We start from the raw sequence: 67,920 nt of genomic DNA on the forward strand, positions 1-67,920 counted from the left end.
ATTCCAAATGGCATCTTACCTTCTCGTAATGTTTCAAACACACACACACACACAAAAGAGAGAAGTGTGAGTAAACACTTCTTAAAAACATTCTCCCTACAGTTCAAAAGTTTATTACACTTTTGTGACCAATTTTCTGACATGAAGAGATCATTATAACCATTTTAAAGTGTTTCAGGAAGCAACACATGGTATGCATTCAGTGTATGCTCTGGCAATATTCAGGGTAGTAAGTGGTAAATTTGCAACCAACTGTGCAAAACAAAATTACTCAAAAAAAGCAAAGAAGCAAATACTGCAAATAACCCATGATGAGAAAAGTATCATAGAATCATAGAATGGTTTGGGTTGGAAGGGACCTTAAAGATCCTCTAGTTCTAACCCCCCTGTCATGGGCAGGGACACCTTCCACTAGACCAGGTTGACAATTCCAGGGATGAGGCATCCACAACCTCTCTGGACAACCTTTTCCAGTACCTCACCCCCCTCACAGTAAAGAATTTTTTCCTTACATCTAATCTAAATCTTCCCTCCTTCCGTCTAAAGCCATTACCCCTTGTCCTATCACTACATGCCCTTGCAGAAAGTTCCTCTCCAGCTTTCTTGTAGATGCTTCCAGCCCCTTTAGATGCTGGAAGGCTGCCATAAGGTCTCCGCGGAACCTTCTCTTCTCCAGGCTGAACAACCCCAACTCTCAGCCTGCCTTCATAGGCAAGGTGCTCCAGCCCTCTGATAATCTTCATAATTTGTGTTGAGACGACCATTCACTTTGGCTAGTTCTGAATTAAAAAAAATATATATACAAAAAGGCATTAGCATCATTGATCTGTACTGTAGAAACACATTTTCTTTGTTGCGAGCAAGGATTTTCATAGGCATGAAGTGAATAGAACTGAGAAAGTAAGTGATCAGATTGTCTCATGAAGTTTCAGCAGACATGTTTGGGAGGATTATCTTACTGAACATGTATTTTCTGGGCTGCTACACTCATGTAGCAATTCCACACACTTCCACATTTACTTTTGGTACTGTAATTTTTTTTGTGCAAAAATAACATGGAAAAAAAGCAGTCTTTCATCTATGACGGGCTTAATAGGTATTAAGCACTGTAGAGCTAACCGATTGTCACCATAGCTGTATCTTTCTCTACAGAGTAAAAGGATGAAGCAACATAATGGTATACTTGTACAGCAAATCTAATACTGGATGAACCACACAGTTGTGTTGACAATGCTGATTAAGTGCTCTACCTTGCATTTACAGTGATTAATTTCATACGAAAGCTTCCTAATAATAGATGTTCAGACTGTGCTCTGCTATTACACAACAGGACAGTAAATTGGCCAGTAGGAGATTTGGGTCTTGCTGAGAGATAACGACAAATACCTGTCAGTACAGCAGTCAGTCTATTTCTACTTCCAAACAACCTGAAAATGCATATTCTGGTTATGCTGTTCACATGGAGAAACGTGGAACATCTTCAGCATTTCCAAAGACTAACCAGGCAATCAGCAGTCTAGTCAAGTGCTGCTAAAATCTCCTTTAAATACTTCCGCCTGATGCACAGTAAACCAAATCAGCTAAAATGAAAGCCATGTCTATTACCTTCCCTGTAAGGGTCTCTCTGCAGGTCTGCCCCCTTTTTCAATGAAATAAAGTAGGCAATCATTCACACACCAAGTATGTATAAATAAACCTTACTAGTCAGTATTTATAACATATTTTCTGTTGTGGAATCTTAAATGTAACTAAAGTGGTATTGCAGTGCCTGTTAAGGCCTCTTCCAGCACTAATAACAACTATTAAAAGTCAGACCTTATTGTTTATGTGACATTTGTCCTTTATTCCACTGTTATCTGAATTATTTTCCCTTTAAGTCATTCTTTCTGGGGCTTTGATCCTTCCACCCCTATTCAGACACTAGGCAAGAAGAGCTTCTGAAGGGTATTACACGCCATTCAAAACACTGAGGGTTCAGCAGGGCAGGCCATGTATAATTTCGTTTAGTTCAAACACAACACAAAACTTCAGAAGCCTGTTCCAGTTATCAATTTTATTCGAAAGGTGTCTTCTATACATTTTTTATATATAGAAATAAATATGAAAGGCCTATACAAATATGAACACTTAGAGAGTACCAATACTGCCCTTCATTTTTTATACTCATCTTTCAATACTTAAAGGGACAAAACTGCATCAAACAGCCCACATATTTAGTAAAATAAATTTTACAAAATCTCAGTTCACAAATGTCTGTTCATGTCTAACAGAACCTTTTAGACTGAGTTTTCTTTTACATATACGCAACCTCAACACGAAATACGTGCAGCTGCCTTTCAGAATTTCACAATATAGACTGATTACATTTTCCTCAAGATGGACAGTAAAAACAAAGTCATACTTAAGTTATACTCCAATGTAGGAATTTGCATTATCACTTTTAATGACATACTGTGTTAACATAATATTTTTTAAAAAACATTCAGATAAATTAAAAAGAACACAATCTTGCCTTCAAATAAAACCCAAGTCATTTAAAAAAACTTCAGAATGGGCATTTGCTTTTACATAATGTGATTCTTTCCCAAACTTTAAAAAATTTAATTCAACACCACATAAAATGCTTTCGATGTAAAATAACATCATAAAATAAGTAAGCTTTTTGCAAACCATAGTTTATAGACTTTCCCATAAAGTCATATTTTTCTAACATAGGGCATCATCCACATGCATTTATGTAATCTCACTAATTTACACATTTATGAGAGTATAAAGCAAAGCATGTGCTTAAATGGTGGGGGGAATGGATACCAAATTGAATTCAATTGCTCTTTCAAAAGTTGGGGTTTGTTTTTTGGTTTTGTTGTTTGTTGGTTTGTTGTTGTTTTGGGGGTTTTTTTTAAGAAAAGGTCAAACCCCAACAATACTGAAAGGAAACCACATAATATAGCAAAACCCTCTTTTGTCTTTCCTTGAGGAATTTGTCCTCTATCCCAAAACTACGGAGTTCCCGGATGCTAATTTAAGAACTGTAGCTTAAACTTGCTGGGAATCAAAAGAAATATTTCAGATATTTCCTATTTGGACAATAAAAGCGTAGGCTTTAGTTCAGAAAAAAACTAATAACAGAATTTACTGTAAGTGCACAAAAGCCCAATCCTGCAACTCTTTCCTGTTCATTTAATTGTTTTCACTTAATGAAAGTGTATACAATTTCCCTCCCAACCCCGACTTAATAACTTACGTAAATAACTGTGAGGAATATGGATGTTAAACAGTTTACAAATACACTAGATTTAAAGGGTATTTGGGAATGTCCATCCTGTTTTTCAAAAGAACTACTACTTTTAAAAGAAGTGTTGTACTAATATTTTCTTTCCTTCAAAATAAAGCTTTATGAGCTCATGTTACTAAACAGTACTCTCATTTACACTTCTTAAAGTTCTTGGCTCATTCTTTCAAAGGAGAATTTGCAGGTTCATTGAGAAGTATACGCAACAACTCTCTACTCAAGGGCAGATATCCAATATGGCTCGGCTTGGAATAGCAGCTGTGCCGTAGGGTTCTCATTCACAGCATCAGAGTAGTTTCCGTAACAAACTTCCTTGGTTCACTGCAGTTCTCTAGTCAATTTTCACTCCTCCAAACTCTTTCTGAGCTCACCCAATAAAACTAACCACTTCCCACCATAGGTTTTGCAGGCACAGCTAGAGGTTCTGCAAGCCACAAAAGGTTGACTGTTTTCCAGCAACACAAGAGTAACGACCTAAAGAGAGTTTTCATAAATGCTGTACGGCATTAATCTGGCCTGCAAAACCTAGTTCAGTGATGATGATCAAGACAGTAAGGCCCTAACTCTACAGCAGGTCTAACATTCAGGTTAAAGAGCAACCATAGGCGGGGAGAAAAAAAACCCACAAAAGAAAAAAGACAAGTGACAATGTACATAAAGACTTCCAGTGTCATTTTTGAAAAAAAAAAAAAAAAAAAAAAAAAAAAAAAAAAAAACCACCAAAAACAAAAAAACGCCTTCAAGATAGGAATGCATTTATCAAAGACTAAGCTTTGCCCCGTTACGAATGATTTGAAGTTTGGGTTCCTGAGCTTGATACTGGACAGGGGGAAGGGCAAGGGAAAGTGTCTTATATCTTAAATTATACAGCAGTATCATAAGGACAGTATTTAAAACCTATTATTAGAAGAATGAATAAGTTACTATAACCAAATAGTAGTTTATTCAGAAGACCTTAATCTTCCTTCTTTTGTGTTTGAAATCGTTCCATTAAAGCCCTAAATATATTTCCTGGTATTTTCTGATGTTTTTCTATTAGAGCTTGGAGTGCTGCTTTTGTCTGTAAGGAAAGAGAAACAGTTTTGGTCAGATTAAGTCATCTTTATATTGTTCATACGTTAACACAATTTCTAGGCTCTCTTTATCCTTTCAGATGTCACAGAACTACTGCAAGTTCAAAATACTATTTTTCCATATTTAAGCCCACAGGCTGTGTTTGTGGGATCACTGCCAAGAAACAGATCAACAAACTAGTATATTTATCTCTGGTAGCTGTGTTCACAAGTTCTATTAGTGATACGCAATACTAAAATGATGATGGAGTAAATTAATGAAGAGACCTAGATCTATAAAGCATGTCAGTGCCTGTGTGCTGTACTGCAATTCAGAAACTTCTGCCTATGCCCTGGTTTGCATCAGTAACACTCTTCCAGTATGTGGGAACTTTGCTTCTACACATGCTCAGAAGCAGCACTGGAAACACAGCTGTGTCTCAGCACATTTGGCTTGTACAAAGGAATTATCCCTGTACCCAAGTCCCCTAAAGGAGCTGGTCCTCTAAAGCACACTTGGACCACACCTAAAATACTGCATAGGACAGCAGCATTCACTTTCACTCAAAAACATAGCAGGCCAAAAAGTTAATAGCAGCCATTCTTACCATATAAAAGCTCTATGAGGAACATTCAAAACCAGGGCAGTATGCAAAAGCTATGGTGAGGACATGCCGTAACCTTCCTATTCTGCCTAGTGAAGCACAGGCTACTGAACTCTTAAGGTCAGAGACAGAACAGAGAACTATTTGCCTTTGTTAACCAGTGGTCAGCAAGGGGAAAACTGATTCTTGGTACAAGCTCCCACTGTTTACATGAAGTATGTGATCAACTGTTAAGTCCTGGGAGAAGGTTCCTGCCCACATCTCTTTATAGAGATGGTCCTAAGTGTCTCTGCAAATCTAATATTTCTATTAGGCAAATAATTCGAGCTTAATTTTTTCTATATATAATGGGAAAATGCATACTATGCCACAGCCTTAAACATGAGATACAATTTTAAAATCATTGTAACTAGGATCCTAGGGGATTCACATTCTAGGGCCCTTATCTAGCAGAATTTGCACTTAATTCAGAAGCAAATGAGGGTTGGCACAAACATAAGATGCCAAAGCATGTTTGAAAGTCACTTAAACACACATTCTCTCCTGAAAGCCAACAATTCTAAAGTCCTGTCAGACTGAACCCCCAAAAGAAAGAATCAGTTTTCCATAACCAGGGCATAAGATAATGCAGATAAACATGATAAGATGTCATTTTGCAGAGATCTAATCAGAGGGTAAACAGGAGAGACAACTGAACTGACACCTGCATGGTCAAGAAGAAAATCTCTTTCTCTCAAGTGAAGAGAGTGCGAGATTCTCAGAATGCTAGAAGTGACCATCTGTGGAGCTTCCAAAAATGGCTATTTCAGCCCTCTCCGACTGCTGCATCACTTAGGTTTTACACTTCTGTAGTGTGAAGCCTATTAATAAAATGAATGAACATGAGAACCTGACAATCCTTTTTATAAACCACCTAAATCTGAACTAGGGGAATGTTCAAAAGTTAATTTGTTGGGCAAGAAGTTGGAGGAAATATAAATGGAAACACACTGTACAAAGCAGTGAAATTATTTACCTTAAATTTTTTTATTGTATGGAATTGAAACAGTTTGTGGCCACAAATTTGCTATATTTGAGAGGTTTCATTAGTACCTTTCTGAAAAGGCCAAAAACCAGAACACTTTCTCTGGGTGAAGTACTTATGACTTTCTCAACTCAGAGCAGTCTTATCTGACTGAACTTCAGTCCCTAAAGCAAGTTGTTTCTCGAAGCAAATACAAGGTACAGTATTGACTTCAAAAGGGCTAGAACATCTGCAAGGTATAGTAATAAAAAGATAGTGTTTAAGAAGGACACTCAGAGTTAAGGAAGTCCAAAGCTTACCATGATTCCAACAACTTCTATATCTAGCTCCAAGGCAGAAATCACTATCTTGACAAGAGTATTCCAGTGTTTTCTATCACAACAGTCAATATTTTAAATATATATATGCATATCTGTCTTACCTTTGCAGTTAGTTCCTCAGCAGTTATATTTGGTTCATATGGAATGGGTTCTCCGATAAATGTACGAAGCTTGACTGGAAATCCACCATACACAGGAACTAGTGGCAATCTAATACGTTCATACAGTGACCTAAATATTTCTAATGTGAAAAAATTTAGGGGTAAGGGAGAAAGCAGGAGAAGAAGAAGGGAGAGGGGTGGAGACGGGGAGGGGGACACAAACAGACAGACTGAGATTATTCTGTAGGTTTTTTTCCCAGTATGTCTTAAAACCGGCTTGTCAAGTAATCCAGCCCCTGACCCAGATTCTCAAACAATGTGTCATCTCAAGTGCTATTCTACCCTTGACTGTCATTTCCAAAAAGCTGCGTTAATGCTAATGTCAGACTTGTTTCCACCCTAACTTCGTGTGGTATCTCTCCTTCAAAGAGTAGCTGCAAAGAGAAGGAAGAAGAGGAGAAAAATCCAGTAACTGCCTCTCTGGAAAAGGAGGGAATGCTACACAATACAGGTTACAGTTCACCTAATTTTACAGGTTAGCATAAGAAACTAGTTTTGGAAGACTGTTCTGTTCAGTCCCACAGAAATAGTCTTATCTGTCTAAAGGCCAGTCATGCTAAAACGCTGAATTGCCCTTTCAGATTACACACTGGTTGCAGTAAAATAATATAAAAAGAGAGAAAACCCAGGTATTTCTATATCCGCTCTAAGGAGACACATCTTCTACCCCACATGCCACCTTCTAAGCATCTAGCCCAAATGCAACCAGAACAGCTTCCTTGCTGAATGGGTGCTAATACCCTCTCTCTCAATTTTAGACAAGAAATTCCTTTAACTGAGGTGTTGGCATAAGAAAATCCTTACTGACCAAGATGTGGAATTTTCTGTATGCAACCTATAAGAACAAAGAATATTCCAAAACTATTGAAACTGGAGTAATGCCTCCAGTGATCAACAGAATCCACTTCCTCTAGCACCCCTGCTGTAGAATATAAGTAGCATGAATGATGTTGGCTTAAATTTCTGCTTGTTTGGGAGGATTCTCCTGAACACAGTCAACAATTAATTGCTGTTTATTTTCGTACAACCTAACAAAAGTGTGAATTATTCTGCATGTCTACATCAGATGCCTTGGCTTTCTCCATGTAATATATAGCTTTTAATTAGAGGGGGAGAGAAACAGAATTGTTTTCCCCTGCAGTCCTCTGATGAAGATGATGATGCCATACTTGAAGCAGAATATGGCATGGAGGAGACTGTTCAGGCCCTTCCTGATAGATGGTAAATTGGAAAATACAAAAAAAGGGGTGTTAACACTAGCAGATCAGCAGAGATGTGGGCATCTAATCATCCCAGAGGTGGACCCTTCAGCCATATACCCATCTATTCATGTGCTGGCTCGAAGTCCCTATAGAGGTGAGGAAAGAGAGCAGGCAAATACAAAGTTTTGTGAGGAACCACAGGTTTAGTGCTGAACAGTAAACCAACTACAGATTAAATATATTTCAAACCATTTGAAGTTTAGGTACAGGTAGAGGTGTAAGCAGAGAGCTTTAAGAGAACATTTAAAGAAAGTACATGTCAGTTGCAAACCCCTGTTTGCTTTGCTTCTTAACAGACAGCAGAAAACCTAAAGCTGGCCTAGAAGATATAAGCAGAGTAAAAAAGTGCTCTAAATCTATTTGCCTTTTTCTGGCTCCTTTTTCCTTTCTTCTACTGCTTCTGTGAAGGCATACTGTTACGTGGAGAGTAACTTAGATGAGCCAATACCACATCTAGTCCTGATATTAAATCCTAATAACATCTCTGAACTCTACTGGAGAGCAAACCTCCAGAAACAAGGCTGTGTCAAATCTCATATTTATATGGGGATTATTTCTACAGAGATAGGCTAAACACATATGGAAAAATAAACTACAAAAAAATAGAAAATATCTTACTTATTCCTCCTAATGTCCTAACGCCTTCTCGAACATTTTGTGTAAACATAGGAATGATGGGCTAGGAGGGAAAAAAAATAATTAAGAATTTAATGAAGATAGCACTATCTAAAAACTTCTACCTCACTTAAATCCAACAAGCAAATTAATTTCAGAAGTGTTTCTCAGACAAGGACACAGAGAAAGCAAAACAAAGTTCTTCTGCGACCATCTGCCATGAGGTTTCAAGTTGGAGAATACCATGAGATTTCAGTAAGTGACTGTTTCAGCAAGTCCATTTTCTCAAAGCAGCCCAGAATTTCAGAACGTATGGAGCATTTAGGCATCTGCTCATCTAGCACTGTTTGCACAGTTGTGACTTAAGTGGTTAAACCTGTTGCTTAATTTGTAGTTGTGCTCAAAGGGAAGAATTCAGAGGATTGGGACCCCAAACTTGTCTGATTCATCTCTGCTGTGCTGATTGTATTGCTTCCCATATGACATGTCATATTCAATACATGTCCATGATTTACTTCTGCTGATGAATATTTGGAATGGTGTTGAATATTTCAAGTTTTTATTGCTGTTTTTGAACTTGAAAGCAGCTGTCAAGATTTACAAGAACCAGGAGGGGGTCCACTACTACATAAGGTTTTTTAATATCATTTTATAGTTTGTACTTCCTGTACATAGATAGCATCATCAGAAATACAGACTCTTTATGTGATTTTCAAACATTCAGATTCTTTCAAACTTTTTTAAACAAGCATGGAGATGAGCTAGTAAATGAAAGTTTTCAGACAGTTATCATGTTGGGGTTTTTTGGGGGGAGGGGGGAAGTCTGTAAATAATCCAATGCCAACTATAGAGAATAAAAAGAAATACAGTTGCCTAGGCTGAATGGTAACAAACTTCTTTATTCTAGAACCATCTTATTTGGAACATCTTACTTTTGACACAGAGGTAGTGATTTTTGTATGTACCAAGTTGGTTTATATGAAAAAAATTCTTGCAAACAAACTGCTGAAATGAAACAACTTCAAGAAGTTGAAGGTCCCAGTTTTAGACACATTTTTCTGATGTTTTAGACACATTTTTCTTTCCATGAGGAGTTATGCTCACAATTAAAGGTGACTTAAAGTTCATCTTTAATCTAAATAAAGACATTTTCCCCACTTTCAGCCTGCCTCTGAAACTGTTCGTATTCTACTGCATCTCTCAGGATTTTTTTTGGGGGGGGATGAAGGTGCAAGACCTTTATGAGGGCATAAAGGGAACTGAACACAAATTCAATAAAATAAATATAACTAATACAACCATAGCTGAATCCCAAGTACGGCCTTTCATATGCTATTACAACACATTAGTAAAATCTAAGTCTGTTGAAAATATCTTGTTTAAACAGTGTTATTTTCCTCCTGAGAAAAAGTTATGCACACTTAAAATTGGGTCTTAAAAGTATTCTATTTCTGTATAAAATCCAGAGATTTAACTAGTCTCTCTTTGACAGTACCTAAATATAAAACTCTTGGTGTAAGACTTACTTTCAAATTAGGCATATGCAGACCTATGGTCATATGCACAGATCTTTCAAGTACAAATATAGAACAAGAGGGACTCTGAAATTATTATTAAAATAGTTACAATTCAAATATATCATACACTTATGTGCATTTCACAGTTGGTCCCATATGAATAATTATCTGCCTGCTGATCAAGCACAATGCTATATGTTAGACCTGAAGAGACAGTTCACACTAGTGAGCAGCATCTCCTCCTGCCGCTGTATGCCCTAGACATCTCCTACTACCACAAAATGCCAATACAGTACGTAATGCCAGAGAGTCTATACTGTGTTGGGTCACAGTATACTTCAGTGGTAGGGAAAACAGAAATGTTGACGCATGGTTGCTTCCCAACCATTCTGGTCAGGGTTGAGCTATCACAATCCTGACCAGGTATGGTAAAACAGCACAAGCTTGTAATGTAGAAACTGTCCTGCATTTCATCTCTCACTCTTTTAAACTCTGGATTTCCTGACCACACTATTCCTAGTTGACTCCAAAGCCTTCTTATCAAAAGCAACAAAAAGAGTCTTGAAATGTAGTTATGAGAGCAAGTAGACCATATCCATGACACTCAGCAATATATCAACTATATGATAAATAAAACAGCTTTTCCTGGAAGAAAGTACTAATAAGTTAGCATTCTTTGCTTCTCTTTTGTGATCTGTCATACTTACCACTTTTGCATCAATGGCCACCTGAGCAAAGCCCTTCCGATTACCCCAGATAATAGTATACATTTCATCACTGAAGAGTGCTTCCCGAACTCCACCTGGGGCAATGGCTATCAGACAGCCCTTCTTCAGAGCACTGACACATTCTTCTTTTGGTCCATGCATAACTCCATGTACATCAAGCAATATTTTAAAACCTGTAGGGTAAGATAATATTAATTCAGAAAATGTTAATTCATGCTATCATTGAGTACAGATTCCCAGCACAGAACACAATGGCTAAAACTTACTTGTCTAATAACCTGTAACCCCAAATGAAAGATGTTTCTAGAGGGACTGAAGCATTAAGTCCTGCTTATAAATTTTGGTGTAAAAAGTTGAAGATTTAGGGGTTTCAGTGGCTTTTTGTCATAGTAAAGTCAGCTGCTACCTCACAATCAGGACTAAACTGGAAAAAACTGGCAAGCACTGTGTGACATCTTTCATGTGTTCTTCAAAGGAGTTGTCAAGCCAGCTCCAGGGCACTGGTTCCTTGCCCAAGCTCTACTTTTCAAACTTAGCACAGTCCTAATAAAATGCAACAAGAGAAAATACCAGCAAATTATTGTGGGTTTTTTGTTTTGTTAACTTTGGCAAACAAAGAGCAGTCTGTGCACAAGCAGGGGAATGACAAAGAAAATGCAGCATTCTCTGTGTTGCAGATCACTGCAGTAATTGACTCCCTGGTTCAGTCTGTGAGTACTCGGATGGCCTTTCACACAAAGAGGCATCTGGCAAGCCTGGGTTGGGTATATTCGTCTTAAGTTAAGATTTTTCATTTACTGAAGTGTTCAACTGTAAAGTTACATAAACGCCTCATATCATCTTGAATTTGAAATGTCATACTGACCCTACTCTTCAAGAAACAGCAGGACATCAAAAATTTGCTTACAAGCATCAAATGGGCACAGGCTTCACCAATTTAGACAGCTAGTCTAATGTGAAAGAACATAACTAGCATAAACCTCTGTTTGCAGGAAATCAATCATGTTCACTTGGTTCAATAAATTTTTAATTTATACAGTATTTATGAGTACTGCATACCAAAATAGGAACTTTAGATGACCGAGCGGTATGGGAAAGATTACTTCTCTTTCTTCAAGCTTCCCACTGAGGCAAACAACCTTATCAGCCATAGACAAGGACACAGAACCAACCTAGTAGAGTTTGCCCCTCAGTAACAGATTTTTTAACCTCAGGTTAACAAATGAATAGTTGTTACTGTGTACATACATTTATTATATACAGACTCTCTGAGGAAGAGTCCAAATATAGTTAAGAAGACAGAGCTGTCTTCTCTTACAGACCGCTTAAACTAAGGGCTGGGGAAGGAAAGCATGAGGCAGCATATCATTAGTTTATTCTTAACTAAATACTGATCTCTAACCAGTCTTTGTAGTTGGTGTGGGTATAATTACTGATTTATATCTATACACAACTGGGATCTGTCCGTAAACATGACAACAGAACACAAACTCTATTACAACTGTCTCATATTCTGCTGTGCCTGCCTCGCACACTGCTGATGACACTAGCAGTCTTCATCTAGGAGCATCTGCACAGAAGACATGTGAAATAGAATTTTCCTGAAGTAATTTAATTTCTCTCGGCTGCTTTGTTTGTGGAATCTTAAATAGCTGGTTTTTTACAATGTTTTACATTCCCAAACTAATTAAAGCTCTCCGGAATGTACCTGGTGCTAGAAAGCTGCCTGTGTCTAAGCCCTTTCTGTCAGTGCATTCAGGAGAGAGATGAAACAGAAATGAGAAGTGTTGAGCTGAGCATGAAAAGAGACTCCAAGGAAGCAGAAGCTGTGAAGAAAGTTTTCCCTTCTGCATTGGACATGCTGGGAAAGGGGCGGGGGGGCTGTGATAGAGCAAGACCATAAGTCTGTCTAGTTCATAGGTCAGAAAAAAACAAGAACAGAATATGGACAGAATACAGGCAAAAATTTGTAATACAGAATAGTGGTGGGGTGGGGTTTCAAGTCTTCATAAAATTTCTGAGCCGTATTTCCCCCCTTGACATTTAGTATAAACCTCATATTCTGAGCTGTACCTCATAGCCTAGCCAGCAGATCATACATTACTATCAGCATCTCTGCTCCAGTAGCAAAGAGGAAGAACCTGGCTCTGTTAGAGCAGCAGAGAGACAGGAACTAGTGCAGTGGCCCTGAAGGGTCACTCTGTGCCGAAGGTACAGGTCATCATGGAGTCAGAAGAAACACTGGCATAGTAACTGGCTGTTGCACGAAGGTGACCAAGAATCTCTTTTTCCACTTTAAACAACAAAACAACTCTCAAAATTATCTAAACACAGTTTTTCAGCCTTCCAGAGCATGAAGGGATGCTAATTTTTCCAGATACCAAGAAGTCCAAAATTAATTTTATTCTGCAGTTCAACCTAGACTCTGCCCTTTGCCCCAGCACACCCTTCTCCTGTTTTCCACAACACTGCATCTGGACCACTGTTTGAAAACCCTTTGGAGAGTACCCAGTAATGCATTTAACACTCATCCCAATAAGCACGCTATATAAATTTCTCTAACTTAGCCCCAGTGACTGTAACATAGGGACTGTCAGCTACCTGGTAGAAAAATGGCAAGGATGTCATCATTTTTCTATGGTTGACCCTTAGGACCACAGACAGAGAGGAATCATTTAGGCCACTGAATCCAACCATCCACAATTGTAGGTAACCACGCCTGTGTATCTGCAGAACATCTAGTCCACAAGACACTTTGCAACACCTTGTGTATGTAACAGACAAGAAGCCACAGCTCCTTTCCTCTGGGACATGACAGGAGAGGGACTGTCTTAGATTCCTAAAATAGCAGGCAACCTTTTAAAGAGGGCTCCCAGATGACTCTAGGAAGCAGAAATGGCCCATACTATAGGAGGGGTGATAGAGAAGAACACAAGTGACATCTCTGTCTTCACTGCACTCTTTGGAAAAAGATTTTCTCTTAACTCAACTTTAGAGAAATCAACGTATTCCTGAGCATTACACAGCTAAGAATCTAAGAGAACCAGAAACCATTGGAATGTTTTTTTTCCTGTGACTAACCTCCAGTATTTAAAAGGAAAAAAAGAAACCACAGGACCATTTTTCATATCCTTCTGCCCCAAAACGCAAGCAACAGAAGCATACAGAGTACTGATACAGCATAAATTGAGACAATTAATAGTTTCCTTTTTCATTAATGTGAAAGAAAGAAGCATTAGGCAATGTTCAATAGGAATCTCCAGGTATCTATAGGAAGCCTCCTATTAGGTTAGATTCCCTTCACAAGTTATCAAGCTGTATCCTTCAAGACTAAGCAGTAGGGAGAGGCATGTTTGACCCCTTGCAGGTTCATGCATCCCTTAGGAGGCAGAGCAACATTTTACAAACACACTCCAGTTAATTGCAGTTAATTCAGGACAGCAGTGCCCAATGCAGAGGATGCAATGAGACTGCAAACTGGCAATTGCATACTGGCATGGGCCCAAGATTCAGATTGATGGGACAAGCCATTCCTCACAGCTATTCATAGTAGATTCAATAATCATAAAAACAGAAGGATCATTAAACCAGCTAATCCAAGTGTGTCTAACAGCCTACAGACTCTCCAAATGCACCCCCTATCCCACGTCCCCCATTTCTCCTGCATTGAGCATAATAACTTTTGGTTAACTAAAACATCTTCTGAAAAGGCATCCAATTTAATCTGAAGGCTTAATGAAGATCAGGCAGTCTTAGTACTAGGATAAAATTATGGCAGTCTTTCTGGTTTGATTCACAAGAGAAGCACCATCTATCTGAGTTGCCAGTCATAGATTATTCTTCAGATTTTGAGACACAGTCCAGAACATTATCTGGGCTCTTTGGGCTCATCTTCCCTGAATAGTCTTAATTTATTCACAGAACCAAAGAATTATGTAGGTTGGAAGGGACCTCTGAAGGTCATCTAGTCCAACCTCCCACTCAAAGCGGGTCCAACTAGATCAGGCTGCTCAGGGCCTCACCCAGCAGAGTTTTGAAAGTCTCCAGGGATGGAGATTCCCCAACTTGTCTAGGCAATCTGTTCAGGTGGTAAAATACCTTCCCACACATCTAATAAAAATTTCCTGTGTTGCAACTGCTCTGTTGCTTCTCATTCTATCACTGTGCACCTGTCAGAAGAGTCTGACTCCCTCTTCCCTGCACCCTCCCGTTAGGTTGCTGAAGACAGCAATAATATCTTCCCCTATCTTTATCTGGTACAGGCCAAAAAAAACCAGTTCTCAGCCTCTCCTCATACATTGTGTGCTCCAGCCCCCCATCATCCACTGAACATGCTCTAGTGTGTCAACGTCTGTCTTGTACTGGGGAGTCCAAAACAGGACACCATATTGTGAGACGTGCTGGCACAAGTGCCAAGCCAAGGGAAAAAACCTCTTCACTCAGCCTGCTGGCCACACTCCTGCTAAAAAAAGCTCAGCGTGCAGTTCATCTTTGCTGCAAGGGCACGCTGCTGACTCACGTTCACCTTGTTGTCCACTACAATACCAAAGTCCTTTCCTGCAAAGCCACCTTCTGCCCAGGGTACTGCCACATGGGATTGCTCCTCCCCAGATGCACAACTTCATATTTGCTTTTGCTGAACTTTGTGATGTTTCCGCCAGTTCATTTCTGTGAAGGCACTCTGAATACCACCTCTAACCTCCAGTGTATTGACTGCTTCCCCAGTTTGGTATCAACAATGAACTTCCTGCAAGCATGCTCTAACCCCTCATCCAGGTGTGCAATAAAAACATTAAGCAGAGCTGGTTCCAGTATCAGTCCCTGAGGAATGCCTTTAGAAACCAGCTGTTAGCTAGATGGTATACTGCTGAACCCGATTCTTCAAGACCAGCCATTCAGCCAGATGTCTCTGTGATGCTACTCAAAAGTATGCTCAAACTTAGAACCTTATTTTAAAGCAGAAATGAAGAAAAACAACATTCTCTCCCACTTGATAAACAACTGTGCATAAGTATTGATACAATACATACAATATGGACCCAAATCTAAATTACAAAATAGGTTACGTTAGTCAGCTATATGCAAAAGATTTGATAATCAACTGACAAATCCTAGCCTGTTGGCAAAAGCAGTTGTAGAGGCAAAGCCATGCTGTTACCATTATGAAAAAAGTTCAGTTTTCAGAGGATTAAGGCTGAAGTAAAACTATACTGACAAAAGGACAGTTTTCTGATACGAGTTGTTTCCACTAAAAGCACCAGTACACTACAGAACACTCCTGTAAATTCACAGAAAGAATTAAAAGATTTTTAGTCACAAACTGAACTTGGAAAAAGAACTGGGTACTACTGTATTTCACACACACAAAAACCAAACCCCTCACAAAATTAGTTTCACCAATCAGAAGTGTTTTTCACTACACTGTCCAGCCAAAATCTTGCCCTAAACATATTTTTCATTTTCTTCATGCTTCACCTCACGTTTCACACAAACTTGTTGGACACTTCTACAGCTTTCCTACAAAAAAGATTCTACTTGGAACAGTCTTCTTGGAGACAGGTTCCACTGCCCTCCGTACTCTCAACTGAGTGGGATACAAAAATACATCCATCTCCCCAGATTAATACTATCAACTTTAAGAGCATTGCTTCCAAACAGTTTATTTCATCAGATTATTGCATGAGCCAGTCTCATAAACTCATTCTTGTTTGTAAAGAACATGTTAGAGACAGCTGTACCTCAGCACTTTCACTAAATTTGTCTGAATGTCTGTTCTGAGAGCAGCATTCCTGTGGCACAATTTTTATTAACTACACCATAAAAAAAAAAAAATAAAAATTAGATTTCTCAAACCAGTTGTTGACAATGAAGTATGTTACCTGGTAATCTAAAGACGAAATGATCAGCTACTATGTGGCAGTATCTCTTCTTTTGTATAAGAAGTCTAGCCATGAAATAGATACAGTCAGCAGGAGTAGCTCCATGATAGAACACAATAAGTCCTGGTCCTTCAGGAATATTTTCGGCACCATGAAGCTCATAACCTGTTAGGTGTTAAAGCATAACAAATGTCACAGTCTGACACAATTCTATCCCAAAGAAACTCTGGCAGGTTGGCAAACTGAAACCAATAGCTATTAAGCAGCAGTAAGTGCAAAGTGACTGCTAAAAAGTCAAGAGATTACTTGCAGCATTTACTAAGTTGCTTTCACAGGAAATACAAGTTTAATTTAAAACAGAAGAGTCACATTTAAAGAAAGAACAACAACCAAAAAAAATGAAAACAAAACACCCAGCCTCACTGTCTTGAACTGTATAATTTTTCCTTACTTTTTCAGTTCACTGTCTTCAAGGCTGCAGAGTCCTCTTAATCAACCATTCAAGAGAAATCAAAATAAGGATTGGAGTGGTAAAACACAACTATTTCAAGCTACTATTTAAATGAAGTTCATTGCCACCAGTAACTGTTTAAGAAGATTTGACATGACAACATCCATTTAGATGTCACCTTTTACTCCAGAGTATGAAGCTTATCTTTGTTACTTACTTGCTCCATTTTTCTGTCACTAAGTACTAAAACCTAATTGGGGCTTTATATGCTTAATTGAAACATACATAAAAACACACAAGTTTCTTAGTGAACTTACACTTCTAATTAAGTGCAGAATATATTCAGTTAACACAAAATATCAAAATGCATCAGTATAGAACGTATTCACTTAAAATTGAGCAGTATTGTTACAGTATCTTGGCTGTGGTCTTTTTTTTTTTTTTTTTAAAAAAAAAACAACCAAAAAACCCAACAACAACAAAAAAGCCCCAAACCCTGTCACTTCTTCCAAAGTTAATCAGATCTGCAATTCCCATTCCACTGGGGTTTTTTGTTTTGTTCTTTTTTTTAATTCTGAAGGTATTCTTGACTCTTCTCCCTCTATTTTACTTTCTATACCTGTGGAGCTGCAACATATTGCAAGCATATAATCTGTACCATCCCAGTGACCACTAACTGTGCTCCATGCCAGCCAATCATAACCAGAATGATACCTACATCTAGCATTTGCATAATATATGTAAAGTTCCAGGTATCACACATCAGTTTGGAGCTTTTTGGTTGTGGGGTTGTTTGGGGGGGGGGGGGGGGGGGGGGTGGGGAGGTGGGGGGGGGGTGGTCCCGATGCTGTGAGATTTCAGGATGAAAAGTTCTTCCTATGATATATCGATTAATCAAGCAGGGGAAAAATACAATTGCAAAACATTTCATTCTTTAGCAAGAGAAGTGTATAGAGAACATGGAATCAGCTGGCAGGGCAGAAAAAAGTCACCACTGTCAGTAAGGGACTGGATAAGAATCTTGCCTGCGCAAATAAAAAGTTAGACCTTATAAAAAGAAAAAGTTACTAAGGATGAAAAGAGCCAAAGCCTTAAAAAAATAATTTTCTTATGAAAAAAAGTAAATAGCTTTTTATTGTGAAGTGAGCATTTTAAGCTCTTTGATGTAGCTGTTGATTCTGATCTAGTGTACTTTCCTAGATTTGAAAGTTACATCTTAGTCTTACAAAGCCTATCTGATACAGCCGCTGCACCATCTGGTTATCAATGCCTTGAAAACCTGCTTCCCTTTGACTAGAGAACAAATAGAGATGATTTTCAAGAAGGATTTGTTCTTCATGTAAATTGCTCTTAAACATCTCTTTCTCCTTTGGCTGCATCTAGACTGAATGGTTCTGAAAGAGGCTTATGATTTCCTTAGAAAGAAAAGCCAATTCATTTATTAAGTCTGTCTTTACAAAAGAAATAACAGTAGAAGGACAAGAATAGAGCCCTTAGTTTTGACATTCTAGTAGAGAACGCAGTTGTCAAATACATAGACAAAAAATAAAAAAATTAGGGTTCTGTAATAGTTTGGGGCTCTAAAGTCAATTCGAAGCAACTAGTGAGCGAACTGACACTAAGTGCTCCTTTAAGCCATCATTTGGCATTGTATGTAAAAGACTGGTTAAGTACAATTAAATTATGCTAACGTGCTGACATACTAGCTGTCAGGTAACTGGCATTTAAATATAGTTAATGGATCTAATTTTTAACATAGCAAACATTTCATGTCCTCCTGGAATGAGGAAATCCAGGAGTAGTTATAAAAAGTAAAAAAGAAAAAAAATTAAACAATTTTTTAAAATTCCTTATATATTCAACTGGATGAAAGATCTTATTTTGTAGCAGCAAAGGAATAAATGCATAAGACAAAAAATTCTACATCCAAAAAAGTCTCAATGGCTTTTTTTTTTTCTCCCAAGCACCACTGGCAGTCATTGATAAAACAGAAAAAAAAATTGGCCTGAATTTTAGATATCATGCAACAGCAGCAGCAATCAGATATATATTGATAATCCTGAAAGGTAAACCAGGAATAAGAGCTTCAGCAGTTTTTAATGAAAAGTCAGATCTTGCTTACCATGCCATATTCTTCCATGTCCATCCCATAGGGTAGCCAACATCTGTTTTGCACCACCCCAAAAATCATTGGAATAAGCTTCCTTTAGTTCATTCTTCCTTTTATAAATATGAAGAAGGAGAATGGAAGTGTAGAAGAGGATGATGAGAACCCCCGGAAGTAGTAAAACTACTGCAAGTGGAAAAAGCACCCATGAAAGGTAGACTGCATAACTCAGATAATCTTCAATATGCTCCACGCCAGTCCATTCTCCCAGAATGTAAGTCAGGCAGGTTAAGTAGGACATAGGAATCGGTCCTGCAGTACAGGACTCATTTCCACCTATCATCTCCTGTTTAATTTAAAAAAAAAAAAAAAAAAAAAAAAAGGCAGATGAATAAATCCTCAAAAAAGATAGACCTGCCTATACTGTTTAATCATACAAAAAACCTCTCTGACACATTTACTCATACACCATTTATCCCACATCCCAGCAGCACCTATTAGAAACATAATGGTTCATACAGCAAAACCTTTACTTGATTTTTTTTTTTTTTCAGTCCTTTCCTTTTGTGTAGTGGAAATGCTGACAATTCTAATTGACAGAGTTAGTGCAATTGCTTAATCTCAGGCTAAGTTTTTATCTCATTAAAAACTGTTCAACTTACGCAGATCCAGAACATTTGTATAGTTACCAATACCAATTTATACTGTATTTTTGGTTTTCAGAAATCTGTATTGATTAGTGTAATTTATTGTTCTACACAATACACTCAAAACCTTCTCCCAAGCACTTACTACAACAGGAAACAGCACAACCAGAAACCCAGTGCTATAAAAAAAACCTGCTGAACACTTCCACTGTCCACAAGCATACAATGACTCAGGAAGATGATGGTCTCTAATAAGCAAGTGTCACTCCTGTAAAGACCTTTAACTATATCTGGAAATTTACAGATAGTGAAACGCAAAGTCCCAGAGGGACACAGACAGGCTGCAGAAAGGACAAGGAGAAAAAGATCACAAAAGTCCTCTAGAAGTTTTAACTGCTCTGGCTTTACTCTTGTCTATGTGTAAGAATCAATCTTTTCCAATGCCAGCTCCTAAGAAGTTTCAGGGCTACACCTCTCTGGGCTGATATTTCAGGTTTTCTGTAATTCTGGAGCAACACTTTTTTCTTAGCTTTTTACTATTTAGGGGAAAACTTGCTATTCGCTTCATCTTACAAACATGAGACAACCCGTACACTTGGCTATCTTAGCTACAGTTCTAGAACAACATAAATAATACCTTGGGGAAGAAAAAGTTATCCTAATCTAGAAAAGTTTTGGTCAAGACTTGAATTAACTGTTACTCAGGACCAAGAAGAGAAACGTTTTGCAACTGTAATGTAGGCTTGTAGAGGGAAACAGATTAAGAGCAATAATTTCTAAAAGAATCTAAGGTTGGGTTGGTTGTGTTTTGTTTTTGTATTAAAATGTGACTTACATCATAAATGACTGCAAAGGTACTATGCCTAGATAGACATGTATCTATTACTCCTTCACTCTTGCTCTGTTTTTGCAAGCAACAAGTGACTGAAATTCAGAAGATAATTTTGCTAATACTACCATAACCCCAATGACAACAAAAACTACAAAAGCAGATCAGTTTTGCTCCACATTTGCTATGAGATGTTGAAACATGTACTAGAGCAGAACTCATCTCACTTATTTCCCGGTCTCAAATTTTTTCCTCCCGTTCTGATAGGCCAAGGATGTTCCTTTTCCTTCTGTTTTGAAATTGGCCTCTAACCACATTGCTCAAGTTAACTCCTACTAATGAGAAGAAAGCTGATCTCATGACAAGGACTTTGCTCCCACGATCCATGCTTGTTCCACTAATTCAGGCTTACAATATTTTGCTCCTCAGCATGTTCTTGAGGACAATGTGATGAGCAGCATCTTCAGCGATGTATAAGCACGTAGCATTAGTGACATGCACTTCACTGATTTCATGCACGTGTGTTAGGGAGGATGTTAGGGGAAAGGACAGGAGAGAGCAAGCATGTGGAAAAGCAAGAGAAAGCTCCTTCTCATTCCAGTTGCCAGCGCTGAACTTCAGAACCTGTCAGGCAGCAAACACCCACAGCAAGTACAAGAAATGTGACTTGTGAGACCAAGCAACATTTAGGAGTAGCATTCAACACCACAATATTAATCAGATTGTTATGCCTGGACTTCTCCAGTGGTTCCACCTACTAGCTAGAGAACAATATGGAGCATGGGTTATGGCACAGAAACATTTTTCAAAACTCGGAGGTGATTATACAGCTTTAAAGATTACTTAAATTATACTCTCCCACCTATTATATTTTTAATTCTTTATGGCTTTCTCCAAACACAAAATCCTCACCAAGTAAATTTAAAGTCCTGTCCACGTGCCAGCCTTGCAAAATATTACTTGTCCTTTTGCCTGTAATGTTAGATGCAATACCTTAAATGCAATCATCGCAGTTTTATAAGTTTACTTGCATATCTATGCACTAACCTGTAACACAAATTAAAATCCGACATCTTTGCTGCCAACCACAGAGGTAACATCTAAAGCACTGCCTTCCATTACAGACAGTCAACTGTGAACAACACTGTTTCCTCATCTTGAAGAGAATCATAGAATAATTTATATTGGAAAGGCTCATTGAACAGCATTTGTCCAACCTCTTGCTAACTAAGAAGTTAGATCAGGTTGCTCAGGGCCACGTCTAGTCCAGTTTGTAATATTTCCAGGGATGGAGATCCCACTGCTTCTCTGGGCCCCTAATCCAGTGCTTGACCACCCTCATGGTGAAAGTGATTTTCCTTATTCTAGTTAGAATTCTCCTTACTGCACTTTGTGCCTGTTGCCTCCTGTCCCTTTGCTGAAAAGAGCTTAACTCCCCCCTCTCTATAAGCACTCATTAAGAGCAGCGGTAGATCCCCTTTAAGCCCTCTCTTCTTCAGGCTAAACACACGCAGCTCCCTCCGCCTCTCCACAGACACCATGTGCTCCAGCCCCCAAACAATGTCAGTGACCCTCATCTGCACTCCTTCCAGTTCGTCAGCATCTTTCTTGTGAAGCTCTAAACTGGACTTGAGGTCTCAAAAGTGCTAAAAAGAGGGTAGTAAATACTTCCTTGATCTAACGCCTATGGCCTTGCTAAAGTAGCCCAAAATGTAGATAGCCATCCTCACTCGTATTTGATTTACCATCCACCAGATAAAGGCCTACTCCAGGTCTTTATCTCCTGTAATTTTGCTCCCCCCATAACAAGTCCAGCATTCATTCTGATCACCCAGGGTACATCCACAAAAGTACTCCGTATCCAAGCCCAAGTGCGATTTACGTTACTGCCACATTGGACACCCTACCAAAGGCAATGGCAGTGAAGAAGCAAAGACAGATTCTGTCTCCATGATCAAAAAAAGCACAGGATGCTCCACACTGAATAAAGGTCCAATATAGTTCATCTACGCCACTAACAGATAGTGTCATTTTGGTCTGTTCGAACTTTACAGCTGTCTACTCTACGACTGCCCAGAGCAGTTAAAATTACAAGATAAAGCACACTGTCTTCTAGAAACACCAGCAACGTCACTCTGATTAGGACCTCATTCAAGCAAAGAGAGACTATCCTGCCCTCCTTGTCAGAGGTTTTCTGACATCTGCCACCATCCAAATCTAAAACCTACAATGGGGTGCAGTACTACTACATCTCACCCTTAGCCAACTTACAGGCAGAATCCCTCTGTAACACAAGCAAACCCTTAAAGGACTTCTTATTTTAACTGACACCAATAACACATTTCCTGCTGTGCAGTTCAAACCAAATATTTCTCATTTGAGTTCTAGCTTCCTCACAGACCAGCTTATATGTATTTTCACTAGATGAAAGAGATGCAATTTCTCATTTGACTAATGACAGCGCACCCTGACTTAAGCTTATGCTTAGGGCTTTACGTTGACGGTGAAATGGAAACCAGGCTAACGTGGAACTCCTTTCACTGACGTCTAGCATATGACCCAGAAAAGTCCTTAACTAAACGACAACAGTGGTCTTCAGCTGCAGTCAGCAGATGCTGCGTTACCTGAGACCCTATAGCTCACGCTAGAAGAAGCGATTATGGAAAGCAACGTACACTGCTGTAAACCACACACAGTGTGATTTCAGCATGTGTATGAAATGTGTAAGTGGAACCTCCGGAGAACGTTCCAGTCCCTCCAAACTAGAAAGATGCTGCAAAGCAACAGCTACGACAGGCCCCTGCCAACGAAAATACACCGCTTTCCACTGCATCAGCCAGCTACGGGGAGTATTTCTGCTAGAATTCACAACGCCACCACAAAGGCAAGAAGAACAGAAGACCCCGACAATCCTGCTAACGGCATCCGCGGCCGGAGAGACCCCAGAAGTCAGAGGGCGGTTGGTTTCGTCCTTGTTTTGAAAGAAGGCTCGGCCTGCTTCTTGCTGCTGTGACGGCCGGGCAGCGGTTCCTTCTGCAGCAGGCTGGCGGGGTCGGCGTTGCTTTTTTCTGACAAGAAGGACACAGCCGCAGCCCGGCTGCCCCAGTTAAGCGGCCCCCGTCCCGGCGGCGATGGAGGCAGGGCCCCAGGCTCGGCGGGAGCCAACACAGGCCGCCTCCCGCCCGGGGACCTGCGGGGCCGCAGCGGGGGCCAGGCCCCGGGCGAGGACCGACCCCCCCCACCCCCACCCCCGCCCCGGGCAGCGCCCGCTTACCTTCCCCTGGCAGCGGCGGCTCCGGCTTCAGCCCCGCGTCCCTGCCGGGGCCTGGTTTTACTTCTCCGCCCGCCGCCCCCGCGGAGGCCGGGTGCCCGCGGGGCGGCCGGGCTAGGGCGGCTCCCCGCGGCGGGACGGAGGCGGGAGGACACCGGGCGGGCGGGAGGGGGAGGGGGAGGAGGGTCGCGGAGAGAACGAGGGCGACGGCGGAGCGTCGGGGCCAGGACGGGACGGGACGGGACGAGAAGAGAACTCCGCGCCGCCGGGGGCGCGGGAGCCGCCCGGACCGCGTCCGGCACGCACCGCCCGGCACTTCCGGCGGGAGAGGAGCGGGCGCCGCCAGGGGGCGCGCGTTTCCCGCGAGCGGGCGGGGCGGGGCGGGGCGATTCCGCTGAGAGAGCCCGGGCGCGGCTCCAGGCGGCCCGGCGCACGTGGCGTCCTCACCGCCGCGCGCCCTGCCCTCGGCTGTCGGCGACAGCCATCGCGACAGCGCTGGCTGCAGGCTCCGTCAGGGCTTCGCCCGTCGTGTTTTTCTGCCTGGCCGTCTTTTACGCGTGCGTCACCTGCCCGTTCGGCTCCTGTGGTTGGTCGGTTCCGCTTTCGTGTGGCGGTATGTGCGCGGTTGTCCAATTAATCTGTTTTTCTGCTGTCACCAGTAGGGCATTTTGCCCCAACGCCAAATCTTGTAGTTCGAGGTGGGTACGCTTTACGTACGAAAAGTTAAGAAAGAGGATTTGCTCGCGTTGTTGGTGTGCAAGTTATACACCAACAGAGTCATAAATGCGGCTTATGTTTTGAGGCAGGCACGGGTCGTTTGCATTTGCTGGGTTTCATTTCTTTTTTGCTGTATGATGGAGTGGCTAGAAAATACGTGTAGCAGCGGAGTGATTGGACCCCCGATTACAGTTCTGTTTGTATGAAAAGAAACTAGTTTCTGTAATACCAGTTTCTAGTTCTAGTTTCTATAATACTGCTCTAAAAAGAGTCAAAATTTAGAGGGGGCCTCTAAAATACTATTATAGTAACTGCTCTTCACTAGAGCAGTATTGTAATGTTTCTGGAATAGTTTAAAGTTTTTTTTATTACTTACAAAAATCACTTACATGTCATTTAAAACCACTCACATCTCTCAATCATAGTTTTGTCTATGACGTTGAGACCCCAGAAAATACTCTCAAGACAACTGCAACAGAAGACAACAAATAGAAATTAATTTTTACTCCAGCTCATTTCAGCTAAGCTGCTGATAATACAGGGATGCTGCTGCAAGATGAAATAGCCCAGGAAAGACTTGAACTGTGTTAGCAAAGTGTTAACAGCCGTCTGAGATATGGAAGATTTAGGCTGAAGTTCCTGCTTTGAAAGACAATCAGTGCTCTGATTACGTATGCCCTGTCCAAGGCTAGTGCTCTGAGTTGCAGCACAGCCCCCAGCATCAGGTATCGGAGGACATGGAGTTTGAAAGGTTGTGCAAATTCAGGTGACTTAAAGTGTTTTAATTGATCGTAGAATCACAGAACCATGGAATCATCTAGGTTGGAAAACACCTTTAAGATCTTTGAGTCCAACTGTAAACCTTACACTACCAAGTTCACCACTAAACCATGTCCCTAAGCACCACATCTACATGTCATTTAAATACCTCCAGGGATGGGGACTCCACCACTTCCCTGGGCAGCCTGTTCCAATACCTGACAACCCTTTCAGTGAAGAAATTTTTCCTAACATCCAGTCTAAACCTTCCCTGGAGCAACTTGAGGCCACTTCCTCTTGTCCTGTCAGTTGGGAGAAAAGAACAACACCCACCTCCCTCCAACCTCCTTTTAGGGAGTTGTAGGGAGCGATAAGGTCTCCCCTCAGTCTCCTTTTCTCCAGGCTAAACAACCCCAGTTCCCTCAGCCGCTCCTTGTAAGACTTGCTCTCTAGACCCTTCACCAGCTTCATTGGTCTTTCTTTGGACACGCTCCATGCTGATGCTAATATACTTGGAAAACTAGGATAGTCAGAGAACGATGCCATCTAGTCCTTCTGCATAGTTCCTGTAATACAAGGAATGCTTTCAGATTCTGGTTACTCTTAATTCCTGTTGCTTCTTCATCTGTATCCATTTTAGTATTCAATAGCCCTTCCTTTTAATTCCTTTTCTTACTCAACTTAAGCTCAGGCTTTGAATTTTAGCTTATATTGTTGGAGTGCACTATGTAAGACTTCATGGTTTGAATTCCTGTTCATGTCCAGGCATATCAGTCAGCATCTTGATTTGCTTTAGTTTATCATCTCCTATGCACGTTGAGTCTCCGCTGAGAGAAAAATCTTTCTGCCTGTATACAGCAATTATAGTTAAGGTGTTCAAGTAAACAGTTCTATGTCTTAAGACACATTTGAGAATATATTTCTTTTCAGGAAATTATTCTTGTCCTTTTGCTCCAGGGAAATAACTTACCTTCTTAAGACGTGCAAGAAATATTTGTGGAGAAGCAGCATGGGAACAGGAAGAATTTATTTTAATCCAAAGAGTAGGTGTAGTTTTCTAGTGAAAATGGGCAAACATTGTATATATTTTCTTAGACGCTACATAAAGTTTTAGGATGTTGAAGGGAAAGATTATATAAGTATTAGAAGTACAAGAAGTTAAAAACGAGGCACAAAAAATACCTTGCTTAGTGTTTGAAGTTAACAGACTTGGTTGCATTTAATGGCATATTGGATAGATTACACAAAGCTCTCCCACTCTGACCAGTAACAACATCCCACTGCTTGTAAAAACACATTCTTCTTGCTGTAGCAAGTTTCAGTATTCTGCGAGTCGTATTAGGAAGACCACGCTGCCTCTATCAACCTTTCCAAACAGATATTTAGGCTCAGTCCATATGGGGACAGCAGTGTTGCAGTACTGCATTTTTAGGCAAACTACCAGTGATGATAAGCCTCAGGGTTGCATTACCTAAGTAAGCTCCCCCCACCCCACCCTACCCCACCCCCCACCTCCCCCACTCCCCCATCACCCACCCACCACCCCGAGCCCGCTCCCTGCTCATCGGGAGATTTGGGCCACCAACACATTACAATGCAGGGATTCTCAGGCTGGGGGCAGCCTCATCCACTAATCCAGTATTGTATGGTGCAATAATGTAGGAATGTACCAGCTCAGACTTGAAACTACTTTCTACATGTATTTCCATAATGCTACACTTAATTAAAGCTTTTTTCTCTCTTTGAGAGACTTTTCTTTTTTTCTGTCAGGGCAAAGTCTTGGATATAGTATTCCTACTTTCCAGGGCACTGAACCACTAAGCTCATGTGTTTGTAGGAGTCTATCTGATTTAATGGGATTATTTATCTTTGTATAGTCTCTCTAGAAAAATGGCCTAAACAGTAGATCATTAGCTAAAGGAAGACAGTTTCTCTTCTGACGCTGTCTTCTGTGGCATCCAACAGAGAAGGTGCCCACCAAGGGGTGGACTCTGGTGGGACAACAACAACTCTGAGGTTATGCTCTGAGACTGGACCGTGAACCACTCGAAACATAAAACCACAGATCCAGATGAAACTTCTGAGGCTCTCAGATGTATGTACATACTTGTTTTGGGAACAAGGCAAATCCTGGCTACATGATTTCCTTTGGGGGAATTTAGCTGTTGCATTGCTATTATACGTAAGTTTTCTTCTTCAGTCTTTCTGACTTCAGAATATCCTCAAAGACACAGGGGAACCTTCAAGAGGTTGATTGTTGTCTTCTGTCAAATCTGTAGAAACTTGTAAATTAAACTGGTTGAACACCAATTATTAGTCGTCAGTGCTGTAGGACATTGATTTTTACTGTATGCTGTAAAAACAATGAAATAAACATAAACATTCTAATCACTTTTACAATGTTTATCAAATCGCTCCAGTAAAGCCTTCCATATGCTGCCTGGGATTGTTTGGTGCTTGCTTATGAGAGTCTGGATGGCAGTCTTTGTCTGAAAAGAGAAGAGAAAATTGCCTTTACAGACCTGCTTATGCAAGGAAGAACAGTATAATCACTGACTTCTTCTCAGAGGTTCAAGAGGTATTGGGAAATTCACACAGAAGATCTGCTTTAAGAAGAAAGTTGTCTTTTATATTAGCTAGTTGTCCTAATGACACTTTCCTTGGAAAGGAAAGGAATAGAAACATTGATTGCAGTTTGGATAGGCTCAAATTATTGAGATTTATCAAGCCTGAGCATTACTAAGTCAATGTAGCCTTAACACATACAAACATTAAGTCTGTGCAATCTCTGTCCCTGAAGGTTTTCATCAGAAGCACTGGATAAAGCCTGACTAACCTCATGTGATCTCACAGCTGACCTTGCTGGGACCAGGAATTTGGAGTAGGGACCTCTGTCTACCCTCCCCAACATGAATTCTTCCATAATTGTATCATACACAGCATGCACATAATAAGAGAATTCATATCTAAGTTCTGTTCATTTTTACTCTACATGAGATTCAAATGCAAATTTGTGAAGAGAATGCATAAAAAATTCTGTATTTCTACTAGGGATAAGAAATAATCTCCCTTAGTTTTTCCTCATGTATTTAAACTTGAAAAAGAGTAGGTACGTACTCCAGTGATTTACCCCAGAGCGATGGTAGAATGTCACTGAGAATATAAGAAAACAGTAGCCAAACCTTTCCTGAAAGATTCATGTCCTGACTCCTTTCCAGGGCAGGATCAGATAGAGGTCAGCCAGGGCACTGCTCATTTCAAACTCCATTTAAGTTGTTGGGGTTTTTTTAACTAATATGAGCCACAGAAGACCTAACCGTACTCCCACTGAAGTGGGTGATCAAAGGCTTGACTTAGTAAAGCAAATCAATGTCATGGGAAATTTCAGTTTTGGTTTTGCAGGTACACAAAATACTGTTCCCCCAAAATACAAGAATATGGATAACCATAAGGGCAGTCTTAGCACTAATACTGCTTCCAGCCTCCTAAACCTAAGACCAAGCTCCACAGCTTGCTGGGGCAGTTCCCTTGTAACAGACCAAACCTGTCTTTCTGGTTTCACTGCTGTGAAGCCCAGAACAATCTGCAGTAGATCCTTAAAAAAAAAAAAGGAAAAAAGAGGAAAAAAAAGGAAAGAAAGAAAAGCCAGCCTTCTTCCATCTTTTTGGGGGGCAGCAAGGGGTTTTTTTCATCAGTGATTCCTAACAAGTGTTTTGATCTGTGTATTCCTAGGCCATAGCAGATTTTTTTTGCATAAAGCCCTCCTTTCATCTTCTATGAAAAATTTTTAAAAGTGTGTTTTCTGTATAGATTAGTATTTTGAAAAACATCTAAACCCTGGGTCTATAAACATTTTTATCCTCCTGGGCACCACTGATTTCACCAAGCTGTAGGTACTCAAAATATTTTTATATTTTGAATGCAAATTATTTTTTTAACATTTTCCTTTTGACACTGAGACTGAAGCTCTTGTGAAACTTTGTTTCTAGAGCCCTATGTTATTTGGAGAAGATTCTCAAAGGTATTTGTTATACATGAAATTTATTTTTCTAGCTGCTGAAAACTGAACTCAAAATATTAGTATACATAATTTCAGTTATTAAAGTTATCAGAGACATGGGAGAAACAAAGTTAGCATGCCAAGAAGACAGAGCTCACACATTCTGAAAGGATCAGCGTATCCCAATCAACTATTACTATGTCAATACTTACTAGTAGGTATCTGCACATTAAACCTGGAGCTCAACTGCCCATTGCTTTAACAAGCTAGTAAAAGGGTATTTGTCTTTATTCAAGCATACAAAAATTTAGTTTCAAGTGCATATTATAGATGGAAAAGTATGTAGTTCAGTATTGCAAGGAGACCTAACTTACCTTTTCAACTAATTCCTCTGCAGTTATATTGGGATCGTAAGGGATTGGGTCCCCAATGTATGTGCGAAATTTAACTGGAAGTCCTCCGTACGGAGGAGTAAACGGCAATCGAGTACTTTCATACAACTGTCTAAAAAACCCTGAAAGAGTTTAAGGTAGAAAAAAGTGAGATTATAGTCAAGAAAACACAATCCAAACTTGAAATCTGATTAATATGGAAGACTTCTTAAAAATGCATGCTTTATCTGACAGTCAAGAAGAAATTACAGGATTTAGGTAACTGTCCCCCAAAACAAAGCTCGATAGACTTCATAGATCACTCAAATTAAGACTGCATTAAAGAACCAAATCACAAAGTATGAGCCAGTTATACACAAGCTATTTCCATATTTGAGATACCTCTGACCCACAGCAAGCGTGTTAGAGAATCCAAAGTAAGCAGAAGTCTGAAAAGCAAAATCTAAGAGAACAGTGAGAGAAATCTGAGAGAAAAGTGGAGAAAACATTCCAAATATTTAAAATATATTTTAAAGTTCTTACTTCTTTCTTTAAACATCCTATATCCTTCCCGGACATTTTGAGTATACATTGGAATGATGGGCTAAGAAATCGCAAAAAACCAGAAAGGTAGAAATGTTATACCAGGTTTGAATTTATGTTTTAGTGCCTGTTAATGCAGCTAAGAAAATCACTTGAATACAGAAGATGATTATCAGTCAGTTACATAGCAAACAAGGAATCTTGTTATAAAAAATAAACTCCAGAATAGAAATAAAATTCTATTTCTCAGCTCCCACAAACATTGCTGTTTTAAAGTCACCACCTGTAAGGAAAATGACTGACATTGTATTAGAGTTTTATACCTTTCATTTTGAATTTACATTATAAAAGTTAACTGAGGTTCTAAAAAAAATAACTTGTATGTTATATATTTATTGCTGTATCGCTGATTGAAACATAAAATGAAGTTTTGCAGTTTCTCTGTCTAAAGCTTACATCATGTGGGGTGAAGTCTTGCAGAAAGCAAGCAGACATTCATGTTTGCCTCATCTCATTTGCTTCTCAAAGTAAGGTCTCACTGAAGCAGTAATGTTTGGATCATACCCCACTGGAAAAAAACTTCTGCAGATCCCTTGGACAGATAAGGCAATTGTATGTCCTCATTGACCTGGATTACATGCCTTCTGGAGGGCAGATCCTTAGGCAGTTACAGAACAAGTTCACTTCATTATTGAGACTAAAAAGACAAACACTTGACACACCTGAACTTGAAACAGTCATATCTTACAGCCTGAGGTAAGATTTCATAGTTTGTAGACAAACTTAACAGTGATTGTATCCATACATACAATGACTTTTTTTCCCCTCTATTGTCCCTTTTCATTTTTTTTGAAACTGTATTTTGAGCATGTTGTTGCAATTACTTGTCCAGAAGGTAAAAAAAAAACACCTTTATGTTGTTAAGAATCACTATCAGAGAACAGAAACCATAGGATGAGAAAAAAACAAGCATGAAAAAGACCTAACTAGAGCCTAACAAAGAACTCAAAGTGATGGAAACCATTTAAAGGAAAAAAAACCTGACACATAACAAAAATATCAAACATACATAAAGTTGTATTAGTAACCCCTTCAGAATGAGAAATTATGGGAAATTATTAGAAATAAACCCTTAAAAATAATCAATAATGTCTTTTAAAAGCATATAACTACTGGACACTAAAATATCACCCTTAGCTTCGGCTATTGATTGAATACTGTATGTCTAACATTTAAAATGTTTGAAACCCACCTATCATACAGACACAACACTTTAAATTGTAGGAATAGTGCAAGAGAAACGTATCTTAGGCTATAAAGAATTCTGGCAACTACGAAAGTCACTTGCATACAACAATCTGCCAATGAAGTACAGAGTGGGTAGCAGCATTCAGTCCCTAAGCTGATAAAAATGGGTACACACATAAAAGCTTGTGCCTGTAAAGCAGCACAATCAGATCTGCAGTAACCCACAGATTTAGATCTGCTATGCTGGAATTGAGCTGGATCACACCCAGCCAGCTTGAAAATCACAGAATCACACAGGATAGTTGAGGTTGGAAGGGACCTCTGGACATCATGTAGTCTGAACCCCTTGCACATACATAAGAATTTTATAAACCATAGTCCCTGTTGATCTTTTACCTAACTAGATTTGAACCCATTTTTTTGGCACAGATGAAATGCAGGGATCTTCAGAAACAATGATTCCTTCCCATTAGCTTGTCAAACTCCAGCCATAGGCAGAGACTGTTTTGAAGCTCAGGCCCCTGGCATAGATAAATTTGACTGAGACAAATATATGTCCCAGAAGTTCATTGAGTCATAACATTAAATAGGAACACTCTCCTTCTCTGACCCCAAGTAAGCACAGTAGTTATATAAGATGAAGGGGAAACTGAATTTGGAAACCTATAGGCAAGGACTGAGGCTAAAACTACGTTCCTTGTTTGCTTTTCTTCAACTTTTTCAGTGGAAGAACTGTTGAACTTCTGTAACATTATAAGAAGAATGGGAATGTCTATTCATATATAAAGTTGGTTTAGTCTTGAAATCCCCACTCAAGTCATCTGCGGCTGGTTATGAACCACCATGTAGTCATTTTGAATACTGTAAAGTGAGTGTGGTTCTTTGATTGATGGCTACACTGTAGGTAGAATAAATTCAAAAAGGCACAGTCCTATCTTGCCTTCATCCAGGATCCAAATACATATTAGCAAAACATATATAATTGCTACATTATAGAGCAAGTTCTGATAGTTTAGATGAGTCTATCCCTAGTCTTCAGTCAGCCTACAAGACTGGTTTGGCCAGTATTGAAAAGCATGCAGCAAGAACAAACAAACAAACTCCAAATTTGTCAAAAGATGGAATCCAGTTACTACTATGGGCCTAACTTTATAGAAGAAATGGTATATAAGATTAATATTGCCCCCCCTACTGTTAAATGCACAGCACTAGGGGTTTTTTAAGTGTTTAGTTATCTAAGGTGTGTGTGACCACACAGATTTCCAGAGAAATATGAAAGATGCCCAAAATTCAGTGGAGCCTGCAAGCTAATTACAGTGGTGCCCACCATCCTGGGATCTGGTCAGACTTCCTGATCGTAAAAAAAACCCCAAACTGAATGAGTGCAATAATAAGTGATAAAAGAGCCAGCAGCACTGTAAAGGTGAGCTGAGGCTAGTAGGTGTCAAAAGGAGAAAATACTCTCTCTGTCCTCCAGGTAACAGATAATCCTATGTAGTGTCTGTTTTACCAAACATGTTGTACAAATGACCACAAGAACCTTTCACACTGCAAGAACCTTATCCTCAATGAATACTCAATTCATTAAATAAAAAAAAACACAAACCCTGTCAACAGAAAATATTAGCAATTTTAGATACTACTATTCAGCTATTTCCATGTGCTTCTAAATTATGGAAGACTGGAAGGATTAAGAGGATTACTAGCAAGGATTTTTGTGATGCGTTTTGATCAGGGTGACGTCCTATATTAAGGGCATTCAGAGTTTTTTATTCAAGTTTTATTAAAAAAAAACCAACTTATTACATTCTAGAATTACATTATAAGGTTTCAAGTGGAGTGAAAACATCTGGGAAAAGATTGTTCAAATGTTTGAAGTAGCTTGGAAGACAGATATGAAAGCAAAATGATTAGAAATCACTCAAGTTATGACACCTCTTTCTGACTGTTTGAGTATATTATTAAATTAATATGTAAGAGGAAAGACTATAAGGGAATTCAGAATGCCCATATGAATTTGACTGGGTTTATCCTATTCACATTCTGTTGTTTTCCTAGTAGTGGTGGTGTACCGGCCCACACAATATATGAAGTATCGTAACTAACATTTAGCAGCCCACACTTTTGAGAAAAAGGACAGGAGAGGGAACAGAAGCACATAAAACATTACTTTTAAAAGGTCACATAACAAGACAAAAAAGAGGTAGAAATAGGACCCGCAACCTAAAATTACTTTATCCATTGGGTAAATGCCCCTGAATTTATTCTAGTGTTTAGTTATCTCGCTACAAGATTTCAGACAAAGTTATGAAGAAACATTAACCCAAAGCATGCATTTTGCAACCCTAGATACTTTGCAGTAGGACCTATAGCACAAGAGATCAAAGCAAAATCTGAGAAGCAACAAATTGGATGGGGCGAGAAAGAGATGCAACTGCACAAAAAACCTGAAAGGGGTGGTAAGAAATTCAAGTTTCATGGGAAGAACTCAACTCCCTGTACAGATTCTCCTACATAGACAGAAAAGGATGACATTTACGTGGAAGGCCAAAGAAGAGCACTGCAATTGATGAGATATTAAGAAGAAGAGAAATTATGGTTGTGCAATTAATGAGAAAGCAACAGAAAGCTCATGGCAGAACAGGTGAAGACTGGATGCGTACCAGTATTGTCGGACACAAAGAGTGCTAGGTATGCTAAGTCTAAATTAAGACAAAAAACCTCATCTCTAGTGGTGATCATGATGAGAAGTGACAGTTAGGAAAAAGACAGGGTTGCTGCTCTTTCAGCTGTATGCCATCCCAAATAAAATTATTTCCCAGAGACCATACCAGAGAAACAGTCTCACATGTGGAGTTAGATGGAAGAAGTCAGAGCCATTGGTAGAAGTTTGTATTTGTAGATCATCATCCATATGGAAAATATAACTGAAACCATGGCCATGTGTACGTTATGCAGTGCAAACCAATAGAAGCACATCTCTAGAGGATGCTAAGGATCTGACATCAACACTGAACAGTGTTATGTTTTTATGTAGAATTGATTCTCGTCTGGTACCACTGACTGAATGTCCGTTTGCAACTGGAGAGTATTAGGTCCCACTTATGGTTTAGTTTCAGCCAAATGGAATGCAGCTCAGGTATTCTAACACATTCCATGATATGAGTGAAAGCATGGTAAGTGAGGGAGATGGAAAAACTGCTTCAGAGGTACACACATGGTTCAAGCTCAGACACTGATGAAGACGCACCTTGGGTTAGTTGATGCAATCTTTCATAAACATGAAGAAAGGTAAGGGTGAGAACAAAACCCTGGACCCTTGCAGAATAAGTGAGAAGAAAGAAAGGTAAGGATAATACATTAAAGACCCATAAGAAAATGACTGGGTATGTAGAAGCAAGATAAAGATGCAAGTCTAGTAGGATGAGAAAAAAGAATGAAATCTTACAGAAATATGGAGATGGACCACTGAAGATTCCTGAAATACAGTCAAGACAAGATGCCTGCATGATGGAACTGGAACTTCAGAGATGGATGCCTTGCAACAGTCAAGAAAAAGCTATACAGTTCCATAAAACCCTTGCTCCCTACAGATTCATGTGCTTGAGGAAAGTAGTGGGAAATGGAGAAGAAATCTTTACTCCCAAACCTTTTCTTCTGTCTAGAAGATTTTCCAACAAACACTCCTAAGCTGCATTTTATATTGAAGCATGTATACAATAAGCATAAAGTAGGGTTGGTAACATGTAATACTCACCACTTTTGCATCTAGAGCAACCTGAGCAAAGCCTTTTCGATTTCCCCACATGAGTCTGTAACTTTCATCACTGAATAGTGCTTCTCTAACTCCACCTGGTGAGATGGATACCAAGTGTCCATTCTTCAGTGCAATGAGACACTCCTCCCTTGTACCTAGCATAATACCTGTCACCTCCAATAATAATTTAAGTCCTGCAATAAATAAGTAGCAAATACATACTATTATAACAATATATCACAAATACTGCTTGCAGGTAGGAACAAGATTACAGCTAAATGAAAATCTAATAGCTATATATTTAGACTAAGACAAATTTGTACAAAGGAAGTAAAACACCTACAGAGTAACTATTGGCAAAATGACAAATACGTGACTGTTTTTGTCCAAATGTTATGAAGAAGAAGGAGCTTATCAGGGGCATCTAAATAAACTAATGCCTCCACATGCTATTTTCCATAATTATCAAAACACCAGCCATGCAACCAGAACTTGTGCATAGCTAGAAATCTGAAAATACACATCTATTCCTCCCTCTTCCTTTTAAAATATTTTAATACAGAAAAAAGATACAAATTTTCAGTACAATGAAGTTTACTACAAAAATAAATATGTGACAAGCAATATTTTAAATGTTGAGGTTTTGAGTTGTTAAACTGAGTATTTTGTTGTTAAATTGCAAACTACATGGATCAAGTTGGACTGCTGTACAACTCTTAAGATGCATGAATGGCAGAAGTTAGCAGGGCAGTTTCAGCACTGCATGAACAGTTCGATGAATCTCCTTCGTTTCCATAACCAGGATTTCTCCAAAGGCCAGGCTGAGAACCATAGAAGCATTCTATGTTTTCTTACATCATCTTCACATTTTAAACCAATCAGTTTGGAACTCCCATAGAGAGCTTCAGCAGACAAGAGTTTCCCTAATCTTCAAATTCACTGTTCCAACAGCATGGTTTGAAAATAAGTTGTTTATATTAATAAATGTAAACAACAACTATGGCCTGCCAGAACCTGGTGGCTAGCACTGCAACTTTGACAAAGGTCTGCAACGGAAACTTTGGAAGACAGTGGAAAACACAGTGCTGCATCTTGTAATTGAATTGTATTTAAACTTACTCAAGGCATCATGTTTGATAGATCTTTCTGTCAAAGACAGATGTTGACTATGTTTAATCCCTTTGTGAACTCATACGTATTCCTGTTTTATCCTGCAGCCAGGAATGCCATATCCTTATTAAGTGAATAGGTACTTCCTTTGTTTGGCTTTAAAACTTGCCTGTTAAGAATTATGATGTATCACACGAACATACTATCACTTCTTCCCCTTTTCCAGGTCACACAGATTTTTATATCCTTCAGTCATGCAAGACTTCTGTCCTATGTACTAGCTCTTCAAAGAAAGCCATGCCAGACCCCTGATCATCCTTGTCCTTTTTTGTATCTTTATTACTTTGAGGCTTTTCTGAGATGGAGAGACCAGAGATGGCGAGACCAGAATTCCACGCAGTACTCAAGATGTAGTGGGCACAATATGTATTTTGAGCACGTAATGGTATTTTCTGTTTCTTCTTTTTCATGATAAACCTATAATTCTGTTTGCCTTTTGGCAATTGCTGAGACTTAAGCTGACATATTCCCAAAGTCATGTAGAAAATTTAAAGCCTAATTACATGTTTCTGTGTTTAGACTTGTTTTTCTTTCCTTGTGGACTGCATTATAACTAATACTGAGTTTCATCTGCCATTTAATCAGCCAGTGATTCAGTATTGGTAGATAACCATACTCCCTGTGTGGGCTTTTACTGCCTTGAAAAAAAATGGACAGTGTAAAGCTTTGTCACCTCACTACCGATCTAGATTATGATTATTTTGAACAATATAGGTGCCAGCACTGATCTTCATCTGTATACCTGGTGAATTCTGCTTCTTTGTGAAAACGAGCTATTTATTTCTACCCTTTATTTCCTACCTTTTAGCCAGTTATTCATTCACAAGAAGACTTCTCCCATAACTGTAATTAATCCAACAGGCTGAGGTTCAGCATATGCTCATGAGCATTCTTTAAAGAACCAATCTGTGAAGTACAACATTTGTCTGCAAAAAGCTGGTATGATGGAGCAAGAGAAGGTTAGGGAGAAGTTTCACTCAGTCTATTACCTTTAGCTACATTTTCTACTAATGCAGCAAGTGGGGAGGCCTAATCTCCATTATTTGTGGTCTTTTTTACCAGATGCCTTTTTGGTAGCCTTTTTATAGGTTGACACTGTATTTGCCACCTTCTGTTCCTCTAGCGTGAACATAATTCAAGCAATATGTTATGTACACATCAGTAGTCTGGAAATTGTACAGCTGAGAGTGTTGCTTGGTCCTGACAATAGTTTACTATACATTTGTTATAAAAATCTGTGCTATGGCCACTTCAATTTGAAACAGTACCGTCTCACTTATCCCTTAAAAAAGAAGTCTCCTTTGTAACATTCTACACTTTATATTCCTTTAGGGGTCCTCTTAAAAGCCAATCATCTCTTGATGGCTTCATGCTTCTGAAGTGGTTTTAGTACTACACGGTATTTACTAAGTACGCCTTTAGCAAATTCTTCATCATCATCTTTCTAGGGGTGCCTTAGTATGTTCTTGCACCAAACTTGCTTGAGTTTATGCTCTTTGTTTTCAGTGTTTGGACACAACTTCCTTTTCTGAAAAAAACGTCCTTCTACTTTTAAATAGCTTCCTTTACTCTTTATTATTATAATAATTTTTAATATAAGTGGTATAAAGGTGCCTTTAAATAATCTCCCTGCTATTCCTTCTGGGTGTTCCTTCTTTATGCCTTGTTTTTCTAAAAATAAATGAGGTTTGCTTTTCTGTATCTTCTCCTTTTCACAACGGAATTACTTATTTCTTTCTCAGTCTACCATGTGTTGAATGTATTGTGGCAGTCAGTATTACAGACCTCTCTTCAACAGTAAAATCTTCAAAGAAGTTTTGTGTCCTGCTCCAGGCTTTGATCAAAAGATAGATTTGATGTCACACCCCACTGCAATGTCCTACCATTTACTGGGCTCTTCTGCACACATAGCCCATTGCTGACCAGCCAGCACTAGGTCAATAATATAGTCCTATCCTACACTTTCTACTGAGGCATGTCTTTTCATCCCAAAGGGATTAGATAATGTCTATCTGTTGGCTTTGGAGGGTCTACTAGTGTTTTAATGACCTTCCACTTGAAAGACAGGATATTCTACCCTGTTTGCCCTTCTGCATCTACCAGCTTTTAGTTTAGAAGTCTAAAAGCAGTCTTTTCGTTTAAAAGCTGTCTTGAAAGTCTAATACATGTAAATTTCACCAAAACCAGCAACAGGTTGAGTGAATCCAGGGTGCTGAAATACAAGAGAACATGTTCTTACCTGGTAAACGAAAGACAAAATGATCAGCTACTGACAGACAAAGTCTTTTCTTCCAGAGAAAGAGCCTAGACAAAAAGTAAAGGTAGTCTATAGGAATAGCTCCATGGTAATACACAAGAATGCCCGGTCCTTCTGGTAGGTTTTCCACACCATGAAGCTCATAACCTGTTTAGGATGGAAAGCAATACACTGACTATGATAGCTGTAAATCATCTGGCAATTTAAAGAAAACTGTTTACTATCTTTTGTTAAATGACTTTCAGAAAGTTCTGAAAGCCTCTGCGGTAGCTTTTAAAAGAATTAAGTTCTGGATGGAACTTTTGGTCAATAGCAAAGAGAAAGCCCCTCAAACACCGCAGGTTATCAGTGGACTAATTTGTTGGTCAGTTTAATCACTAGACGAAACCTGGACCTGACATATTCCCCAGTGAGGGGACTAAATTAATTATTTCCCATTAGGAACTTTTCCCAGTCCAAAGCACAATAATTAAAAAAAAAAAAATTACTATACTGACTGGTGTGAAACCGCTTCATCAGCAAACAAGCAGTCAGGATGCTTTCCTGAAATACAGAAGCATGAATCTCCATTCTGTGTCAGACAGAATAAAGAGTTTGGGATTTTACACAATAAAAAGCTTCTCTGGTTGAGATGTTTAAGTCCAAACCAGAATCTGTAAGAATCCCAAAGAGAGGTTCTCTCCACAAGAGTTAAATGTATTCACTTCACAGTGGAAGGGAATTTCCTCACAGACACAGACTTCTATAAATCCCTCTCCTGACTCTTTCTACATTTGATTTAGGTTTTACGTGGAGCCAGACTAGCAGACTAGTATATAAAAAGGCTTGGGAAAGCCACAGCTTTTACCAACTAAGAGCTCTGTTACACCTTGCCTGCTTTCATCACCATCCCAGCTACAGCTCTTATCTTGAGCCGTTCGGGGGGAAGGATGGAGATGGAGCAGGCAGAGTCCTAGGAAGAGGTGGAGACAGTTTTATACTGCAGGATGTTCAAAGACTAAGGGGGAAAAGCTGTGAGGAAGGATAGCAACATAGATAACAACCTGTTATTCTTCATCCTTAGGGCAGCAAAGTTAAGTCTTGCTGATAGCCTTAAACTACATCTGTGGGAAAAACAAAAGCCTAACATATGGCTGCCTATCCACTTGAGAAATTTACCCTATATAAACTAATTTCTCCCTTTCATTCTGCTTATTCTGTATTGCATCAGTGTTTGAGGCAGAAGCTTTTGGGTTAGGTGCCATACAAAGTATAATAAATGTAATTTCTTTGCATCCATTTGGAAGAAATTTAAAAAAAAACCAACCTAAAACTTATGTGTATTTACTATTTATTGTAATTCAAAGCTTCAGACAAGTCATGTCATACTTACCATGCCATATTCTTGCATATATATCCCAAAAGCTTGCTATTGTTTTCCTTGCACTATCCCAAACATCACTCAAGGGATCTGCTTTTACCTCACTGTTCTTCTGATATATTAAAAGCAAAATATTAGTAAGGTAAATGAAAAAGAGGATTGTTAAAGGAACTATAAAAAAACCTAATATTGCACTTATTGTCAGTGAGACGATGACCACATGAAAAAGGTGTTTCTTCAGGTACTCCACAACAGTCCATTCTTCCAGTACATAGGCAAGGCAGCTTAGGTCGGTCATCAGTATCTGGTGAAGCGCAGGATTCCTTTCTACCTATCACGTACTGCATGGAGGAGAGAAAAAAAAAGAAAGAAAGAAAAAAAACCAGCTCTGATTTCTCTAATCATGGAATATTCTCAATTTAGGAAAAAAGTTTTCTGTAGATAAACCTGATGCCTATTTTGGTATAGCACAGAGTCAAACATTTTGTCTGTCTCTGTCAAGCTAAGATAGCTGCTGGCAATTGCCATCCACTACTAACTGTAAAGGGTGATGAGATTATGCTATGTATTTATGGGGGGGGTTTATACAGCTGGATAATAGGGGCTAAAAGGACAAGGGCTGGAGTCTACAGAAGCCTCAGGATCCATGCAACATGGCTGATCAGATGATTTCTCTGTATCAGCATGGCTTTTTAAAAGCTCAAAAGAGGGTAAGTGATAAGTATTTTCAGCAGCATTAGCCAAGAAGACTGCTACCAGCGGTCCAGGTTCTCTCAGTCCTCTGCAGACAGTCCAGCCTGGGCTTCTGGTCCCTCTCAGTTTGGCAGCAGGCGGCAGCGAGGGGAACAAACAGCAGAGTGAGCAGCTGAAGAGCCGGCAAGCAAAACCTGGGCAGCCGTGGCTCCTTCCCGAGGCCTGGAGGTGCCTGGGACAGCGTTTGGGACTGCTGATAGCACTGAGAAGAGCAGCTCTTTGCCCCTCATCCATATAGCTGTGCCAACACGCCCCAGCAAAGGCCAAGTGGGCTCCGTGGCCCTGGCGATACGTTTGCCACATGCAGCTCCCTGGTTAAGTCCGTTCCTACAGCTGACCCTGCCGGCCTGGCAGCAGGTAAGGGTTTCTCTGGAACGCAAGAGCACTCCAGCATCGCTGGCTGATTTTAAGATTCTTGAGCTTAGCCAGAGATTTAAACATTGCAATCAGGTTCAGTAATCCCTAACTGAATTCAGTTTTTATTTGCTTCAATCAGGTTACTACTTGTTTAACAAGTAAATTTTTCTGCTCCAATACCAGAACAAGTACCTACAAGAAACAAATCATAATTGCCGCAGTCAGTTCCAAGATCATAAAGTATAGCAAGTCCAGACTTTTCTGACTTTGTCTTCAGCTGCTTACTTATATAAGCAAACCTGTGTATCAGGTCTGGCTGAGATGGAGTTAATTCTCCCCATAGCAGCCCTCGTAGTGCTGTGTTCTCTGCACTGGTAGCTAGAAAGGTGTTGATAACACACCAGTGTTTTGGCTACTGCTGAGCAGTGCTGGCACAGCATCAAGGCTGGCTCTCCAACATTTTTGCCCCCCTCAACAGCAGGCTGGGGCTGAGCAAGATCTTGGGAGGGGACATAACCAGGACAGCTGACCTAAACTAACCAAACAGATATTCCATACCATATGACGTCAGCTCAGGTATAAAAGCTAAGTAAAGGGAGACAGAAGGGGTGCATTTTGGTCTTCCAGAGCCACCACTACGCGTAGTGAAGCCCTGCTTCCCGGGAAGCGGCTGGACATCGCCTGCTGGCGGGAAGTGAAGAATAACATAATTTGTTTTTCTTTGCTGTATTGGTTTTGTGCGGCAAGGTTTTGGTAGCGGGGGGCGGGGGGGGGGGGGGGGGGGGTACAGGGGTGGCTTCTGTAAGAAGCTGCTGGAAGCTTCCCCTGTGTTCGAGAGACAGCCCAGACCAGCCGGCTCTGAGACGGACCCGCCGCCGGCCAAGGCCGAGCCAATCAGCCATAGTGGTAACACCTCTGGGATAACATTTTTAAGAAGGAAAAAAAAGTTGGGACAGGGAGAAACAGCCACCAGAGAGAGGAGTGAGAACATGTGAGAGAAACAAGCCTGCGGACTCCCAGGTCAGTGAAGAAGGAGGGGGAGGAGATGCTCCAGGCGCCGGAGCAGAGATTCCCCTGCAGCCCGTGGGGAAGACCCTGGTGAGGCAGGCTGTCCCCCTGCAGCCCAGGGAGGTCCACGGTGGAGCAGATATCCACCTGCAGCCTGGGGAGGACCCCATGCTGGAGCAGGTGGGTTCCCGAAGGAGGTTGTGACCCTGTGGGAACCCCACGCTGGAGCAGGTTCCTGGCAGGACCTGTGGATCTGTGGAGAGAGGAGCCCATGGAGCAGGTTTTCTGGCAGGACTTGTGACCCTGTGGGGGACTCACGCTGGAGCAGTGTGCTCCTGAAGGACTGCACACCGTGGAAAGGACCCATGCTGGAGCAGTTTGTGAAGAACTGCAGCCCGTGGGAATGGCCCATGCTGGAGGAGTTCGTGGAGGACTGTCTCCTGTGGGTGGGACCCCATGCTGGAGCAGGGGAAGAGTGTGATGAGCCCTTGCCCTGAGGAGCTGAAGCTGCAGAAAATAACGTGTGATGACCATAAACCCCATCCCTGTCCCCCTGTGCCGCTGGCAGGGCTTGGTGGTGAAATCTGGGAGTGAAGTTGTGCCCGGGAAGAAGGGAGGGGTGGTGGGAAGGTGTTCTGAGACTTTGTTTTATTTCTCATTACCTTGCTCTGGTTGATTTGTAATAAATTGAGTTAATTTTCCCAAATTGAGTCTGTTTTGCCCGTGACGGTAATTAGTGAATGATCTCTCCTGTCCTTATCTCGACCCGCAAGTTTTTGTTATATTTTTTTCTCTTCCCCTGTCCAGCTGAGGATGGGGGAGTGATAGAACGGCTTTGGTGGACACCTGGTGTTCAGCCAGGGTCAACCCATCTCATTTGCTTTCATGCGTGACCTTTGCTATCACTTTATTAAACTGTCCTTATCTTGACCCATGAGCATTTTGTTATATTTTCTCCCCCCTGTCCAGCTGAGGAGAGGGAGTGATAGAACAGCTTTGGTGGGCACCTGGCGCCCAGCCAGGATCAACCCACCACAACCTGTTATACACTACTCACTCCACTTTTTTCTTCTTTGAAGCCCTTGGTAGAATATAGGGGTGGACTGGTGTAAAGCACAGCTCTGTTCAGAATTATGGATGACAAGGAGTACAGCAAACAGCTACAGCAAAAAGCAGCCACGATCATGCACTAGACTGCAATATGTAGTAAGGCAAGCAGGCCCCATGGCAAGCTGGGCCGATGAGTAGCTGTAATACCTATAAATTTGGTCTCACACACTCCAGTTGAATCTGTCCTTATCTCAAACTCTTCAAACTCCACGTTGGGCCCCAAAAAGGACTCTCATGGTTTAACCCCAATAGGCAGCTGAGCACCACACAGCCGCTTGCTCACTCCCCCCCTGCAGTGGGATGGGGGAGAGAACTGGAAGGGTAAAAGTCCAAAAATTCGTGGGTTTAGATAAAGACAGTTTCATAGGTAGAGCACAAGCTGGAAGGATAGTAAACTAGGAGCTCAAAGGAAGCAAGCACTGTATTAAATGATGCTCAGCATGGCACAAACAAACAAAACCAACGTGATAAAGAATGTCTCGAGAATTAATATAGAAATATTTATATCCTGATGACTGGTGCCTGACTAAGATACAGGAAGATATGGAAATTGTCACTGAAAACAGATTATATTGATAACATGAAAGAAACAAAAGGAATAGTCTGCATGATTCAGATATTAAAATCTCTGCTTAGAAGGTGTTTAAGAAGGATAAAGCTGATGGTGTAGTGCTACTCTGTAGTAAAGAAGTTATTAAGTGTTTAAAGTTGCTGATTAAGAGCAAGGACTACAAATTCTCAATGCCTGCAAAGGATGCTGTGCTGACAGAGTCCAGGACAAGGCCATGTTAAGGGCTTCCCTCAGGCCACTCAATCAGAAATACTGAGCAGTGCTTGGAGTAACTCGTTCAGCCTGGAACATAGGATGAAACAAGCAAGTAGATTTTGCATCGTTATGAGGGCTTCAGACTGGGAACACAGACTACTATAGCCAGTAGCAAAACTGGCTTAAAATTGCAGATAAAATGCCCATACCCATAGTAAATGTACCAATAATAACCCCTATATGATATGGGGATTAATTTGGATATATTGATTGCTGACAGGAACCTGGTGACCAAGAGAACATGTAATGTACCAACATTCTAACATTAACAAGTCCAGGTATCTTCTTGTACCTACCATTCTTTTAAAAACCACCTGAAATGCCCTCTGGCCTCCTGATACTCATTTTTAGTAACTCTTGGAAAACTAGGGAAAATCCAAAGGACTGAAAGAGTTTTAAGATTATTCCAAAGTCCCCAAACACAAGTAACTGCAGACTCAGCAGCCAGATAAATCACTGGCAAGATTACTGAAAAGCTGGCATGTGACGAAGATAACACGCCACTCATTATAATTTTGTGGGAAACAGACCTTGTAAACAAATGCACCTCCGTTCTTTGAGGAAATTAGAGGTTTAATAGCCTGACCAGGTGTCATGCACATGCAGTTTTACTAGGAGCTTGTCAGAGTCACTTCAAACCACACGTGAGCTGCTACTTGGAACTCACCCTTCCACCAGCCACGCACCATGTGTTCTCACCACCAGCCTGGTCTCCCAAAAGGATCAGCTGGCTCCCTGCTAACAGGAGAACTGTGAAAATGCTGGCACAAGCAAAACCACTCTTGGGAACAGGCCAAACTTAAGTTGGCCAACAGGATTTATGAAAGTATATTACCAATGCCACTTGACGTTTTGATTTAAAAAAAAAAGCTTCTTAAAATAGAGCCCATATGAAATGAATGAGGTCATCAACTGACATGACAAAAAAGTATCCATTAGATGGGAATTGAGCCTATGATGTCCTACATTATTCAGCATTTTTAGAATTTTCTCCTAATATTAATAGGATGTTTACATTGATCAGTGTAACATCCCACTGATTCCTCTTCCTCCATCTTAATTTTTATGTAACAGAAAATTATTTGCTGGCTGGAAGACCACCACATTTAACCGTGTTTGCTCACAGACTACAGTATAAATGAACATAGTAACTTACTCATTTCTGATTTTAAGTTCAATGTAGACACTAAAAAAAAAAGTTTAAGAAAGAAATTAAAATACTTAAATGTGCAAAAGTATATTTTTTTAAACCTACAAAACAGGTATTAACAGTACAGCTTTAACTGAGGACATATGAAAGTAGCTGGGTACACAGGGAGTGAGTTCACTTTACACCAGCTAGCTGGGTGGGTGGGATACAAACTAATTCAACATCATTCCAGCTGAATCCAAGCCAGAGTGAAGAAAGAATAAATGGCTGATCAATTGAGGAAAAACTAGCAGCAGCACAGCTTTTCCTGGAAGTTGGGTGCTTAACCAGGTTTCAGTTCCTGCTCCCACAGTTCAATTGTACGCTACCTCCAACATTTCATAAGGAAAGAATGAACCCTGATCACTGAACCCCAGACCGTATGCGGGAATCCAACGTGGTAAATGCATCCCTCTGTACTGCCAGTATAACATCAAAGGACTACAACAGGACAGAACTTCTATTTTTGCCACTTTCTACTGGCTATCTCTCACAGCCCCTTGCTGAGACCACAAACAAAATTTTGAAGCATCCTGTCTATCAACACCATATAGAAAATTACTACATAACTACTTGAGTGCCTATTGCAAGGCTACTACTAAAGACCTGCTTGGCTTGATTATGCACTGGAAGACAATGCAAGAGTGTTATCACAACGTGTTTACTCATAACTGGTTTGGTTTGCCCCAAGTCTCAAAATTTAAGAAAGAAATTTCTCTTCTGCTTTTATCAAAGCTGAGCCAAGAGCAGCTCCCATGTTCTTCAATACTGAATATCCCGTAAAAGGTTAAGAAGTGGGTATAGTGTTTTGTGAACAAACATATTTTTTTTTAATTGTCTACATTTTTCTCATTTCACCTACTGATGGACTTGAAGCGTTACTGTTCTAAGTGATTTCATTGTTTTTCTAGAGAACAACATCTGTGTTGACACGCAAGATGTTTGTTTGGGCTCCACCTATAAAGCATATGGAATTCCAGAGTAATAGCTGTATCTACAATGTAAAATTACAGGTGCTGTCAGAGGGAGACAGAACTAATGTCTCCCTATTTAAAGGGGAGCTCCCCTTCCAACAGAAGCCTCCTGTACTACAAGTCACTCAGCTCTTGCTGAAGCATCATTTCTCGATAAACTCATCAACACTATAATCCCGGGGAACGGAAGTGCAACAACGAAACTGTCAGAAGAGACCTATGGCATCAAAATTAAAACCTTGTAGTTGGCTTTCAACCCTGACTAAAAGAGTGGATTGTCTTGGCCTTGCTGCTCACCAGTTTGTTCTCGGCAGTAGGTTTAGCAGAGCACAGTGAGAAGATGGGTGTAAAGTAGCTGGAGACTCTTCCACAGAGAATTTTTTGACACCTGCTTTCTGGTGGCAGGCTCCTACTTTCTCTTCTGTCACACTCAACTGCTCTGTTTCACAAGAGGAGTAATTTAACAGTTACGACTCTGCATCTTGCCTTCCAGCGTAAATTAAATTCCAATTTTACGTTTCCCGGACTTTTTGTGGCAGTTAGTTCCACAGAAAATAACTCTCTCGCTGGTCTCACACTGTCGCCATCCACTTGATTTGCCTCCATAAACCCTCCCACCTTGCGGGCTGCTGTGTTTCTACAGCTTTCCCTACCTCCATGGATTACCAGCACGTCCACCCCAAAGCTGGAGGGTCTATCCCCCCAAAGCTGGAGGGTCTATCCCCCCAAAACAGAAACTACCAGCAATTACAGCCTCAGTTCCCACTCGGGTTTGATGCACCACGCGGAAACGAGGGACCGTCCCTGGCCGGGCACCGGCTCCGCTCAGCTCCCAGGGATGTGGCAGGCGAGAGCTGGAGGAGGGTGCACGGTGCGGAGAGCAGGATCTGCCCTCAGTGGTCGTACCCGTCGCGCTCGGGCGCAAGGAAGATACGGCAAGCGCCAGCCACCTACATTTACCCCTTTTCCTCGCCGGGAAACGTCACCAACGCTTTCAAACGCCACTGCCGCGAAAACTCGGGGTTTTTTTCCTCCATGTCTGGTGCCAAGGGCCCCTCAGGAAGGACGGCTGCTCCAGCGCACCGGTACCGCAGCGCCGCCGTACCCTCGCCCGGCGCCGGTCCCCCGCGGGGGAAGGGGCCTCCCACTCCCGCCCCGGCTCCCCGCCGCCGCCGAGACGCCACGGCCGCTCCCCGTCCCAGTCCCGTCCCAGTCCCACCCCCGCTCCGCTCCGCTCCCCCCGCGGCTGCCGGCGCTCCGCGGCCCCCGGCCCCGCTCACCTGCCCGCGGCGGCGGCGGCGGCGGCGGCCTGTCACAAGGGCCCCGGGGACGCAGCCCCGTCCCGGGATAAGCGCGGCGCCGCCCCCGCGGCCAGGCCCGAGGAGGCGGGGCGGGGCCTGGCAGCCCCAGCGGGTTCCGCGCCCACAGCGGCGTTTTTACTTCTTCGACCCTAAAAATCGCCGGGAGGGGCGCCGCGGGAGGGAGGCGCCGCTCCCCACCGCGAGGGGACGGGGGTGGGGGACGCGCGGAGCCTTCGGCGGCATCGCATCCCCAGCGCCCTCGGCTCTCCTCAGCCCCGCCGCGGCGGGGCGCGGGTGAGGGGCCGCTCCCGCCCCGAGGCCTCGCCGCCCGCGGCCGGGAGGCCCCTTCCCACTCGCTCGTGGGTGCCGGGGGAGAGGTGCCCACGGACGAGCTCCGTCACGGGAACACCGGGCCTAAGGGCGCGCTGCCTGCCTCAGCTGTGGCTGCGGACGGGGGCGAAGGTCTGCGGCTTCGCCTGAAGCGGTGAAGCGGTGTTTCCTATGCAGGTACGTCGAAATTACGGGCCGATCAGTCAATATATCCTACGGCTGGATGGGATTTAAAACAGCTGCGCGTAGTGGATTTCGGTATTCGCGCGGCTTTCCACGCGGACTCCATCACCCGTCATGAGGCAGGAGTACGTGCTCTCTGCTTGGAAGAAGGAAGCCTCCCCGGGACGTGCCTCCAGCCGGTTCCAGTGTACCTTGATTACGGAAACTTTCAGGCAGCGGCACTCACTGCTGAGTTGAGAAGGTCCAGTGGGTTTGCAAAGGAAAGGAACTCTTCAAAAACCTTAGGAGAACGGGGTGTCGCACTGACTTGGGGCGTAATTAAATAGACCGTGCTATTATGGCTAAATTCAGGAAACCTGAAACGTAATGCCCTTATGTTGTGCTGTTGTTCACACTATGGCTAATATGGCAGAGGTCGTATTTAGACCGATAAGGCCAAGAGCCACCAATGTTTATGTTCAGAAAAGGATTAATCTGACCTGTTTGAGACAGGTGATAGCACTTCATTGATTTGATTTGATACAGAACAAGAAATTGAAGAATAACAGCGATTTGCAAATGAAGAGGAGAGGAACCTAGAAGCTGGTTTCCCAGTTAAACACCACAAAAAAATGTATATATGATTAGAGTCAACTTCTTAAGAATGAAGAGAAGCTGGAGTTTGTCTCTTCCAGGATGCAGCGTACTGATTCAGGACTGAAACATGTTCTGAAGGAAGGCAGAATTGTGCACCCACAGCTGTTCATAGCATGACACTGCTTTAAGAAAGATTCACCCAAATTTGAAAATGCTCAGAGGACTAAGTGAGCATATTCAATAACACTGTAAAGGGGATTTGCAATGATTGTCCAGTAGGATTTATTCCCAAATAGGATTCTTCAACAGCTAGACTCCCTCCAAACTTCTGAGAGTCTTGATTCAGCTGACACAAGCAGACTGGCTTGCCACCTGCCTTCAGAAGAAGCAATCAGTGCTCCCAATCTGAGCATCTCCTCTTATATCCACCTTCATCCCACCTGCAGCCCTTGCATGTCTCCCATGACAAAAAGTGCATGCCTGCATTACATATCTTCCTGCACATACCTTGTGCTGTAGCTGCAGTTCAGGGGAAGCAGTCACAAACCTGCAAAAAAGCGTCCACCAGTGATGCTTTTTGGCTGGCTTCTGGCTTTTATGGCTCAAGGCAGACTTGTCCAACAACAGCTTTTCTCATGAGGGAACACATTTAGGAAAAACTTGATATTCCTTGCCTAGCATGAAGCAGTAAAATCATTGGGAAAGTGTTTTTGCTAGTAGAGAGGCCAATAGAATGCAGGTATAAAGTCTTTAAGTGGCAAAAGTACATTTAGATGATCAGTACAGATAGAAAAACTGCTGTACATAATGCTTATTTACCAACACCAAATATAGCAGAAATAAAATATTTTGGTTTGTTTGCATGTGTTTTCTTTCCTTTGTTTCCATGATGGTGTCCTATTGTGCAAAGAATGTGGATAGAAATGAATGAACTAAAACTGCTATTGAAGAACAGAACTGTAATGAAATAATCATGATAACATGGATATTGAAAAATGCATTGGAGTAAAGTACTGAATAGCATTGTATGATAAAAAAAGAACTACCTTGCTATCTTTGCTTTTCCTTCTCATTTTTTTTTCTTTAGATTCATCTTGAAGAAGAATGGTTTGAGGCTTTTTCAGAGTATTTTTAGGAATCTGGAATGGGCCTCCAGCAGCAGATATGGATATGAAGGGAGATTTCTAACGATGCATAAAGCTACTCTGAGGAATTCATGTCATTACATGAAATCAGAATTTAGGCATTTGAATCTCAGGGAATGGGAAAAGATATTAAAGAGATGCAAGATTTCAACAGTCTGGAATTTTTAGATGAAATAATGGGCAAAAATTTTAGAAAGAAGGTTCCAAAATAATTGTTACAAATACCCAGTGTACAATGTGTATTATCATCAATATAAAGATTCTGTAAGAAATGGAGCAAAACGAACTGATTGGTATAATAAACTGTGTCTTGTGAACCAGGAGCATATGTTAAACAGGGAGGGGAGCAGTCAAAATTTTCTGCCTTCAGATAAAAGTAGCAAGGTGAGATAGAAATAAAAAATTAATAGGGCTGAAATAGTATTTTGCTCTGATTTTGAATGAAGGCAACGAGATGGAGCATTGGCAGATTGATAATAAAGACGAAGGAGCAGAAATTACAAAGTTGGAATGTAAAATCGAGGTTCAGAAATTGTAAGGATAGAACCAGTTAGTTTTCTTAGCCTATACAAGAACAATGTCTAGCAGATGTAATTGCAGGCCCAGTAGTAAGGATTTTTAGTAGCTTCATGAAGTTAAGAATGCCAGATAACTGAGGAATAGCAAATTTAGTACCTTTATTTGAGAAAGTAGGAACAATTAGGAGTCTCCTGTATTCTGCACTGCACAGTGTGTTTCACACAAATACGTGTTAGGAAAATAGTAGTTCCGAGATGTGCAGAAATGGTAAGCTCATGTTTCATTTTCTAACTGTAAATCCTGCCAGGCATTCCTGCCAATGGGATGAAGCTATGGAAGGGTAAGTATAACCTTAGGGTTTATCTGGCCAGAGTTCCTGGTAGGATTACTGAAGTGTTATAGCCAGCATGGAAGGCATTACTGAGATCATCATTGAAACATTGTATTTAATTCTATTCTTGTTTATACAGATTAATTTAGATTGAAACTAGAACAGAAAAGAGTCGAACAGAAAAGAGTCCAAAGGAAGACAGAGATGCAGAAGCTTGTTTTAGGAGGGTAAGACAGAGGCATGTGTTGGTTTTTTTTAACCTAGCAAAATGAAATTTCAAATGGGATATAATTGTTGCTGTTAAATAATTTTGGGGGTAAGAAGGGAGATGTTTGACTGAGTTAAACATCAGTCAAAGCACAGAATAAATGAGTGTTAATGGCCAGTCTATGACTTTAGCACGTTTTATATTCAGATAAGATTTCTAGCAAGAAAAAAGAGGTTCTGAATCTGTTTACAATAGAAGTAATAGAGCTTCTACTGCTATTTGGAAGTTGAAATAAATAGGTTGCAGAAAGTTGGCGGTCCCAGTCTGGTGTTGCTTGCATGACACTGCAGATGAGTTGCGCTCGGAGCTGGGTCCCTTTTGCTGAGGGCGGTTGCAGCAGAACATGGAATGATTGATCCAGTTGGTGGCTGGTCACGAGTGGTGTTCCTCAGGGCTCAGTGTTGGGGCCAGTTCTGTTTAATATCTTTATCAATGTTCTGGACAAGGGGATCGAGTGCACCCTCAGTAAGTTTGCAGGTGACACCAAGTTGGGCAGGAGTGTTGATCTGCTTGAGGGTAGGAAGGATCTACAGAGGGATCTGGACAGGCTGGATTGATGGGCCGAGGCCAGTTGTATGAGGTTCAACAAGGCCAAGTGCCAGGTCCTGCACTTGGGTCACAACAACCCCATGCAGCGCCACAGGCTTGGGGAAGAGGGGCTGGAAAGCTGCCTGGTGGAAAAGGACCTGAGGGAGACGGTGGACACCTGGCTGAATATGAGCCAGCAGTGTGCCCAGGTAGCCAATGGCGTCTTGGCCTGTATCAGAAACAGGGTGGCCAGCAGGAGCAGGGAGGTGATTGTTCCCCTGTACTCAGCACTGGTGAGGCCGCACCTCGAGTCCTGTGTTCGGTTTTGGGCCCCTCACTACAGGAAAGACATTGAGGTGCTGGAGCATGTTCAGAGAAGGGCAACCAAGTTGGTGAGGGGCCTGGAGCACAAGTCTTATGAGGAGCGGCTGAGGGAGCTGGGGCTGTTTAGTCTGGAGAAAAGGAGGCTGAGGGGAGATGTTACTGCTCTCTACAACTACCCGAAAGGAGGTTGTAGTGAGGTGGGTGCTGGTCTCTTCTCCCAAGTAACAAGTGATAGGACGAGAGGAAATGGCCTCAAGCTGTGGCAGGGGAGGTTTAGATTGGATATTAGGAAAAATTTCTTCACTGAAAGGGTTGTCAGACATTGGAACAGGCTGCCCAGGGAAGTGGTGGAGTCCCCATCCCTGGAGGTATTTAAAAGACGTGTATATGTGGTTCTTAGGGACGTGGTCTAGTGGTGGACTTGGCAGTGCTAGGTTTACAGTTAAACTTGATGATCTTAAAGGTCTTTTCCAACCTAAATGATTCTATGATTCTATGCTTAACATAAAATGGACCATTTGGGTTTGGAGTCTGGGAAGTTTCTTAGCTAAAAGAAACTGATTTGTTTCGTATCCTCAGTTTTGTTATTCTTCCCTTTCACAGTTGTCAGCGTAGGCCAGCTGGTTCCACATTCCATGTCTGACTACTGGCAGGGACGGTGGTTCTCAACCCACAAGGCTGGAGACCTTCTAACAACTGCAGCTGGAGTTTGCCACTTCACAGAAGTGTAACCCTTCACTGTACAATAGGTTTTCATCATGCCTTCTTGTCATGCATACTTCATTATTGGTTTTCAGCAGATCATTTTCTGATAGCAGACATGTGACAAGTCATCAGGAATTTTTGGCTCTCTTCCAGTTTATAAAGAAGCATTGTCTCTAGCAGTTATTGTTCTCTGTCTTTTCTCTGTGCCTTAATATTTTGCAAGTGTCCTCTGCGTTCTTTTCCAGTGTATCTCCACTCTACTGACATTCATATAATTTTCCTCCCTCCCTCCCTTTCTTATCTAATCTCAGTCTGCATTATTCTTACTCCCTATTCTTTTTTCCCCAGCACTAGTTCTTAGGCATTCTAGTTCTAGAATCTCTAGGCTGAGGTTCTTTCTCTCCTTACCACACCTCTCTCTTTCTGTTCTCAACATTAATCCATCTCATTTGAACAACCCCCACCTTGTCTTCGTCACCTTGGTTCCTAGTTTCTTTGCCCAGTTTATCACAATGTCACCAATGAAAGCTTGCCTCTCTGATTAGGTGCACCCTTCCCAGCATCCCTTCACTGACCCAAAACCCTATTGACTCTCCCCAGCCTTACTATCTGGAAATGCCACTGTCCATTCCCAGCTCTTTTACACACCATGGGTCCCTTTAAAAAAAAGCGGCTCCCCAGCCTTCTTACCCACCTTCATATCTGTAAAACTCCACTGTCTCTCAACCCCTGCCCCCGCCACATCCTTCCCACAACCTCCACTTGTCCCTCGCACTTCTCCCTCCCTCCACTCTCCTGGAATTCTGCAGTTGCCATAAAATTGCATTGCCTGCACTGGTAGCCTTGAGCTAGTTTTCTGTCTAGAGGTAGGGGAAATAATAGGATGAGTTTTTCTGCTTAGCTGAAGTTTGATCAATGCTATATATTGTGAGAAATTATAGTGTACAGAGAGGACAGAGTCTTTGCAGATATTCAGATATTAAAAGGTGACACTGTTTTTGAACATAAGCACACTGCATTTTTTACATCTCATAGTAGTCAGCCTAGATGCAGGTCAGAAAATATATCTGGTGATTTCCTTCCTTCACTCCAGCTTCACAGTGGACTGTTTAGTCTTTGTTTCAATGGCTGGGAGTTCAATAAGCAGTTGGTAAACTCAACCAAGAGCTTCATATAGCTCATAGGATAGAAATACTTAAATTTTGCCTCTAGACCGTGACAATCGTCTCACAACCTGCTGTCAGAAAGTTCACAGAAGTGGAAGGAAAAAACAATTAATCCCAAATATACACAGAGGCTCAGAAACATTTGCAGTAGTTACACAGTTTTGTGGGTTGCAACACTGTTGTGGTACGTCAGCAAAAATACACATACATAGTTTCTCTGATAACTCAGAGTCGTTCTGGACAGAATGAACCAAGCCCAGTGCTGGTGTGAACAGTCAAAATACTGGTGATGACCATAAGTGTATATCTTTTAGCAGCACTGAAGTGTATTTAATGTACTTACCCTGTGGTGATGTTACTGACAGACACGTATGCAAATTACATGGCTATTAACTATTATGTACACCTGAATACATGGTTATTTTCTAAACTTGTGTATGTATAGACACAGTAAAATACAGCCTTATGTCGTTAGACAATCTCCTTTACTTAGGGTTGTGCAGCTTGTACCATGGCTGGACTATAGTCAGGACTGAGGTCTCCACTTCAGAGCAGTGTAATTGATGGTCCCATTGCTCCTGGACAATTTTGCACCACTTCAAGCATTATAAACTGTATTCACCATCGAATCCCAAAATAAACATTGTAATATAATTCAGGTCCTGATTGTTAAGAGGTTAGGCAGCCTTGCTCTAGTTATTACTTCACTTAAATACTGTAATAATAGCATTCTTTGTATTGCAAGCAGTTGAGTGGGTGTGTATGTAGCAATTGCCTAAGTGGGTAGATTTTGCACAGATGAAAATGAAGTAGATGACCTGTAATATCAAGTGTGGGTGACATGCCTCCTTTATACACCCTTTCAGCTTGCCCACGCAGGATGTACGCACCAAACAAGGCAGCCTTCTGAAGGGCTGAAGGGTCATAAAACCTTAGAGAAGCATGGGTTTTACTGAATGGATCTGTCTAGGTTGCTTTATGCTTCGGGAATTTAAAAGAAAAGTGCTTAATAAGACATTTGGTTTTGTGAAGGTTTTTTTCCTAACACCTTCTCATGTACTGTCAAGCAATTTTCATTTGGCCATTTATGAAACTGTAACTTCAAATACTCTGCCTAAAATGAAAATTTTATAAATGTTTTCTTCTGCGTCATTAAGAAAAGGCTATATGAATTATAATCTTGACTAAACCACAGCAGATAGAAAAGGTTAACACCTGTTTAAGTTTTTTGAGAATCTGAACATTAGAGAACACACTTCTTTTCACAGGGGAATGTATTTAAAGACAAATGAGAAAATATTGTAACTTCATTTCAGGTGGCAGGAGTGTTGCATTCTTAAATAAAACCAGAAAACCCAGCCAGAAATGTGACAAACCTCACTTGTAGGCTGATGAGAAGTCAGAAGCTGTAGTCAAGTCTCTTACTTGGGCAGTTTTTCTTATGATACAACAGATTAATGCCTGCATAACATGCGTGGTTCAGTGTCACTAAGACATTTGAACCATTTGTTCAGTAAGACACTCTATCACACAGATAATGACAAAACATTTGCACTATTTTATTTTTCCATGTATTTGAGACCAGGTTTTACCATCACTGGTAGGCCAGACTTTTCTGTCTCTAGTCCTGGTAACATGAAGAACTGAATTCAACCACACCTGATAGACCTAACCATAGAAGGGCAGTGACAATGATCTCTGGCATCACTCCATGGACAAAAATGTTGCCCAATTCTTCTATTCAAGGAAGTAGAGGGGCAACCCTCTATGGCCAGAGTAGGACTGGAAAGGATCAGGTCACCTCAAGAGGTGATCAGGTCCATCCCCTTGCTTAAGGCAGTGCCTCCTATGTCTGTGTCTTCATAGATGTTTGTCTGTATCAGTCTAAAAAAAAAAAATAATCTAGTGATAGAGATTACCCCACAACACTACAGTATGATGATGATGATTGTTATTATTATTTTGTTATGAGTCTTCTGTAAAGCACTTGAATATTCCATTAAAATTAGTAGTAATCACAGATACACATCCATTTTCTTTGTTGCAATTTTAGATGTTCAATTCCTAGCACATGAAAACATATTAGGAGTTCTTCAGCAGTATGTTAAATGAAGTAATCTTTGCAATGAAAAAAAAAAAATAATCATGATTTCAAGTAATTTTGCTAAAGCAATCCTATTAACTGAAAGGAACCTGGAAAATGGGGGAAAAAATTAAGGTTATATTTTAGTAATAAGAAAGTGAATCTGAACGATCATACTTTCTTAATTAGACTGCTTTAAACCATTTTTCTCACCTGCATGTCTTTCAATGCCCTTTTCCTTTCAGAAAAAGTACCAAACTGCTTCTTGAATTTAGGGGTTCATTTTTTTTCTAGATTTCAATTTCTAGATTTTCAGTGATCAGCCACACTTTGCACCTGATCAAACTAGGATTTTTCAAGACCTCGCTGACAAGTAAGAAATTAAATTGCTGATTTACAATACAGTGACTTTATTCTATCTTAGATTTACTGGTATCTAAGGTTACATTTATAGCTGCAATGGCTACTAATAAAAACTTTTTTATTAAAAAATTAACTCAACATGTTTCTAAAATAGAACCATCCATGAAGGAAAAAGTACAATCTTTTGCATAGTCGTGTTTCAGAATAGTCTGAATTTAGTAGACGTGCTGCAATGTGTAAAACTGCATTCATTTTACTTCACTCGCTTTGCCACAGATCTTTCTAATAACACTGCTGATTCAACAGAGCAGGATCCTTGGTTCTTATCCACATTTGAGCTCATTTTATACTGCTCTAGCAGTTTGAGGACATCTGAAAAGCTGCTTACTATTCATATATCTCTAGGGCTTCTTCAGAGTCTTACAGATGAGTCTAAAATAAGGATTTACTAAAAAAATGCAGTTCATATTTAAAATGCACTTCATGTAATGCAAATGTAATTCATTTAAAATGCAGTTCATTTTTAAAATATGTATTGTATTTTCACACATATTCATTCCCATGCCCACCATGTGAATGTGCCTATGCTCAGCCATCTGGGATCAAATAACTCAAATCACAAAAATCATCCTTCTCATATTTTCTCCTGAGGGCAGTCTGTAATAAGTACTGCTTCCACCTGTTTGAGGATTGAACTCATTTCCTTCTCCTGTCTGGATAACTAGAGTTTTTCTCCAGAGTTCATGAAGTGATTTCCTGGAAGATATTTCTGGATAAGGAGTCTAAGTCACAGAACAGTCTATTCAAGTCATTGGCCAGCAGGAGCTAAGATGGTTAAGGCTGCTAGCTTTGAACTGGACAAAGCACTTTGATGTAGTTCTGTTTCTTTTGTCCTTGGTTACCGGAAGTTAGACAGAAGGTAACAAGTACTGGCCAGAGATATTCTCATCACTGATTGCCAGCTTTGCCTTTGAGAAAATTATGGAAACTTGGTCAATCCGATATGTTCTTGCATGTCATGATTAGAATCATACTTGATTATTTAGCTTGCATATTCCCAGAGATTTTATTCTGGATGAAACAGAAAGAAGAATTAAGTAAGTGGTTTTCATGTGAAATTTCACTGGTTTTTTCAGAGAGAAATCCCAGGAGTTTGCCTTTTTCTTCCCAAATTACTAGCACAGAACTCTGTGGTGCTCTTCCATCGCAACCCATGGATGCCTGACATAATGGCTCAAATGGCTGCTCATCTGCATTTGTAGAATGCTTGTTCTTTCCTTCTGAAAGAAGTGCTCACTACTATAAAAATGGATCCATGAAACTTACTTGACAAAATGTACCAGCTTATCAGTCTAATTTGTTCTTGGACCTTTCTATCTGCTCAAATTTTTTTTAATCATTTTGAACTCTCAGTTAGAATTGAAGGAGTCTACCATTTTTTTAGGTCAGTCAAGAACTATATCACCTGGTAGCTCATCTGGTAGTTAACTTAGGCCACTGTGTGGCATTTCTGTATTTCAATATTTCCAGAAATATATATATTTTAATACTTTCATATCTAATTACACACACTTTTTTAAGGGATTGGCCAACTTATTCCCATCCATAGAAGACTGTGACTTAGTAAGGCCTGGTGTCAGTATTCGCAGCTTTACTGGATCCACCTTGTGAACCCCTGGAAATTTATTCTTCATTACATGTATTCAGGAAGGTGTTTTTTCCCAATGATAACAGCGGCCATGAGGTTGGAAGAGATCAAGACCGCTGTGGCTGCTTCTTCAAATGTAGTGTTCTTTTTTGGTTGGGTACCTCTGTGACAATTTTTTCCCAGATGTTAAAATTTAATCAGAGAATTAAATTACCTGTACTCTGTCCTAAACCTTGAAACTCTGAGGCTGAGGCGCATGTTGCAGATACCAAGAAGGCCATCTCTTTTTTTTCCTCCTCAACATTATTTTTTTTGGATGGCCTGGGAAGCTGATCACATTAGAAGCCAAGAAATCCAGAGGTACGGTCGCCTCCACACCAAGAAAGCATAACTACAGAGCAGATAGCATCAAGGCTCGTTATGACATGCTAAGGTAGATGGAAGTGTCCTCTGTCATCACAGCCCATGCTACCAGAGTTCAAGCTGTATCTGTGGCCTCAGTGTACTGAGGATGTGTACTGCCATTCTCACATTGCCCACGTCCCGTCTGTAACTGCATCCATACTGCTTCTGACCACCCTGCTGCCACTGCTGAGACCTCCAGAAGGACTTCCACTAGTGATAAAGGCTTCCACATTTCTTATCTGCCTCAGAGATTATGAAACCCATCACTCAGTAACTGTGAGCAGCTCCTGAAGGTCTCCCATGAAGTTAACATGCATATAAACAGCCACTTGAAAGTAAAAAAGAAAGTGACTTCCCCCAGCTGTGGTCCTTTGAAATGTATTGCCCTTATGGATATTTACTTCTTGCCATTCTTCCTTCCTCTTCCAGAATCTGTTAAGAACATGGATTCTGGGACTTTGGCATCAGGAGAGAGTCTGGCTGACACCAGACGTTTTCCATCCCACGTAGTCATACGGTGGGTATGAAGGGAGCAGGAGGGATCATGACCTCCATACTCACTCTAAGACTGAAAGCTCTTCAAAATCTGAAGAGCAGACACACCAGCGTGCAAAGCTGCACAAGGATAGCATACCTTCAAGACTCCAGTTACCTTGATGCTGAGAATACCTAACAGTTGGCATAATCTGACTAGTTTTTAACACAGTAGCAGCTTTGATACAGGATACAGGCTCAGGACTGTCCCACGTCAGAAAGTCCTAGTTTACCGACCTTCGATGGACAAGTAAAAGTTTGTTAATCCCTAAGAAGTGAAATAATTCTGGTGGAAGATTATAAAAATATCTAGATGTTTTTAAATGCTCTGTTATTACCTGTAATTGTTAGGTAAAGGTTGAGTCCTACAGAGTGCACTCCCTGATGATTTGGTCATAGTATTACAGATTTCATCTTGAATTAATGTCCTTTTTCAGCTGCTGCCCTAAGCCTTGTGACTGCCTGTCTGCTTCGTGACTCAGTCCCACAGCTGAGACTATTCTTGTTTCCAGCCATCAAGGGTACTGGTTGTCCATATAACTCCAAACCTAACAACTGAAATTGCAAACAAAATACAATTGCAGCTGGTAGGATGTCTTTACTCCTGTCATCCTCAGGTAGGAATTTACTGAAATTTTTACCATTTATATTTGAGAACATCTAGTTGAATTAATGAATCAAAGAGTACCTGAAAAAAAAGTCCTTTTTAATTCCCTGAATTGGGACAAATACACTAAAAATACATTTTTAATGTTCTTTTCATTTTCTTTTATTCTTATTCATATTTTTTATATTCTTAAAATACATTTCTTAAGGTACTCTCAAAAATAGAGGACACTTGCTGACAAGTGTCTACAGTTAAATGCAGCTGTCATTACACTCATGTTTTCTACAACATCATGAGCTATAGGTAGATTGCTAGATAGCCTGCTCAGTTAACAGGGACTTCAGAAGTTCTGCTTTATAGTAATACAGTCCAAAGACCCTAACAAAACACTTGTCTCCTATACCCTCTAGGGTTATGAGAACAGTGTCTTTGTCTGAATCATTCACCCAGCAAGACAGGTTTGCTAAATATGCAGCTGAAAGTGGCTGATAGGAAGAACAAAAGTGTTGAGTAGATTTTTATTTTCTTAGTTTTCTTGCCTCAGTGGTGTGCCTCCATGTGATGATGCCTCAGTGAAAAAGCATCTCTTGACCATCACAAATATGGCCAGTATGAGAAGCTGTTTAGAGTCAGGGGCTTCAAGATTCAAGGTCCTTTTGTATCCTGGTCAGAACTTACTAGGATAATTAAAGTAAAAGTGAGAGAACAAACCATTAATTGATTTCACATCTGTGGGTCAAGACCATCTTTGAAACCAATAGGAGTGTTATTTACCTAGACACTGTAAGTCATAGAGCTGATATTAGTGTCATACTTCATAAACAGCTCAATCAAAGTTACCACAAATAATTAATTCTTCCATTAACACCACCCAGATGTGGAAACAATCTTATTAATCATCCTGGGTAGAGCAGTGCCTGTAAATAATGTTGCATAACAGTTGACATTATATAGAGACTTTCTGCATCAATATTTTTATTTATATATTTTATATACGCCTAGATACAGACTGAGCTATTGGGTTTTGTTCTTTTTCTAAAAAGAGTTTCATAAAAAACCCTCTTTAATAATAAGTTTTTAGAATAACAACAGTGATGTTAAAAACAAAAGGATTTTTAGTACCTTTAGTGCCTTGATGCATCTGCACCCACTTGCACAAACTAATATTTGCATTCTATGAGAGGAAAATTATGCCATGTTCATCTACAAAAGAGATCAGCTAACGTTGAAGTAGTGAGCCTATGATTGGCAATTTGTGACTTCACATTAGCAATGTCCTTTCCATTTAGTGCTTGTTTGTATAAATTATTTGTAAATGATACAAAACCAGATTAAAAGGTCCTAAGTGCTTTACATGTATTACAGATGTATTTCCCTTCATGTAATAGTGGGAGTTGCACTGTCTGTTCAAATAATCTGTTGAAATTCCACAGGACTAAATGTATTTTAATGCAAGGTTACCACTTCATATTCCAATCCTTCTATTTGTTAGTGAAGATTTTCTTTTCCTCGTCTTACACAAAATTATTTCTAATCATTTAAAAAGGACATTAGTTGCTTAGAGTTAAAGGCCTGACACCAGATTCAGAATGGGTAGCCTGCCTTATGTTTAAAGCTGGAGAAAGCTAGTAAGATGGTTACTCCCAGCATAAATGGAGACTTTGAGGGAGGTTAGTGGCAGTTTCTGACAAAATTCATTGGACAACAACTGGACACCTGGTACATTAGAAACTCCTGTTCTATTGACATGTTACTGCATAAAGTTTAAAGAAGTCCCTCAGGCATTTCTAAAAATTATGCATATGATGATAACTGCCACTTTTCCCAATTGGTTATGAAAAGAAATCTTAGGTTTGGAAGGTAAAATGTCTTTTTCATCTCTGATGTTGTTTGCCACATGGCCACAAAAAGATGATCAAGATTTTGAAAAAAATAGCCAGGTATTGCAACAGTGGTCTGAAACATTCAAAAGCATTGGCTGCTGAGACTTGTAGCATCCTGATCTCAGAATATCCACCCTATGATCATCTTCCCAAATTATCACACCATATCCAAATTCTAAGCAGGTTCACATAAAATTCAGTGGAATTCCTGTGAAAAAAAACTGAGACAGAGTGTAAAATTATAAATATACAATGCAGAGACCCTGAGAGGTCATCTTGTCCATCCCTACTCTAAAGGAAGTTCAGCCATCTCTGATTATCTCTGACGGACAGTCATTTCACATTTTAAATGAGAAAGCAGGCAGCTTTGCAGTCCGGAGGGATCAGGATTCAATCCCATGACTTCTCCCCGTAAGACTTAGGGTCTGCAACTAGAACCTTTAACTGGGAGTGTTTCCCTATTAACGGATTTCCCATCCTTCGTATTTTCTTGGCTTGCAGGAAAGCATTCGTAGTTCTTCAGACAATCTCAGCAACTTGGCTGGCAAAATCTTCCCTGTCTAAATACGTCTAGGCTTGAATTAGTAAAAGTGCATTTTTGAAGTTGCTCTTTGATCACCACTTGTGTGATGGGTTCACAGATTTTTCTGACAAGTGAATTTAAATATATCTGTAATTTCCTGATTAATTGCGTAGCCATAATACGCAGAGTTATTTTGTTTCCTTCTCTTCCCCAAAATGCGTCTTACTGATTTCTGGTTTGGGGGATTTTTTAAGTCTTCTTTGCATTTTATAACTGTGTTTTTTCCTAAGTTATTTCAAATAGACAGCATTCAGTTCTTGTCATATAGCATTCAGTTCTTGTCATATGTGTTCATGCAGGCATCATGGCTGCCTTCATGGACCTTCATGCAGCTCCACTAAGTGACAATACACTGGTCTCAGTCCTCGTATTCCTAGAAAGTAATAATTACTCCAGAAGGTCAGTGGCATTAGCCTCTATGAAAGGGATGACATATACCATCAAAGAGTATAGAACTCCAAAGATATATTATTACATTTCATTCGTGATTGCTTAAAGGATTTTTGAGTTTGTGGGTTTTTGGTCATCCTGAGATCATGGTAGTTTTTCAAGCAAGGCTTTTTATCAAGAGCAACTGATGGACTGATCTTACACCTCTCTTGATATATCAGTAGAAGAGAAACCAAGTGAATGGTCCCATTTTGCACGGAAATTTCTTCTCCAACATGTACTTTGTTATCAGAAGTGTGAACATAGTTCCCTCAGTTTTCACAAGCTAAATCTGGATTGCATTTTTAACTGTTTTTGATAAAAAGCAATTCTAGAACTTTTTTTTTTTTAATCTTCTATAAATTCACATCCTCACCTCTCACACTATTATTTTTCTTTAGCAGTTGTGATCAGGAAGAAGATTAATTTCTATTGAAAATACCTTTTAAGTTCTCTAATCATAATCTCAGTATTGGTGCAATGCGAGGTTTTTGTACATAGCTTCACTTTCTTTTGCTTTCCTGCTTGAAGAACAGTGTTTTGATTTGTAAATTCTCTCTTTCTTGTAATTCAATGATAATGAACTTAATGGTAAGTATTTTTTATTGTCTTTTTTCTTCTTAGTCAATAGCATTAAAAATTAATTGCTCGGTAAAAGCAAACGCAGACAACTTACTCAGCAGTACAGATAAGAGCCAATTCATTTGCTGTATGAACAAACCGCATCAGAGTTTTGAACAAATAAAGCCAAACAGAAAAAAGCAACAAGCAATCATTTTATTTTTAAAAACATGGGATTTTTAACATTTAGCAAAAAGTTTGATCTGGTTGATAATTTTTTCTGCTCAAAGAATATATGTAAGCTGAGTTGTGCTTCCTCAGTGGTTTTTATATTTTTCCTTGGCCTGCAGAGAAACTGCAAGAGACCTGAGGCTGCCTGATTCCTCGGAACTGCTTCAAAGTCTAATGTCTCCTCTCCATGGGGGACCTACAGTCACCCTTGCCAGGGAGAACGAAGACCCTGAAGTACAGCTTGTGATTTTCTTTACCCAAGCAAGAAGAGTAATGTCTCTGATGGAAAGCTTTTATCCTATCCAGTCTTATTCAGACGAGAGAAAAAAAATTGCAGCTAGTCCAGAGTGGATATCTCTTTGATAGGCCCAAACCTTAGCACTATAACATTCTCTATTCAACCTCTGAATTTTAGCCAAACCGCATAAACCTTATTGAAAAGCCACCAGCATTTTCTCTGTATTGAACAATTTTAAAACTATGGGGATTAAATATGTACCACAGTAACACACTGTAACTTCATGTCTCCTTCTCTTACTCCTTAAAATATGCCATTTCATTCAACCTCCTTTAAAAATATATCTGTTTCTGGCTACCCACTGAATTAACTACTCCTCTCCTAATTCTGTTTTCAGATATCTCCCTTTTGATTGCCCAAGTCTTTTGAGGTATTCAGAATAGTAGTTCACAGTCTTTTGGATTCTGGTAGCTAATTCAAGCGGATGAGTCAGTGACCAACCACAGTTAGTTCACTAGGTGACATCCTTCTTGAGAAAAGCAAGATGTCCAAAAGGTAGTCTGTATGTCCAAATCAAACTTCCTTTGTTGGAACATCTTTTTTTCAAACCTTCCCGCTCGTTAGGTTTCCTCAGTCTGTTTTATCAAGGAGAGCTGGTTCAAACAAATCAAAGCATGTAAAATTAGGTGGCATAAACATTGTTGTCTTTCTGTTTCATTTCCACTGTGTTCAGCAGAGATGAAATTTGTACTTGCCAGGAAAATAAACAAGCCTTCAGCGTGAAGAAAAACCCTAATAGGAACAAGCTATTCAACTCCCATTTGTAATATAAAAACACAGAACTGAAAAGAATAATGGGGGCAAATCCAGCCTCCAGAAATCTCAGGTACAGGCAGATGGCTACTGAAGAATCCCACAGAGCATCTACTCCTCTTGTGCTGACACATGATGCTTCCACATCACCAAGCTTAAGAATTCTAATAAGAGGTCAAGAGCCCTAGCAATTAAGTGTCACAGGACAAGAACAGGACAGATTAAGGGAGTTGTCAATGACAGTTGTCTGCAACAAGAAGGAACTTTTTTAAGAAAACTCCCAGATGGTGGGAAAAACCTGTTGTCCCTGCAAAACTGACTTAGGTGAAAATTCTCTGTTGACTGCAATTCTGGCAAAACAGATCAATGCTGAGCACATAAGCAGTATACACCACAAACACACCTTGGCAGTTTTAATGTCAGTAGAAACACAAAGATATTTTGTCCTGCGAGCCCAGGGTTAGGAAAGAAAGGGAAAGATTAGGAAGGGGAGGAACAGCCTTCTGCCCTGCTCCAAAGACAAGCAGCAGAAGCCAACACATGAGATCAATATAATGTTTGCATTCTGTTACACAAATGTAAATAAAAGTCTCCTTTGCTTGCCCTTTTGGAGGTAGTAATACATGCAATATATAAGAACTTAATTTTGTCTCCAAGGATCTTCTATATAATCTTTCAAAAAACGTTTCAAACTGAGTTTTAAAACCCTTTAGGTTTTTCACACTCAGGACTCTATTTAGGACATTATTCCAGAAATTGGTCTTCAGATATGGTTTCCAGTTTACATGTATTTATTACCAAGATAAGCATTTTATCTTGTGCCAGTATTGTCCCTTAACTTAAACAGATCTCCTTCATGTTTATATGTGGGGGTTTATGTTCCTTTATTTAATTTAGGTCAAAAGGTCATAACTTTAAGCAGATGAAATTCAGTTCCTCACCCTTCCTTCTGTTTCATCCCGGCCTCTCTGGTGATAACCAATGTATTGCAACTGGCTGCAACATTCAACTTCAACCCGTATGTTGCTAGTAGATTTTTGTTATAGAATCATAGAATGGTTTGGGTTGGAAGGGACCTTAAAGATCCTCTAGTTCCAACCCCCCTGCCGTGGACAGGAACACCTTTCACTAGACCAGGTTGCTCAAAGCCCCATCAAACTTGGCCTTGAACACTTCCAGGGATGGGGCAGCCACAACCTCTCTGGGCAACCTGTTCCAGTGCCTCACCACCCTCACAGTAAAAAATTTCTTCCTTACATCTAATCTACATCTCCCATCTCTCAGTTTAAAGCCATTACCCCTTGCCCTATTACTAGACTCCCTGTTAAAGAGTCCCTCTCCATCTTTCTTGTAGGCCCCTTTAGGTACTGGAAGGCTGCTATAAGGTCTCCCCAGAGCCTTCTTTTCTCCAGGCTGAACAACCCCAACTGTCTCAGCCTGTCTTCATAGGAGAGGTGCTCCAGCCCTCTGATCATCTTCACAGCCTTCCTCTGGACTCGCTCGAGCAGGTCCATGTCTTTCTTAAGTTGGGGGCCCCAGAGCTGGATGCAGTACTCCAGGTGGGGTCTCACAAGAGCGGAGTAGGGGGGGAGAATCACCTCCCTTGACCTGCTGGTTACACTTCTCCTGATGCAGCCTGTATATCTGGGGGCAGATACTGGGGGAACTTGGTCTATGTTTGGTTAGAATATTTTTCTTGAAAGCAAGATGAAATCTCACCTGATCCATTTCCAGCACTTCTCCACTCAGATCTGATGCTATTCACCCTTGGTGTGTTCTACACTACCTCTCCCTCTTTTCTCTCTTCTTCACAGCCTGTTCACCCTTGGTGTAAAACCTAAATAGCATCTAAAAGCAGAGGACTGAGAACCCAGTTATGCTAAGCACCAGATAAATACAAAAAGGTCTGCACCCGATCCAGAGATCAAGTGGAAGGCATTCTGAAAGAAAGCAGCAAGGGAAGTAATAACAGTAATAGACCTTTTAGTAGGCCAAATTACACATTATATATTAAGCTTCTACCCAAGTTAGGTCACAAGGCAATGCTAAAGTAGAGAAAAGCAAAGGAAGTGGCTGTAAGCAAGAACTGTAGAAATAGCGGACTTCTTACCTCTGGCAGAACAGATGACTGGTTTAGATAACCACAGAGTAACAAAATTAAGTTAAAGTGAGATCTGATTGCCAAGATAGGACACGACCAGTTGTGTATATCTACTTCCTCTACTTTTAATGCAGTTTCATCTTAGTAGTAAGATTATAAAGGAAGGGCTTGTCCTCAAGGCACAGCTCTCGTATTTGTCTTGTCAATCCTGAGCCTGTGTTTACCCTGGAACTCCCAGCTGGAGGTGCAATGAGACCTTCGCTATCTTGAAGTTTAGGCAATGTTTATACCTAAAAGACCAGCCTCCTGTACATTTTTCTTAACAACTTAGAATACATAAATTTTCAGTGTTAAGACTCCTATCTGCCAATTAAATTTTGAAATATTATTAGGGAGATACTTTGTGGTAACATTTGTACTGTTTTAATTTATTCCCTCTATTAAGTGATCAATATTTTCAATAAAAATAGTTCAAAATCAGTTCTAGAGCCAGTTCCTTGAATAATTCACAGAGCTTAAGTAACCACACAGCTCATTTTACTGATAAATTACAATGATTGAAAGCTGTTTGTTTGTGATTAGTTGCAAAGTGCTTTTTGAAGAAAGTTACATTTAAGTCACAACTCAAAAAAGAGATCCTGGCATTATCATTGATGGTTGTTTAAAATTATTAGCTGAATGTTTAGTGGCGATCAAAAAACAGGACAGAGGGTGTCATTTTGTGACCATACAAAAATATCATGCACCCAAATCTTAAGTAATTTGTGTAGCTTGGGTAGCCATATCTCACAAGTCAAGTTAGAGAGCGTATAGAGAAAGGCAACTAAAATGATGAAAAGAATGAAACAGCTGTCTTTTGAGGAGAAACAAAAACCTGTAAGTCCTCAGTTTCCAGAGGAGAAGGCTGAGAGGAATGTGGTTGGGGTTTATCCTGTCACGAAGGCAGCAGGGAAGGTGAACAGAGAACTGTTCATCACCTGCCACAGCACTAGAACTAAGGCACGCTCAATGAAACTAGGAGATTGGTTTAAAGAAAGATAAAAGGAAATACTTGATTACACAGCAGACGGTGGACTCCTGGAATTTGCTACCAATGAAGCTCATAAAGGCAGAGGGTGTCAATAGGTTCAAAAAGGGTTCAGACAAAGTCACGAATAACTGGTCCTTAAAGAGGTGCAAAAAAGGACAGGCAGAAACGTACCCTCTAACACTCCTAATACATTTCTGCATGCTGCAGAAATACACAGGTAAAAGACTGCAGAAAATGGCCTGGCTCCCACGGTCTTCCTGAATAACATCTCCTATTGCCTCTCTCAGAGCATATTGGGCTAACTGAAATCACTGGTCTATTGTAATACAGTGTGCCTTACATTCTTAAGAAAAAATATTTTGTTTGTGTCCTGTTCTAGATGCACCTCCTTGATGTAAATAAATACAATTCCCATTCACGGTATTAAAGAACATCTTTGTGTTTAAGGTAATATAAAATCATTGGTCTACTCTTTACCAATATGTACTGAAACTGAGTGAATCTGTAATATATTATATAAGTATATGATCTTAATGGCTATATACTATAAGCATAATATGTTAAATTACTTAAGATGTATTCATAGAAGAATGGATAAAGAAGGAATAAAGACTCAAATAAAAACAGGTCTTAGGGCAGAACTGCAGACATGATGGACGTGACAGTTATAATAACCCAAGATGAAGATACACAGAAAATTAATTACTAGATTACCTATGCCTCATCCTGAAATAGCAATACAATCACATATCTGATAAGCAGACTGACAGAAGAATCAAACATACAAAATATATGCAGATTAGGAGCATGGTGCCAAACGTGCAATTTGAACTTGGTTCACCTGAAAAAATAAAAAAGTCCCTGTAATTCTACAGA

The 67,920-nt window shown here is 40.5% G+C and overlaps 2 protein-coding genes across 5 annotated transcripts; both read right to left on the reverse strand.

Moving 5' to 3' along the window:
* Positions 1–2,034: 2,034 nt before the first annotated feature.
* LOC126048648 (transmembrane protein 68-like) lies at positions 2,035–23,933 on the reverse strand. 2 transcript variants are annotated; one of them, XM_049823902.1, is made up of 7 exons: positions 23,764–23,933; positions 19,029–19,359; positions 16,456–16,620; positions 10,556–10,749; positions 8,335–8,395; positions 6,395–6,534; positions 2,035–4,352 (listed from the first exon to the last, which is right to left on the reverse strand). In XM_049823902.1, the coding sequence occupies exons 2-7, from the start codon at positions 19,354–19,356 to the stop codon at positions 4,248–4,250; spliced, it is 993 nt and encodes a 330-aa protein (XP_049679859.1). In that variant the 5' UTR covers positions 19,357–19,359; positions 23,764–23,933; the 3' UTR covers positions 2,035–4,247. The 2 variants fall into 2 exon arrangements, with proteins under 2 accessions (XP_049679859.1, XP_049679867.1); XM_049823910.1 differs by lacking the exon at positions 23,764–23,933 and adding an exon at positions 23,359–23,622.
* A 2,874-nt stretch (positions 23,934–26,807) lies between these two features.
* On the reverse strand, positions 26,808–44,701 carry LOC126049411 (transmembrane protein 68-like). 3 transcript variants are annotated; one of them, XM_049825783.1, is made up of 7 exons: positions 44,664–44,701; positions 39,955–40,283; positions 38,565–38,729; positions 35,156–35,349; positions 30,151–30,211; positions 29,611–29,750; positions 26,808–27,725 (listed from the first exon to the last, which is right to left on the reverse strand). In XM_049825783.1, exons 2-7 carry the CDS (start codon positions 40,238–40,240, stop codon positions 27,621–27,623), a joined length of 951 nt encoding a protein of 316 aa, XP_049681740.1. In that variant the 5' UTR covers positions 40,241–40,283; positions 44,664–44,701; the 3' UTR covers positions 26,808–27,620. The 3 variants fall into 3 exon arrangements, with proteins under 3 accessions (XP_049681740.1, XP_049681748.1, XP_049681758.1); XM_049825791.1 differs by lacking the exon at positions 44,664–44,701 and having other exon boundaries at positions 35,156–35,250; positions 39,955–40,288; XM_049825801.1 differs by lacking the exons at positions 30,151–30,211; positions 44,664–44,701 and having other exon boundaries at positions 39,955–40,288.
* Between the last annotated feature and the right edge of the window lie 23,219 nt (positions 44,702–67,920).

This window comes from Accipiter gentilis, chromosome 2 (assembly GCF_929443795.1).
Source record: "Accipiter gentilis chromosome 2, bAccGen1.1, whole genome shotgun sequence".
Classification (NCBI taxonomy): domain Eukaryota; kingdom Metazoa; phylum Chordata; class Aves; order Accipitriformes; family Accipitridae; genus Astur; species Astur gentilis.

What these genes read in the sequence shown, in the direction of transcription:
- LOC126048648 (XM_049823902.1), bottom strand. Translation starts at nt 19,356, where the DNA reads ATGATAGGTGGAAATGAGTCCTGTACTGCAGGACCGATTCCTATGTCC. An exon ending in TTTCGTCTTTAGATTACCAG is followed by an intron (nt 10,750 to 16,455) that starts GTAACATACTTC and finishes CTTACCCTACAG; the next exon opens with GTTTTAAAATATTGCTTGAT. An exon ending in CTGAGGAACTAACTGCAAAG is followed by an intron (nt 4,353 to 6,394) that starts GTAAGACAGATA and finishes CTTTCCTTACAG; the next exon opens with ACAAAAGCAGCACTCCAAGC.
- LOC126049411 (XM_049825783.1), bottom strand. Translation starts at nt 40,240, where the DNA reads ATGACCGACCTAAGCTGCCTTGCCTATGTACTGGAAGAATGGACTGTT. An exon ending in TTGCTCTAGATGCAAAAGTG is followed by an intron (nt 30,212 to 35,155) that starts GTGAGTATTACA and finishes GCGATTTCTTAG; the next exon opens with CCCATCATTCCAATGTATAC. An exon ending in TAGGATGTTTAAAGAAAGAA is followed by an intron (nt 29,751 to 30,150) that starts GTAAGAACTTTA and finishes AAACTCTTTCAG; the next exon opens with GGTTTTTTAGACAGTTGTAT.